This window comes from Bidens hawaiensis, unplaced genomic scaffold (assembly GCF_021521415.1).
Source record: "Bidens hawaiensis isolate Kalapana, Puna unplaced genomic scaffold, B.hawaiensis_p1.1 tig00000904_1, whole genome shotgun sequence".
NCBI classification, from domain to species: Eukaryota; Viridiplantae; Streptophyta; class Magnoliopsida; order Asterales; family Asteraceae; genus Bidens; species Bidens hawaiensis.
In genome coordinates, this window is record NW_027491052.1 from 731150 (window position 1) to 803238 (window position 72089).

The window sequence follows — 72089 nt, forward strand, 5'->3', positions numbered from 1 at the left end:
CCCATCTTTCTTCTGGTCAACCTGCAGCCCTAAAAAGAAAGTTAGTTCACCCATAGCACTCATTTCAAACCTCTTTTTCATGAAGGCCTCAAACTCCTGACACATGACGACTTTTGATGCAGCAAAGATGATGTCGTCCACGTAGACTTGCACCAGAAGAAAGTCGCTTCCTTTTCTCTTAAAGAACAGTGTGCTATCAATCTTCCCCCCTTCAAACTCATTCTCAAGCAAGTAATCGGATAAAGTTGAGTACCAGGCACGAGGGGCCTGATGTAGCCCATACAGTGCTTTACTTAGCTTGTACACGTGATCAGGAAAGTCTGGGTCAGGAAAACCCGGAGGTTGCTCAACGTACACAACCTCATCGACTTTACCGTTAAGGAACGCACTCTTCACGTCTAACTGAAAGACCTTCATCTCCTTGTGTGCAGCAAATGCCAAAAACAATGGAATGGCTTCCAATCTCGCCACAGGAGCAAACACCTCATTGTAATCGATCCCCTCTTGCTGATTAAAACCTTTTACAACCAGCCTCGCCTTGTTCCTGATGATTATCCCTTTTTCATCTCTCTTGCATTTGAAAACCCATTTGGTGCCAATCGCATGCACATTCTTCGGTTTTGCAACCAAATTCCATACCTCCATCTTCTTGAACTGGGCTAACTCTTCTTGCATGGCTTCGACCCACGAGCTGTCCTTGAGAGCCATTTGATAGTTCTTTGGTTCAATCTGGCTGATGAAGCAGGTGTACAAGCATTCATTGATTATGCCCGTATCTTTAATGCTTGTGTAAACACAGGTGTGCTCATTCAAGCTTTGTCTTGTTTGTACACCGTCGGACAGATCACCTATCACATTCTCCAAAGGGTGATTTTTGTGAACTCTCGTAGTCGGAACCGAACTGACTTGCAGATTGTCTTCCAGGTTCGAAGGTAGCTCATCAATGGGTGATTGTTGTTGAGAGTGAAACGGATTGAAGAATTCCTCTTCTGTAGAGGCAGCTGGGGTATCGACAGCATTTGACGATGAAGGCTGACATTCATCGTACAGCGGTCTTTGCACAACATTGTCTTCCTCATCGTAAAGCATCTTCGTAGCTATTCTTTCATCATCTTCTGCACAATCCAAGTAAGGTATGTTAAAAGATTTAAAAAGTCTATCATAGTCGAAAACCCCAGCGGGTCCCGTGCTTGGTTTTGGTGATTTGTAACTTGTGATATTAGTGTTACACACCACCTCAACCTTGCTGGTCGATGTATTAAAGACTCGTCTGTTGGGAGTCCCAACAACATATCCGACTAAAATGCCTTCGTCGGCTATTTCACCAAATTTAGAATTTGTCTTTAATATTGAACACGGGGACCCGAATGGTTCGAGACCACTCAAGTTGGGCTTTCTCCCATGCATAAGTTCATAACATGTTTTATTCAGTCTTTTAACAGTTAAAACTCTATTAAGGATATAACAGGCTGTTGCAACAGCTTCAGCCCAGAACACCACAGGAAGTTTCGAATCAGCCAGCATGGTTCTGGCTCCTTCAATTAACGTTCTGTTCTTTCTCTCAGCCACCCCATTTTGTTGCGGAGTATACGGAGCGCTGTACTGGTGTTCTATCCCTTTCTGTAAGCAGAAGATCTCCATCTGATAGTTTTTGAACTCTGTCCCATTGTCACTCCTGATGTATTTAACTCTTTTCCCCATAATATTCTCAACTTTGGTAATCAAATTTATTACCATCTGAACCGTTTCATCCTTTGACTTCAGTAAATATACCCAAGAGTATCGTGAGAAATCATCAGTGATCACCAAGCAGTATGATGTTCCACCTAGGCTTTTTACATTCACGGGACCGAAGAGATCCATGTGAAGTAGGTCTAGGGTACTGACGATTGAATTAACCTTCTTGGTGTGATGGGATTTCTTGTGTTGCTTTCCCTTTTTGCACGATAAGCATTGGTCTTCAAAGTTGAAATTCTTCAAGGGAACACCCAGCACCAGCCCATTCTTGACAATGTAGTTCATTTTCCGAAGATGAATATGCCCCATTCTTCTATACCATAACTCGGACTCCGATTCAGTTGCTTTTGACAGAAGACACGATTCTTCTGTTGCCATCTCAGTCGACCTCATGTCCATAATATACGTATTCTTTTCTCTTGGAGCTTCATTACTATCCAATCCTCTGGTATCTTGAAACCAGGATACAGCACGATCGCTTCATTATTGGTAAAGTGCACGGTGTAATCTTTGTCACAGATCTGCGAAACACTCAGCAGATTATGCTTCAGTTCTTCAACGAAATTCACTTTCTCTAACGTCATTTTTCCATTTGTCACCGTCCCAATTCCTGTGATCCTTCCACCGCTCTCTCCAGCAAAACTCACTCTTCCTCCCTGAACAGGTTTCCATTCGTGTAACAAACTCTTGTTACCCGTCATGTGCCGGGAACAGCCGCTATCCACAACCCATAGATTGTTTGCAGCCCTGTTCAACTGTTCCTGCACGATTAAAGCAGAGGTTTAAAATCTGGGGACCCAAGACCTATTGGTCTTGGGTCGATACATCCTGTACTTTGGCTGTCCAAAGTTAGTATCAGAATAATTTCTGTAAGTCCTAAAAGGATACCTTCTTGTAAATTGACTATGAGGCCATCCAAACCTTCGTGAATTAAATGAATTATTACTTATGGTTTGGTTGTTAGCAGTGAAAAACTGAGATCGTTTTCTTTGAAAACCTGGATTAGTCCAATGTCTGAACTTTGATGAGTTTTCATTTTTACCATTATAGTGATTACCATTAGTTCTATTCTCAGTTTTTGAAGACCTCATACCTCTGAATCTCTGCTTCAGAGGGCAATCAGCAATTATGTGTCCTAATTGATTACATCTGAAACAACTCCTGTGTTCAACTTTCTTTTCAATAGTTGTTTTAGATGTTGAGGCTGCATTACTGCCCGTTTGTCTCACATATGGTGGGACATACGGGTGTAGTGGAGAATTCTTTTCATTTGATTTATGTTTCTCTCCACTTTTTGGTAACACTGCCTCTTCTTTTGTCTCACTCGATTCGGATGACTTGTCCGAGTTTGATGAGACAGGACTAGGAACAGAAATCTTAACACTCGAAACAGGCTTACTTGTTTCGCCTTTACTAACTTCTGGTTCTTTAATAGTAACCTTAACCGAAACTGTTTGACCAAAATCAACATCAACAGATTTCTGATTACTAGGATCATAAGTATAGTTATGATTGTAAGGTGGTGGAACTTCATGATATCCAATTCCTCCTCTTTTAACTGGGGAACTTTGATCACTAACGAGGTGATCAAGTATAGCGGAGGAATTTCTAAATTGCTCAAGCTTTCTGTTAAGTTCCACCACTTTCACCTAGTGATCAGCTATCTGTTTATCCCTTTCAGCTATTAGTTTGGTTTTCTCTTCTAACACTTCATAGCTAAGATCAATTACTTGAATTTTTTCAGCTAGATTTGCTTTAAGACTTCTAATATCTTTCTCACTAGCTTTTATTTTTACCTTATAACTGTTTTCTCTAGCTTTAGTGAAATGATGATCTTCTTTTAATGTTTTAAATTGAGCATCCAAACTAACAAACTGATCAGTTATAGTTGTCAATTGTTCAGACAGATTTTCACATTTCGTACAAGGGAGTTTAGTACTTACCTCGGAGAGCTGGTCTGTCACTTCTGCCATGTAAGCTTCATTTTCGCCAGTCACTTTCTCACTTCCTGCAGTTTCGATGTTCGCTAAATTGGCATGTTCGAACACTTCCTCAACATGCAGATTCCAGTTGTACTCCCCGTCTTGTCTGGATATCATAGCCCTATTCTCACTACCACCCCCACTCTATTGTGTAGACCTGTTTTGACTGCGTTCTACACGTTCATTTGTGCACTCCTTCGCAAAGTGGCCATTTTGTTGACAGTTATAACATCGCACCTTTGACTTGTCAAAACCTGGTCTTTCACCAACAAACTTTCTACCTGTCTTCTTCATAAACCTCTTAACCCTTCTCACAATCATTGCCATCTGCCACTGCAGATCCATCTCTTCCAGATCATCAGCATCGATCTGATCATAGTCTTCGTCCAAAGTTGCAGGATCAACAATCTTACCCTTAATGTAATTTTCATATGAAGCAATGAAAGATGCATAGAGAGCAAACTGTTGTTCAGCAGATTTAACACTCATGGGCATCTTTGAGTAGTTGTTGTTCGAAACACTTGGAGAAAAACTACCCTTGGTTGATTGAGGTTTAGAAGCATTTGATCCACCAGCTACAAAACACACATCACCATTCATGTTGAGAGATACATGACCTTCATGTGTTGAGTTAGCGCCCGAGTCTCCCTTTGAGTAGTAAGCAGATGATTCAGACTTCGAACTTGAACTTGAGTTAACTTTTGCACCATACATTCCTGGATCTTGAACCTGATCAGTTGGTGTCTTTTTTCGAACCATGTTAAGTTCAAACGTTCGTAGTTTGTTGACTGCTGTTTCCAAGTCATAGTCTGCAAACTCTTTGTCTTCTCTCATCAAGACAGTGTACATCTCCCATTTCGGTGGGAGAGCATCAAGAAGCTTTTCCACGATCTCATCTTTTTTGTAAGCAATGGAATAATTGCTGAGTTCGGTCATCAGATGATAATATCTCGTGATGATATCATCAAGTGATTCATTCTTCAAGTACTTGAACACCGAGAATTGGGTTTTAAGTAGTTTAATCTTTGATGCACGAATCCCTACATTACCCTCAAATCGGTTTTCAAGCGCTTCTCAAAGTTCTCTAGCAGTTTTATACTTCCTGAAGGTGTGAAGAATCTCTTGTGGAAGAGCCATTGTTATCGCTGCATGAGCTTTGCTTTCAGCCTCATACATTTTCTTTTCTTCTTCTTCCATCTTATTGTATTTCTTAATCTGATCACGACCCTCATACTCAGCAGTTGGTGGAATGTATCCATCTTGAATGCACACCCACATCTTAGCATCTTGGTATTTGACATATTGCTCAAACCGATCTTTCCACGCTACAAAATCGGTTCCCTTAAGCATCTTCGGTGCCTTAGTAGCTGAGCCAGCTTCCACTTCCATCTTCACCAGTTCCGTAATATTTATTGAAGACATCTTTCACGAAACACAAAGAACCCCGAAAAATAAAAAATTTATTCTTAACAGTACTGTAGGCGAAGTTGTGGATAACTTCGCTTAAGTCTGAACTTCGCTGAATTCGCAACTTCGCTCTCCTTTTTTTTAAATTCGCCTGATTCGGCGAAGTTGTAGATAACTTCGCTTGAGATAAGCGAACTTGTGAAGTAGGCGAAGTTGTGGGTAACTTCGCTTGAGATAAGCGAACTTGTGAGGTAGGCGAAGTTGTGGATAACTTCGCTTAACCTTATATCTTCGCCTAAACCCTACTAACAGTGACGGCAACTTCGCCTGATGAACACGATGATTTTGCAGGTTTGATTTCTGGATTTTACGAAGTATGTGAAGGTGTAATGGGTTGTTTATGATGGTGGGAGGTGACTAGGACACAAAAACTCGGTAAACTCGTCCCGCGAATGGTCGAACGGAACGATTTCTACACCCGCGTGATAATCCCGAACCACACAATCACGAGCAAAAGCTCTGATACCAATTGTAGGTTCCCAGCCGGATCTACACGGAATATCTCGTTCTACGTAGGTGCGGAATCCCTACGTAAGACGTTACGAGCGTAGAAGACGATACGAGCTAACACGATTAAACACACGTTACAATAAACAAAGACACGTTGTATTGCAACTGGAAACACGTGATATCAATCACCGATTACAGAACTCGTAAACTCGATACAATGAATAATTCTATCGATCAATGAATGAATGCTAAACAAGCCGTAACCTAGCAGCTTATAAACACGACAACTTCGCCTAACATGTTTAGGCGAAGTTGTCACTAACTTCGCTTACTCTACAAGGTCGCCTATATCAGCGAACTTGTGAGCTAACTTCGCTTAATACAAAATACTAATCCAACTAACTCGATTACAGACACTATATACTGAACTACTGACATCATGTACCAACAAGAACCCCTTGTGCCGAAAACCAGAATGAGCCAAGAACCAAGGTGAGTTGAGAATACTGTTTGACTTGATCAATACTCTGAATCCCGATAAACACGGGATTTCAACATCTTCGAATTTTTTTAACAAGATTTAAACAAATCTTATCTCCAAACCTTTAACCAAAAGTCATTTTCCGGTATTCTTCAAGAATCTGCCAAACTAAAACCTCAAAAACTCCAAAAACATCAACTTCTTGAATCTTTGATATCGCAATCGAGCCTAGAATAGGTCATAGGCTCTGATACCACTTGTAAATCCAGAATCTAGATCACTACAACGCAATATCAACTTAGCACGTGATTGGGCGGAATCCAAACACGTGATGAATCAAGAAACTAATAACAAGAACACAAACACAGGATTCAAAGCACACGTTTATTATAAACGTCGGGTACTTAATCCCATAATACAAAATCGGTTGCACCTTAGAGAGTAATAACTAGCGTCTCCTCACAAATGATAAACCTTAAGCTTATATATGCTAGTACAAGCCATATAGGCTAAGCCCAAGCCCAACCCGTCAAGCCCACCGAAATCCATAAGAATTTCGGTCTATTACAAACAGAATCGAAAACACAATACAAAGAATAAACCACAAAATATATCCTAACAGAGACTACCAATCGGCCACTATTACATCCCAAATTTATACACTACATCTCAAATACTAAAACTTCTACCAATAATGGAAAGTTCGGATGTTTAAAAGTCCACTTCAATGTTCAAACATTCAGATTTCAATAACGGAGTTTAGATATTTCAAGATCAAAAAGGGATCTGGTAAGATCGATTTAGTTAGCATTTTATAACTATTATTATGTTCAATTGGAGCAACATTTGAATATTTATCTAAAACTAGATTTTAGGTTGTTTTACATTATTAATATTTCGTTTCTAATATTTATATATTTTTTTTTGAATTTTAATTTATTTATTATAAGAAAGTTATTAATATACTTAAGGCTTGATGATGGAAGATTTCACAAATAAATGAGATATAACCTTGTTTAAAAGCTATCTGAGTTTGGTGGGACCCATTACCCGCTTTTATTTTTTGTTCTTAATTATTTTTTTAAAACAGATATTAATTTTTAGTATATCCCTATTTTATAGAGATTAGTTTTTAATTTAATTAGATGTTATTACCCGTTTAAGGGCTATCTGGGTTTGATGAGACCCATACCCGTGAATTCGGATTAAATGCATGAAAAACCTCCATTTACAAATAAAGCATTTAGTGACTTGAGAAAAAGTAAGGAGCAACCTGAGAGCTTTTAAAGGTTTCGTTTATATATATTTTAGATTTGAAGTTCTCTCAATATGTATACAAGGATGCGTTTTATCACCATGGTCTCTTATTATAAGGCACAATGTCAATTCTTTCGAACCTTGAGTTTGCCTCACTCAACATCTCTAGGAAAACTACCCTGGACCCTAGATGTCACAATTCACTTGATGACAAATAACATCGAAGAGATAATCTACAAAAGAAGACTAAAGTCGTTATGTTAGTTTCACATCCACATTGGCTGACCTAAGAATTTTTTTCACTAGGTTCAATAAGCTTTGGTGTTCACATGTCTATTAATTCAACTACCATTTTCGATTCAGATTCACCCATGCCAGGTCACTAATTTTTTATGTAAAGCCTCCAAATACCAAAATATGTACCTCTAGAAACAAACTCACTGCCAATCTATACTCCAAACCCCAAGTTATGGTGGAAAGCCTCCAAATCTCCAATGGTTTGGTACTAACACCAACAAAGCTATGATTGTTTGACACAATCATTTTCCAAATCTTGCTGCATTTAGTAATTATTATAAAAGAAAATAAGCAAAATATAAAGTTCTTATTAATTAATAATTAAAAACGCAGAAGGAAGTATAAATCCTAAACTTAATTTATATTTCATTACAATTGCAAATTAGAAGAAATAATTCTATAACTAGGAGCCTATATTCACAAAAGAGTAGGAAGATAACCAGGAAGCTTGCAAGATTCGAACTCGTGTCATACAGAAACAAATGCAAGAGACTTAACCACCACACGAATCTTTAAAATTTTATATGGTTTGACTCCAATTATATTTACCGGTTTACTCAAAAAAACTTCTATTCATTCTTTGTTAAAAGTTTAAAATTCAAGTTCTCGACTTCTCATGAACTTGTTCGGGTACATGTGGGGCCGCCAATGCACATCCGCAAATGCCTAAAAAGAAATACTACCACATCTTATTTTTCATATATAATAGAGGGAAGTCTTTTATTTACTTTAATTATTTATTTATTTAAGCATGTTTATGTTAGTGATAAAGATAAATAATGAGTAATTGGTGAGCATGGGATCTTAAAAAGAAATAAGTCAATTTTAAGTAATATTTTTGGCACCATGATACTTTAGGGACTAGATTACTAAGTGGGAAAACATATATAGTTTTGGTCGTAGGACAATTAATGCCTGCATTTTGTCATTTTTGTTGTTTTAGTCAAATAGGTGTGTGTTCTTAAAAAAAGTTGGCTTGATAATATTCAAGAGGAAGGAATGAAGGATGAAAAGAGGAGACAATTTCCAAAATAGTCAATTTTGACCTTTTCCAATTTTAGCTATGTTTTTCAAAATAAGATACCAAAATTAGTCATTTTTCGACATAATTTCATCAACTGCCGATGAAAAATCGTTGACCTGCAAAATCTCGTCACATGTTAACGTATTAATGGATCCGATGGAATCCGTTAAAGTACCATCGGATGGAATTTTTAAAGGATCTGACTGAATTTGAGAGGCAGGAGATGAAAATTTCCGTCGAATTCACTAAGAATTCCATCGGATCCGACAGTTTTTTAATGAATTCCGTCAGATCCATTCATACATTGACAAGTGGCGAGATTTTTCAGGTCAATGAGTTCTTTAACAAATTCCGTTAGGTCCATTAAAAATTCTGTCAGGCGACGATGTTAAAGTGGCCATTTTAAGTATTTTTTCAAAACCTTGGTTGAATATGGAAAATGTTGATCAAATTAAGTCGGTTATCTTGGGGATTGACTAATGAAAAGAGCACGTAGATCAAGAGCTTATGGTTAATGAGATTTAGAGTCGAACTTGATGGTATATGTATATTTTGTTTGTCGATGATCCATCTATATTTGTATTGTTGATTAAATTTCTTAAACTCGTAGATAATGGCAAATTGTTTGATACAATGTGGATTTTCAATGGAGTTTTGAGAATAAAAATATGGTTAACTAAGTTAGAGCCTGTGTTTCATACGGGTAAAAAATATAATAAAAATAAAAAAAAATTATTATATGTAATATGTAAATTCAATTGTTTCATATAATAATTTTATTTATGACTTTTTTTTATTAAGTTTTTGATATATTATGCATTATAATTTTAAGTTGAAAACCAAACCTTGATATTTGATTTATTTCAAATAAAACATTTATACCGATATTGTTATATAAATATTTTGAGTATAAAAATGATATTTATAACAAAATATTGTCACAAATTTAAAAACTAAATTTACAAAAACTAAGGTTTTGTTCTAAAAGAAAATAAATAAAAATATATTATATTTTAAAATAAAGAAAGAAACGATGAACAATCTTAAATTGTTGTGTTAAATAGATATGAGAAGACAATGCCATATTATGAATTATAAAAATGTTAAACAATTAAACATAAATTTTGGTTGTATACTTTAAGAGAAATCACATTTATATATATTAAGTTAAGAAATCAAACACAATTACCATTTTATTGGAGTTGGTAAGCAGATTTGGTTTGAAACATCGGGTCTTGGGTTTGAAACCCGTATCACACAATAATATAATTTTTAAAATTTTATAAAGCCTTACGGGTCATAGGTTATAATAAGAACGGATCGTGGGTCATAATATAATAGGAAACAGTGACATGACATCTATTTGGCATCCTATGTGGAGTGTCTAGTTAAATGTCATGTGAACAACTTATGTTAGCTTTAATAGTATAGTTAGATTAGATTAGATGCTCTAAACTTGATAAGGTGGATGAATTTGAGTAACATTAAACTGGGCACATGTTAAATGACGTCTAATAATTTGAAATGACATATATCTAGGTCAATGTTAATAACAAGGGTGATAAAGATTCGGGGTATTTGACCTAACGGGTATGAATGGAGGGATTTGGTGGTACTTTAAGGTAGCGTTTGGTATACAGGAATGATAGGAGGAATGGAATGATTTACTGTGTGGGAATTAAAAAAGTAGTGTTTGGTTGCTCAATGGAATGGAATCATCCATTACACATAAAATCTCATTCTATCAAAATCATTCATTCCCACCCGCCTTCTTTTTTTTCATTCCATTCCTCCTTCACCCTACTTTCTCAACAACACCACCACCTAACAACAACAACCACCACCATTACCACTACCATCACCAACACCTGATCGCCACCGTCGCCACCACCACCACCACCACCTTACCACCAACGCAACCACCGCCACCGCCGCCGCCATCAACGTCACCGTAACCACCGCAAACATTGTCACCACCGCCGCCTGACCATCACCGCCACCACCACTGTCGCTACATGACCACCACCACCGTCATCGCCATCACTACCAATGCTACCCCGCCACCCCATCACCATTGTCGCCACTGCCACCATCATTTTCGTCGCCGGAGCTAACACAACCACCGTCGACATTCTTTTTTTTTTTGGTAAAAAAAATTATTTTGAGATATAAGCGTTTTTATTATTTCTGTTTCATTCATATAATTTTTTTGAATACCAAACAACATAAAGTAATAATTCATTTCATTCTCATATGTTAACCAAACAAGACAAAGGAATGGTAATGATTCATTTTATTCCCTTGTCCATTCCATTCCTTCTCTCATTCCATTCCCCCTTCATTCCATTACCACCAACCAAACATACCCTAAGGTAGTGTTTATTATGAATGAATGGAAGGTGGAATGTAATAGGTCATTCCAAATGAATGAAAAAAAGCATGTTTGGTTACAATGTATGAATGGAATGAATCATTCCACATGTAATGAAACTCCTTTCATTTTTAAGATTTTCATTCCTTTGGGTATAGGTGTTTTTTTCATTCCTTTCAAAAGAGTCAACAATCATTGTTACTATTATAAAGTTATAATTATATTATAATAATTATTATTTTCCAATTATAGTTATTATATTTTTATTATATAATCATCATTATTGTTTTGTATATTACTACATTATTAATATATATTTTTTTAAATTTGATGAGTTAACATTCACAACGCATATACGACTTAACGATCTCGTTGCATCCCGAGGGTCGTAAAAGTAGTTATTACGAATATTCATTTATTGTTAATATTATTTATTTTTATTTTTATTTATTTTTTATTATTATTACTAATAAAAATATTAATAATAATAAAGTGATTAATCATTCCATTCTTACATGATAACCAAACATGACAATGGAATGATAATGATCCATTTCATTCCTTTGTCCATTCCATTCCCACGTCTATTCCATTATCCCGTACCAAACATACCCTAATAGTATAGTTAGATTAGATGCTGTAAACTTGATAAGGTGGATGAATTTGAGTAACATTAAACTGGACGCTTGTTAAATGACGTCTAATAATTTGAAATGGCATATATCTAGGTCAATGTTAATAACAAGGGGGATAAAGATTCGGGGTATTTGACCTAAACGGGTATGAATAGAGGGATTTGGTGTAACAACAGGCGTTAGTAAATCTAAATAGGTGGTAATGATCCAAACCTTTCACATATGTATGTGATTATAAACAAGGTTTTGTGTCAAGGAACTTACAATATAGGAAAATTTAGTGAAACCGATCACCAAATGAGTCGGTGGGTTTTCTTAAAAAAGAGAAGAAAAGTTTAAGTCCCGATGTTGATGCTAAAGTAATGGTAAACTAGCCTTTATAACTTTATTATGATGTGGTTGTGATGGTTTAGGAGAGTAATAAAATGGGCCATAAACGAAATGAATGTTCGGTAAGAAGTTCATTTATGTTTTTTTATTTAATAAATAAACAAAAATTAACAGGAAATTTCGTTGGGTTAACTAAATGAGCGATCATGAACAGTAGCCATTTCGTTCAATTGTGTTCTTGAACATTTAATAAGGTGTTCATTTACGTTTGTTAATGTTTTTTTGTTTATGTTTGTTCATTCAAGGTTTTTTTTTAAATTCCTTTTTAATGACTATAATAATCTTATCATATAGGTTTAAGCAAAATCATTAAGTATAAAAGAACAATATATATGCGTAATATGTGATTGATTTATATATAAATTAACATACAAATATGAATTTTAAAACAAACCAATCTCGGCTAGCCAAATTAAATAAAATGTTTTCTGTGTTTATTTGTGTTCATTCGTTTATGTTCATAAACCGCTCATGAGCAATTTCATTTCCTTAACAAACGAACACGAAAAAGAAATTTTGTTCGATTAGGTTTTCGTGAACTACTGCCTTGTCCAATAAGAAATTACCGGATGAACATGACCAAGGCCTTGTCCGGTTCTGTTTGATTCGTTTACGCCCTAATAATAAGTTAATTTACCTTTATATGGAGAAATAATATTCCGGTCGTGTACCTGAATACCCGTTCCATTACCTGCCCCAAATGTTTCAGATTTCGGGTTTGTCCATCGTGTTCATCTGTAGTCATCCCTAAAAATAACATATCATATGTGCCATAATAATGTTTCTACAGGTTGTAGGAGTGCTAGGTTGACAAAGTAGGGATAAGATCGGTACCGTTCCTGTACCTAAAAGTACTCGTACCTAAAATCAGTAAATCTGGGTATCCGTACTCGTACCCCATTTTATGATCCAGCTACGGGTACCAGTACGGGTACAAGTACTTTCGAGTACGATACTCTCTTTGGTACCACTCTGTTATTTAAAACAAAATCTTCACTAAACTTGGTATGAAATATAAAATTCATTCATAATCAGGTAATGCATTCCAAAACATACAAAGTCTCCCAAAAATAAATGTTTAAAACAAAATCAACTTATGCAAAGCAAGTTAACATTCGTTTAATATTCGCTAGTCATCTTTTCATTTTCCCTTTTCCTTTTCTTTGTTTATTGCTTTCTCAATTTCTATAAAACAACAAGAGAGAAGGAACTAATTCAACTGATATATATTATGTTTTGAAAATCCTGATTGAAAGTTAAGTCATGAGTCTTGGACCTAACAATAGCCCCTTTATATTCTAAACGAGTACCAATACCCATAATACCCGTACTTATATCCGTACCTGTACCTGAAAGTACTCATACCTAAAATCAGTAAATTCGGGTACCCATATCCATACCTGATATACACGTACATGTACAGGTACGAATACAGATACATGTATTCGGGAAAAAAATCTCATCCCTACAAAGAAGCGATCAATATGACAACTGATACTGCTAACAAAGTCATATAGTTCGTATATCTATTTTTCACCAGTCACACGATGTGAACATATGCGACGCATATGTTGCAGTATATATATATATAGTTTGTTTGTTTCATTTGTATTGTAACTATGATTCTAGCGCAATAAAAAATTCTCTATATTCTTCATTTCATAATTTTCTTTTGTGTTATCGTTTTATACGATTACATGGTATTAGAGAATGGTTATTAAGGCATGCTCTTCATTTTAACCGGGGTTTTCAATATTTTCTCCGGTTTTTTCTCTTTCTTCATCAACTGTTTTAGCTTCATTCTTGATCTTTTGATAATCTTTTTCATCTTATTCCTCTGTTTCAGCTGATATTCATCTTGTTTCTTCCATTATAATCTTCTTTATCATCTATTGTTCATCTTTTTCACAGTTTTCACCATCAAAAATCCATACAAATCTCTAAAAATATTCCTTTCTTGTTTCAAAACCTTTACTCAAGGTTTCAGAACTTTCCTCATTCATTTTCATCATTTTTCTTCTTTTTTTCACTTACACGCCACATACGTTTCTACTTATACGGCACATAAGTTCGTTCTTATACGCCACATAAGTACATTTCAGCGTATATCTTATGCGCCGTACTTATACGGCGCATAAGTTCCCGTGTTCTTTCTTCTTTCTAGCTCATAAGTCTTTTCTTCACACGTTTAAGTTCGTTTTCCCGTATTTTCCTAAATGGAAGCCCTGAACAGTTCTTTTGTTCAAAATATGACGATTGATCCTTTAAATCCTCTTTACCTTCATCCTTCTGATCACCCTGGCATGATTCTTGTTTCAAAATTCTTTGACGAAAATGGTTTTAGAGCCTGGAAACGAGCAATGACTATTGCTCTTTCTGCTAAACACAAACCAGGCTTCATCAATAACACTGTCATCATGCCAACTAATTAACTACATCTTGCTTATTGGCAACGATGTAATGATATGGTGATATCTTGGATTTTTGACACTCTTAATCACGATATTCGTGATAGTGTTTTGTATGCAGAAACAGCTCCAATTCTTTGGAATGACTTCCAAATTGAGAGATGGCACAACTGTTGTTGTTCATCCGTATGGGATTGTTCCTTTAACTGATAAACTTTCTTTGTCAAAAATTCTTTTAGTACCACACTTTAGAAATAATCTTCTTTCTGTTTCAAGATTATGTTCTGATCCTGATGGTATTGTACTTTTATCTAAAAACAATTGTGTTTTACAGGGTCTGAAAAGCCCTCTGTTCATCAGTATGGGATTGTTCCTTTAACTGATAAACTTTCTTTGTCAAAAGTTCTTTTAGCACCACACTTTAGAAATAATCTTCTTTCTGTTTCAAGATTATGTTCTGATACTGATAGTATTGTACTTTTATCTAAAAACAATTGTGTTTTACAGGATCTGAAAAGCCCTCTGGTTCTTGGTGAAATGTTGAAGGTCTCTATCTTCTTGAGGCAACCAAGAATTTTGCTGATAGTTCTTTTCTTTTCAAAAAGGCCTGTAATTCTGTTGTAACTGGTGAAACTTGGCATAATCGTCTAGGAAATTTACCAATTTACAAATTGAAACAATTACTTTTCATTTCTAATGCTTTTTTCAAATCAATCGAGCTTTGTGACATTTGTCCTAAGGCAATGTTGTTTCCATTTAGCACCACATTAACTAGCAAAATCTTTAAGCTAATTCATATTGATGTTTGGGGGCCTTATTATACAGCTACCTATAATGGGTTTAGATATTTTTTAACTTTTGTGGATGATTATAGCAGAGCCACATGGACTCATTTGCTTTCCGCTAAAATCAATGCATTTCCCATCCTTCAATCTTTTATTGAAATAGTTAGAAATCAATTTGGCACAACTATGAAATGCATTCGGTCTGATAATGCTTTTGAACTGGGGACTGGGTTAGTTCAACGTGCTTACTTATTGAGTAAAGGCATTATTCATCAGACTACTTGTGTAGCTGTCCCTCAACAAAATGATATTGTTGAAGGAAAGCATAAACACTTGCTTGAAACCTCTAGAGCTCTCATGTTTCAATCTAAACTTCCTGTTCAATTTTGGGGTGAGTGTGTTTTAACTGCAACACATTTGATCAATAGGTTTCCTACTGAAATCCTTAACAACAAAACCCCATATGAGGTTTTAACATGAAAAAATCCTTCTTATGCTCACATGAAATCCTATGGTTGTCTTGCTTACACTTCCACCTCGACTCATGGAAGAGACAAATTTAAACCAAGGGTTGTACATTATGTTTTCCTGGGATATCCTCTTGGTAAAAAGGCTTACAGATTATATGATCTTGACATAAACAACATTATCATATCAAGAGATGTTGTTTTCTTTGAAGCTTTATTCCCTTCGATCACCAAATCTGAAGAAACCTTCATTTTTCCATCCATTGACATCATCAATCAATTTTTTGATGATCCCTATCCATCTTCCGCTCCTACTCCGACTACTGATTATGTTCTTTCTATTCATAATCCTTCTGATTCTACTCCTAATGATCCACCTGTTAGAAGGTCTTCCAGAACTTTTGTTCCACCTTCTTATTTGAATGATTATGTTTGTAATCACTCTGATTCTTTTCATCAATTTTTGCACACTGTCACTAATTCATGCTTCTCTTTTGCTTCCTGTTCTTCTTCTCATCTTCTTCTTTCAGTCAATCTCTCACCAAAGCAATCTCTGATCTACATGAGCCTACTTCATATAAGAACCTGCCAATATCCCTGAAGGGCAAGATACCATGAAAGTTGAGCTTCAGGCTTTTGAGAATACTAACACTTGGGCTATTGTTGATCTTCCTCATAGAAAGAAGGCTATTAAAAGCAAATGGGTGTTTAAAGTTAAACACAAAGCAAATGGGACAATTGAACGCTGCAAAGCACGATTGGTGGTACGAGGAGATACTCAAAATGAGGGGATTTATTATAATGAAACTTTTTATCCTCTTGTCAAAATGACCACCATTCGAAGTCTTGTTGCTGTTGCTACCAAACGAAGTTGGCCTCTCTTTTTAACTTGATGATAAGAATGCTTTTCTTCATGGAGATTTAGATGAAGGTATCTATATGATTCCACCTCGTGGTGTGCAGCTCCACAATCATCAAGTGCTTAAACTTCAAAAATCTTTATATGGATTAAAACAAGCTTCTCGATAATGGTATGGTAAATTGTCATCTACTTTGAGGACAAGAGGGTATATGAGTTCTCAGAATGATCACTCTTTGTTTTCCAAATCTATGGGATATTCGGTGGTTTATGTCGCTGTCTATGTTGATGACATTCTGGTTACTGGGAACAATTTAGTAGAGATTAATAATATCAAAACTTTTCTAGATTCCTCTTTTAAGATTAAAGATCTGGGGCGTTTCAATTATTTTTTGGGAATCTCTTTATACTACAAATGGTATTATCATATGCCAACGCAAGTTTGCTAAAGACATGCTTTCTGAATTTGATACTTCCAATCTTTCTGCCACCAATTCTCCATTACCTCATCATTTACAGCTAAAAGTTCATGAGGGTCCTGTTATTGATGAACCTTTACGATACAGGAAACTTGTTGGTAGACTCAATTACCTTACTCATACAAGACCTGATGAGGGGGGGGGGGCATATGTTGAAGTTATCAACATATGCGCCGCATAACATATACAACGTGGCGCATATGTTATACGCCGCAACATATACGTCGCACATGTTGTAGTATACATATAGTTTGTCTGTTTCATTGTATTGTAACTCTCAAGCAATAAAAAATTCTCTCTTTCCTTTATTTCATATTTTTCTTTCATGTTATCATTTTATACGAGTGCACACGACCGGTAGAATAACGCTATCCATAGCACGTCAAAATCGATTAAAAATATTATTTGTTAAGGTCAAGAGAAACGAGTGTGTAGTCTACATTAGTTTATTGACTTTTCTTCGTTAGTTTGTTTCTTCCTTTCCTTCACATCTTCAGCAAAAGCCAACGCCGTGTTTAGGTTCGTGATTCTCAACGTCAAAACAATCAAATCAATCTCAAGAATCACGAACCTAAACCCGTTAATTCTCTCTTCTCAAAACCCCCTTTCATTCTTTAATCATAAACCCTTTAATTCTCATCGATTCTAATTGTAAGATCATAGACTCGATCACCTTTACTGTTTTAGTTCTTATAATATCTTTTAATTTTTGTAATAATCATTGATCGGATTATTGCTTTTGTGTATATGATTGTTTGGTACTTTAATTATATTAGTTTGTGCTTACAAGCTAAGATATTAATGTCTAATTATTAATATTGTTACAATCTTCATTGATTAATAGATTTATTATTAATAAGTGTCAGAATTTAATTGAGACAAAGGTTTATGTGCAGGTAGAGATTTATTGAATTTGTACAGATATTGATTACTTGTAATGGGTTGGCTTAGCAAATTTTTTAAAGGCTCCAATCATGAAGTTTCGGAAGGCGAATATAACTGGAGATATGAAGACAATAATATACCACCGTATGCGAATTATCCTTCTACATCTTGGGTAAACATTGTTATTGTTTCTTATTTATATTTTAATATTTGTCGAATGAATTTATTGACTGGCTAAATCTTTAGCAGGATCCACGGTCTGAGATGGACGATATAGACCGTGCAATCGCGATATCACTTGCAGAAGAAGAAGACGCGAGAGGAAAACATGTGATTAGTAAGTGATGCAATTAACTCACCCTTTTTTTTTGTGTGTTAATTTTGTGTTTCACAACATGCATTTAATGCTTAATCATTATTTAATATATTTACTCAATGGATATGATGAAATTAATAACAATAAGTGCCTTGCATAGAGACAAGTCAGACTTTTATAGATTCAAACAAGCGTTAATGAAATGGCTTGTATGCATCTTGAGTAGATTAATCCTCATGCTCGGGTTAATGTTTTAACTTTTAAGTGTATATTACAGTTAATATACTGTAAAAATGAAACAACTTCATAACCATTTACCTATTTAATTAGATGAGATGAATGGGATTTTAGGAATCTTACTTGTTTTGCTGCATTCCTAATGAAATTTAACGTTAGAATACTTAATGGACATGATTAAATATCACATGAACTTTCATGAACTACTTGTGAGTAGGATGTTCACTGTCCGGTTCGACCTGAGTTGATGAAAAGTCTGGGCCAAAAAGCTAACCATTATTTCGGGAAATGACAGACCAAACCGGCTGGGTGGGCTCTTCTGGCCGGATTTACTGGTTTGACTGTTTAACGGATTGGTGTTTGGATTTGGCTGTTTGAACCGATTTTTGTATCCTTTATTTTTTCTTTTTAAATCATGAGAGATGGTTCATAATTATAATACAGTACATATACGTTATCACATATTCCAAAAATGAAAAGGAACATTCAATGAACTGTTCGTTAACCATTTAGCAGGAAGTTCATTTATTTAGTAAACAAACGAACATGAGCAAAAAAATTTCATTTAGTTAAGTGTGCGAACATACACACATGTCTTGTCTGTTCGTAAATGTTCATTTATGTTTGTTTATTTATGTTCGTTTGTTCATTCTTTAGTATATTCATTTAAAATATTTTTGGCATGTTACAGCTTAGTTTTAATAACCTTTTAGGCCCAAAACATTGTTCTTTACTTTTAAGTGGTTTTCGCTCAGCTATATTTGTTCATCTATGTTCCGTAATGTTCGTTCGTTTACGTTCGTGAAACGTTCATATATACCGTTCATGAACGAAAATAAATGAACACGAACAAGAAAACCCTATTTGTTTATTGTTCTTGTCCGATCATTTGTTGGGTTAGAGTCAAACGAACACGAACGCGCACCATTTGTGTCCGTTCGGTTCCTTTACCAGCTGTAGATACACATTAAAGATTAAATGGACCAGTTCAAGTTCCAAACCAGGCAAAATCGTTAAACTAGCAAACTGCGTGAACCGAACAGTTTGGATCTTAAACTAGCCAAACAAGCCGAGTGCCGACTTGCTTCGGTTTGGGCGGTTCAGTCAGTTTCAACGGTTTTTAACATCCCTAATTGTGAGTGAGTAATAATATTACTTATTCTCTGTTATAATTCAAATATCTGCAGAAAGTTAAATGTATTTATTATTCTTTCTCAATCTGTTGGTTAGGTGATGATTTTCAACTGAAAGAAGATGAACAGCTTGCAAGGGCTTTACAAGAAAGTCTAAAAGTCGAGTCACCACCTAGAAATAGAATTGGAAATATAAATGGTAATGGAATTGGAATTGGAAACGGAAATGGAATTGGAATCGGAAGTGTCAATAGAAATGGAAATGGAAATGGAAATATGTATCAACCAATACCGTTCCCATATTCAACAGGATTCAGGTAATAATATGATTCCGTCTATTTCTTTATTTCAATTCCAAGCTTAAATTTTGTTATCTAACACTGTAATGAACTAATTTTCAATTCAAGTTCATATATCAAATTGTAAAGTTATTTTATTTTATTTTTTTTTTAATTATTTTAGGGTTTGTGCGGGTTGTAATTATGAGATTGGACATGGAAGATTCTTAAGTTGCATGGGTGCAGTTTGGCATCCGGAATGTTTCAGATGCCACGCGTGCAATCAACCAATTGCTGACTATGAGGTACTGAACTCATATATGATTACTTAGATACGTTCTAATGTTTTGTTGATGCTAATTATCGATTAATTTTATATAGTTTTCCATGTCGGGAAATTATCCTTATCACAAAGCTTGCTACAAGGAGCATTATCATCCTAAGTGTGACGTTTGCCAGCATTTTGTAAGTATCGTTTATCAGGAAAATACTCAGTTTTTTCTGTTAATTTTAGGCCTGTAAATGAACCAAACGTCAGTGAATCGTTCGTGAACTATTCGGCGGGGAGTTCGTTTTATTTAATAAACGAATGATCATGTACAAAATTTTTGTTCATTTGTTAAACGAGCGAAAACGAACACAAGTATGTTCGTTAGTTTATGTTCGATGAAAAATTGTTTTTTATGCTTGTTTATGCTCATTTAGTTATTTATGTGCATTTTTTTAAGCTCGTACCACCCACCACCACTTTGTCGAGTTTACAAATTTAAAATATCACCATTTAAACTTTGGTCTAGTTATATGATTTTTTAGGCCCAATAGATTGATGTTCATGTATACTTTCAATTGGTGTTCGCTCGGTTATGTTTGTTCGTCTATGTTCAGTTACTTCGTTCGTGAAGCCTTAATTTTTTATTTTTTTATACTATTAGCTAAAGACTATGAACACACTCATTTTCTTAATGAACGAACAAAAAACAAGAAAACCTGTTTGTGTTCAATTGTTTGTTCGATTAACGTTAAACGGACGAACTAGTTGATTTTAATTTAAAATTACACATCTTTTTACAGATCCTGACAAATGCTGCGGGACTTATTGAGTATCGGGCACATCCGTTCTGGGCTCAGAAATATTGCCCGTTTCATGAGCATGATGGGACTCCTAGGTGTTGTAGTTGTGAGCGAATGGAGGTAACACTGTAATGAATATATTTAATAATATATTTTATGTAATATTAAATTTGGGTATTAATATATTATAATGATTACCAATGATTTTCAGCCACGCGAAACAAGCTATGCGGCGCTTAATGACGGTCGGAAACTATGTTTGGAGTGTCTTGACTCATCGGTTATGGATACAAGCGAGTGTCAACCGTTGTATCTTGATATTCAAGCGTTTTATGAAAGTTTAAATATGAAAGTGGAACAAAAAATCCCTTTACTTTTGGTTGAGAGGCAAGCACTTAATGAGGCTATGGATGGAGAGAGGAATGTAAGTAAATCTTTTTTGGTAATCTGTATGTAATTAGGATCTGGAATTCCGGATCATTTCCGAACATTCAAATAATTTAAAAACTTTAAGCACTTCAAACAACCAATCATTTTATTTATTTATTTATTTTATATTTAATATTATTGAGGGTAGTTTTGTCATTTATTATATGTAACTTTTTTATTTTATTTTATATGTAATTAGGATCATATCATTTTATTTATTTATATATTTTATATGTAATAGTCTTCCTTGTTTTTACTTTTTTTTTGGTTAGGGTCATTACCACATGCCTGAGACACGTGGACTTTGCCTTTCCGAGGAGCAAACTATCAGCACAGTAAGTATTTGAAGCTGTTTATTTATTTATTATTATTATTATTATTATTATTATTATTATTATTATTATTATTATATCCATGGAATGATATTACAAAATTTGTTGAAACCTTATGTATTGGTAGGTTTTGAGAAGACCAAAAGGTGGGATGGGAAATCGGGTCCCAGATATGAGAACAGAACCATATAAGCTAACACGTCGATGTGAGGTTACAGCAATTCTCATTTTATATGGGCTTCCGAGGTATTGCTTTATCTGTAACGGGTCAATTTATCATTGTAATTATTAAATATTAAAACTTGCTGCATGCAGGTTGTTGACAGGGTCAATTTTAGCTCATGAAATGATGCATGCGTGGCTTCGACTACAAGGTTTGACCAGCAAAAGTCAAATAAGTTTTTATGCATTGAGATGAAAAAGATAAATAAGAAAATTAATTAACATTTTTATTTTTATTGTCGTAAGGTTATCGAACACTGAGTCAAGATGTTGAAGAAGGAATATGTCAAGTTTTAGCTCACATGTGGTTAAGGTCACAAATAGCTTTTATGTCGAATGGTGCCACATCATCTGCCACGCCATCAAGGCAAGGAAAAAGATCTCCATTTGACAAGAAGCTTGCAGAGTTCTTTAAACACCAGATTGAATCTGACATGTCGCCGGTTTATGGAAACGGTTTCAGAGCCGGTCATCAGGCTGTACTTAAATACGGACTTCCGAGTACCTTAGAACATATTCGGTTGACAGGGAGCTTTCCTTTCTAAATTTGGATCATTTTCGCGTTACATTTTTTGAATTTTTGTGTGTATATTTTGTCATAGTCAGATCTAGTCTTTACATTTTTTTGTGTAGGTTGTACAAACTATACCACTATTGAAACTACATTTAATAAAATCACTTATATTCTTTTTCTCATTTCTTTTTGGTAAAGAAATTGCAAGATGTTAGAATATTCGACCAAATTGGAAAACTTAAATCATGGAGCAACAGTTGGAGTCAAATATTGATTACTATAATTGGGGATTTCACAGGCTGTTCATAATCTTCTTCTTACCAATCTGTTGATTTAGTTTCCTTGTATAGGTCACTAATTTTTCTATATATTGTGTATAGTTTTCTCTTTGTAATATACTAGAATAATATATGAAATATTTCTCTGATTACCATCTGAATATGGTATCAGAGCACGTTTGATCCGGGAAATTCCAAACATCCTCAGCAAAGATAACTAACAATGAAGCCTTGGTCAGTCAAATCCCCGATGAATTAACGATGCAGATTGCTGCCTCCTTAGAAATGGTCTCGGAGCACAACAAAAAACAACTAACCCCGAGAATTTATCCCTGGGGATTAAACTCGGTGGTGACAACTATGCCCTATGGGCAACCCTGATGAAGAAAGCAATTGGAGGAAGGGGGAGAGGTTCTCACATTACAGGGGAGCCGGCACCTCCGTCTAAAACTGACAAAACATATACAAGGTGGGAACAAGATGATCAATGTGTTTTCACTTGGATAATCCAGAATCTTGAATCCAATTTGGTGAATAATGTCACACAATATCCCACTGCAAAAGCCCTCTGGGATGGGTTAGCCACCACGTACAGATCTGGAACAGATTCGTTACAGGTATTTGACCTTCATAAACGGGCTAATTCATTAAGGCAAGGGTCCGATACACTAGAAGACTTGTGGAACAAACTACAGAACATATGGATGTCTATAGATAGGCGAGATCCGAACCCTATGAAGGACCCAGAAGACATTCAGATCTACAATAAGAAGACTCAAGAACAAAGACTATCAATTTCTAACAGTGGTTGATGACAAGATGGAACCAGTCAAGAGAGATATTCTGAAAAAGGATCCACTTCCTTCGGTAGAATCAGCATATGCCACAATACGAAGGGAAGTGGCCAGGCTTAATATACTAAAATCGGGCCCTCCCGATAATGACTCGACTGAAATTGGAATGGGCTTGGCTGCCAAAGATTCCGCACAGAGGTTTAAATTCAGACCCAATGAGAAAGAAGATAAATCCAAGTTGTATTGCACTCACTGCAAGATGAAGAAACATACCAAAAAGTCATGCTTCAAACTGGTTCGCTATCCAAAATGGTGGGAGGACGGCCATAAGGAAAAAAATAACCAGCGTTCCAGATCTGATGTCAAAGGGGCTCCGGCTGCAAGTGGTGGTGAAGATCCCGCTGTAAAAGGGCAAGGAAGTAGCACCAGTTTTGGTGGAATGGCAGCAAACTCCGATGAAAAACCTGGAGGTAAAGGGTTTGAGAGTTACATCGCAAACCCCTCTCTTATTAATTTCAAATATTTCCCCCAGATGCTTCTTTCTTCGACAGGCTTGAAGGTTTTAACGAAACATATGAAAAGCACAAAGCCTGCCATGTTCACCGCAACTCCCAATCTAGGAAATCAGTGAACTGGATATTTGATTGTGGGGCTACTAACACCATGTCCTATGATCCTAAAGACTTTTGTGACATGTCTTCTCCAAAAAAGTCCCATATTGAGACTGCTAGTGGAGAAATGGTTGAAGTCAAAGGGGGAGGGTCAATTACTTTTTCGGAAAAAATGGAAATTAAAAATTGTTTATACATTCCTTCACTATCCTCAAAGTTATTATCTGTGAGTCAAGTGACAAAACAACTCAACTGTGTGGTGCTCATGTATCCAACTTTTTGCATTTTACAGGACATTCATACGAAGGAGATCATTGGGTGTGGTACTGAACGAGGAGGTCTCTACTATATTGATGAGGTAGTTCACAAGGGACATGCCATGCTTGCTCATGGAACAACTGAAAGGCAACTTTGGTTATGGCACTGGCGACTTGGTCATCCTTCTTTTAGCTATCTTAAAACTTTGTTTCCTAGTCTTTTTTTGAATAACTCCATTCATGAGAAATGTGAAACCTGCATTCTTGCAAAAAATCATAGGGTCTCATTCAATTAAAGTAATACTAGAGTTGAGTTTGTTTTTTTGTTAATCCATTCTGATGTTTGGGTCCAGCACCAAATTCCACTAATAGTCAGATCAGATACTTTGTTTTATTAGTGGATGATTTCTCAAGAATGAATTGGATATACTTCATGAAACATAACTTGGAAGTACCAGAAATCTTTATTTGTTTTTACGAAATGATTTTGACTCAATTTGGTAAAAAAATACTGATCCTTCATTCTGATAACGGAACAGAATTCGTTAACCAAACAATGGAAAATTTTTTTAAAGCAAATCGTCTTATCCATTAAACCACTTGTCCCAACACCCCTCAACAAAACGGCACCTCAGAACGTAAAAACCGTACGTTACTTGAAAAAACTCGTGCTATCATGATTGAATCTAGAGTCCCTCATTCTCTTTGGCCAGAATCTCTTGCTACAGCAACATATCTTGCAAATCGTCTCCCAACCCAAACCCTAGGAAATAAAACTCCATTGCAAGTGCTTGCCACCCAAGTAAAAGTTCTGTCTGTCATGACTTTACCACCTCGTGTCTTTGGTTGTTCGGTGTTTGTTCATATCCCCAAGACTAGTCGAAACAAATATAATCCATGTGCCGAAAAGTGTATCTTTGTTGGGTATGGTGCCCATGAAATGGGATATCGGAGCTACAATCCGGTTACTCATCGCATCCATGTCACCATGGATTGTGACTTCTTAGAATCTGATTACTTTTATGACCACCAATCTCGTGCTCAGGGGGAGAAAGTAAGTGAATCACTCGATTGGCTGCTATATGAAAGTTGCTCTAAGGATGTTCCAATAGAGTCGGTAGATGGCGCCACCGAACTCGCTTCTCCCAATACAATAGAGGCTGACGAGGCAGCTTACACCACCAATGATTCTCTCGAAGACGACGTCCAACAAGAGATGAATGCCACTGATACAACCAACGAATCAGCCGAAGAAAGTGTCCAACAAGAGGTAAACAATTTACAATGTCCAACGCTTCAGGGAGTCCATTCGTTGAACCCGAAACTTCAGTTCTTCCTCCAAGAAAAAGTAGAGGGGTTCCTCCTAAGCGGTATTCACCCGAATACGTTCTTCGTGCTTCTACGTATTTGGTAAAAACTAACAGGGAAGGAATGGCTAAGATTGCAAAGGCCTTTTCAGCTACTATCCTCTCTGAAAAAATTCCTAATACAGCCCAAGAAACTAAGAAGATGACCGAATGGCATGTGGCAATGAATACGGAAATGGAAGCTCTAAAAAGGAATGGTACGTGGGAGAAGTGTATGTTACCTCAAGGGAAGAAACCAGTCGGGTGTATATGGGTATTTAATATAAAATATAAATCCGATGGCACGATTGAGCGACACAAGGCAAGAATGGTTGCCAAAGGAGATACACAAACATATGGTATTGACTACTCTGAAACGTTCTCTCCGGTTGCAAAAATTGACACTATCAGAGTTTTATTTTCAATAGCCGCAAACAAATATTGGCCACTTCATCAATTTGATGTAAAGAATACTTTCTTACATGGAAACTTGAAAGAAGAGGTGTATATGGAAGCCCCACCAAGGTTCTCTGATGATTTTCAAGAAAATGAGGTATGTAAACTAAAGAAGGCATTATATGGGCTCAAACAGTCTCCGCGTGCATGGTTTGGGAGGTTTACAATGGCAATGAAACAATATGGCTACAAACAGAGTAATGGGGATCATACCTCGTTCTACAAAAGGAGAGGAAAATTGCTCACTTGTCTTGTAATATATGTCGACGACATGATTATAACGGGGAGTGACAAAGAAGAAATTAGCTCGCTTCGGAAAAACCTCTTCAAGGAGTTCGAAATGAAAGACCTCAGGGGATTGAATTATTTCCTAGGGATCGAGGTCCTTAGATCAAGAGAAGAGATGTATATCTCCCAAAGGAAATATATATTGGATTTATTAGCTGAAGTTGGCATGGTGGATTGCAAACCAAATGACACTCACATGGTTGTGAATCACAAACTAAAAATAATTGAAGGAGCCAAACCAGCGAATAATAACAACCCTCCAGAATCAACAAACTCAGATTCATCTTTATCAATTTCATCATTTACGCTTGCGTTTTTATTCAAATTCAAAAAAAAAAAAAAAAAAAAACAATTCGCAATTTGGGGTTTCTTCAAGTTGAATTTTGTTGTTCGTTGGAGGAATCTTCAATTTGAGGGTTATTGATTCTTGTTCTAGAAGCACAAACAGAATCCGATCTTCTGCAACTGTTCAACAACTGTTTGATCTGAAGAGTGTTGGCTCTGATCCGTCGCTCTTCGCATTTAATCTCCGATCCGTGGTGCTAGGGTTTTTTGTGATCTGAAACCCTAACTGTGGATAATTGGTGTGACTGCTTCTTGGTATAACGGCGGTTCAAGACCCGGTTTGGATCTGCAGAGTCTTCTTGGAATTCAAGGGTGATTCTGCAACTTTAAGTGAAAGTTGCAAGTCATTGTTTCTTTTGTTACTTTTCAAGAGTGACTTCGTTAGGAGTCATCAGTGGAGATTTCCCTCTGTGAGATCGTTCTTACTCTTTTACTTTACTTGTCTTTTATCATATTAGTTGCATATATTTAGCTGGTTCTTTGCTGGGTTTTCAGAAAACTTGGATTTAAAAAATACTATTACTATATTTGGATTAAAAAAAACCGGTTTATTTTCTGAACGACATCACTTTATACAAAATACATGGATTAACAAATAGCATATATTTAATAAGGATATTATTATTAGAAGTATTATTATTGTTACTATTATTATTATTATTATTGATTTGGTGTTCTATTGCTTGTGTTTGTGTGATTAGTTGCAACCATACAGCGTACGAACCATGACTATTACTTGAGACCATGTCCTGAAGAGAGGGGTGTAGGAAAGAGTAAAGATAGGGAGCGTATATTGCGTTTGGCTTCTTGGAATGTAGGAACATTAAATGGTAAGTTGCTAGAATTGGTAGATGTGCTTAAAAGACGTAGGGTTCAGATAGCATGCCTCCAGGAGACTAAGTGGAAAGGACATAGAGGGGCTGAGTGTAATGGGTATAAGTTGTGGTACTCGGGGTCTGATGGAGCTAGGAATAGAGTGGGGTTTCTAGTGGCTATGGAAATACACACTAGTGTGGTGGAGGTGATAAGACATAATGACAGGATTATGGTGTTGAAATTAGTACTAGGAGAGGAAGTAGTGGCAGTAGTCTCCGCCTACGCGCCTCATGTAGGCCTAGGGGATCAGGAAAAGAGAGAATTTTGGGATTGCCTAGACGCAGTGGTAGGGGGCATACCTAGGGGGAGAGGATTTGCATAGGAGGTGATTTTAATGGACACATTGGTAAGGCTAACGATGGTTTTCAAGCCGTACATGGGGGTTTCGGTTTTGGTGATAGGAATGAGACCGGAACAGATCTTCTAGAGTTTGCGGTGGCACATGACCTAGGTATTATAAATTCTTATTTTAGGAAACAAGATTCTCATTTAATCACTTTTAGCAGTGGCGGACGCGACACGCAAATTGACTACCTTTTGATGAGGCAAGGAGACCGACGTTGGTGGAAGGACTGCAAAGTCATACCTGGGGAGGCAGTTGTGACTCAACATCGACTACTAGTGACAGATATAGCCTTCAGAAATAAGCTGACTGTTCGAGAGAAGAAAGGTACACCGAGAATTCGATGGGGAAATTTGAAGGACGAAAATCTCCTACTGTTTAAGGATAAACTCATACCGCATACACGGGCTCGACTAAATGGGGACTCAACTCAGATATGGGAAGCTATGGAGACAAAGATCATCCAAGTAGCAAAGGAGACTCTCGGGGTCACAACAGGAAAGACAAGTGGGCATAAGGAGTCTTGGTGGTGGAATGACGCAGTGCAAGACAAGATAAGGGACAAACAAGGATGTTTTAGGGAGCTAATGAGGTGCACGAATGAGGAGGAGCGAGTGGAATTGAGGGACAACTACAAAACGGCCAAGATAGAGGCGAAGAAGGCAGTGGCGGAAGCAAAGAAGGCGGCCTTTAAACGGATGTATGAAACTCTAGAAACAAAAGAGGGGGAACATGCTATGTTTAAGATTGCCAAAGCCAGGGAGCGTAGAAGGCAAGATCTAGGACCGGTGAAGTTCATAAAGGATACAGATGGGCATGTACTGGTCAAGGAGCAGGACATCAAGCTAAGATGGCAAACCTACTTCCACAATCTTTTTAACAATGGGAGAGCTTACCAAGAAGAACATGACAACACAAACTTTCAACGACAACAATCGAATAACTGATACTGCCGACGGATCACACGAGAAGAGGTGAAGGATGCACTTAGGAGGATGGGAAGGTATAAGGCGGTTGGCCCAGACAACATACCCATCGAGGTGTGGAAGTGTCTGGGGGAGGAAGGAGTCATGTGGTTAACTTCTCTGTTCAATAGTATTCTCAAATCAGGTAAGATGCCAGACCAGTGGAGGAGCAGCGTTGTAGTTCCTATCTATAAGAACAAAGGAGACGCCCAATGTTGTGGTAACTACCGAGGAATCAAACTACTAAGTCATACTATGAAGCTATGAGAAAGAGTGATTGAGGTTAGACTTAGACGAGAAACTCAGGTTACGGTCAACCAATTTGGCTTCATGCCGGGGCGTTCCACCACAGAGGCAATACACCTTATAAGAAGATTAATGGAAAAGTATAGGGAGAAGAAGCGTGATCTACATATGGTGTTTATTGACCTAGAAAAGGCCTACGACAGTGTGCCACGACAGGTGCTCTGGGAGTGCTTGGAGGGTAGAAGAGTGCCCAGGAAATACATAGAGATAATTATGGATATGTATACCAGGAGTGAAACAAGTGTCCGTGCGCCAGTGGGGGATACTGATTTCTTTCCTGTAGAGGTGGGTCTTCACCAGGGGTTAGCGTTGAGCCCGTTTCTTTTTGCAGTAGTCTTGGATGAGTTGTCAAAGTAGATTCAGGGGACTCTCCCGTGGTGCATGATGTTTGCAGACGATATTGTATTACTTGCTGAGAAAAAACAAGATCTAAACATGAGGCTTGAGGAGTGGCGAACAACCTTAGAGACAAAAGGTTTAAAGATTAGCCGATCTAAGACGGAGTACCTCCACTGTGATTTTGGTGGGATAAACGACAATGAAGACGCAAGATCACAATTGAAGGGCAGGTGGTCCCGCAGGTAACGAAGTTCAAGTATTTAGGATCATTTGTACAGAGCGATGGGGAATTAGACAGTGATGTGACCCACCGAGTTCAGGTAGGATGGTGTAGATGGAAAGCAGCCACAGGTATATTGTGCGACAAGAGTTTCCCGACTAAACTAAAGGGAAAATTCTATAGGGTGGCAGTTAGACCTGCAATGCTATATGGAACAGATTGTTGGGCCATCAAGAAGGCACAAGTGCGGAAGATGGAGGTAGCAGAAATGAGAATGCTACGTTGGATGTGTGGGCACACAAGACTAGACCGAATAAGAAACATTGTGTTTCGCGAGAGATTAGGGGTGGCGAACATAGCAGACAAGATAAGAGAGTGGAGATTGAGATGGTTTGGACATGTAAAGAGAAGACAGACGACGAATCCTGTTAGATCCGTAGAAAACATTACTATAGAGGGGGGAGGGGTAGAGGACGACCGAAATTGACTTGGGATGAGAGGATTAGGCATGATTTGATAGACCTAAACCTCTCCGAGGACATGGTTGAGGATAGGAATTCGTGGAGAAGTAGAATTAAAGTTAAGGATTTTATAGAGAATTGAATACCTTAGGGCTTAGACTTAACTTATTTAGGTCACATACCATAATGGTATTTCCCTTACATATATTATTATTATTATTATTAGCTTTTTTATAGCTGTTAAACTGTGATCTTATTATTAATATTATTATAATTAGTAGTAGTTTTTATATAACTGTTAAACTTTGATTTCCTTTATTTTGCTTCATACACATGTTCTTAGAGCCGAGGGTCTCTCTGGAAGCCACCTCTTTATTCCTTTGGATAGAGGTACGGTGTCCCTACATCCCACCCTCCCCAGACCCTACTTATAGCATTGCTGTCGGTGGGATTTTACTGGGCATGATTGATTGATTGATTGATTGAAACCAGCGAATAAAGAAAGGTACCAAAGGTTGGTGGGAAAATTAATTTACTTGGCTCACACTCGACCTGACATTGCGTACGCGATGGGAGTAGTTAGTCAATTCATGCACCATCCACAAGAAGACCATATGGAGGCAGTAATGAGGATTATTCAATATCTCAAGGGTACACCTAGAAGAGGCATATCTTTTAAGAAAAGTGGACACCTAGATGTTGAAGTATTCACAGATGCTGATTGGGGAGGGAATCCTAACGACATGCGATCAACTGCAGGCTACTTTACTCTTCTTGGAGGTAACTTGGTGACTTGGAGAAGTAAGAAACAGAAAGTAGTATCATTGTCAAGTGCCGAATCAGAATTTAGGGGAATCGTTAAGGGGATTACCGAGATACTTTGGTTAAAGAAGATAATGAAAGAAATCGGATCCCCTCTAAAGTATCCTACTCAGTTAATGTGTGATAATAAAGCTGCGATTAAGATTTCAGAGAACCCGATACAACATGATAGAACAAAGCACGTTGAAATAGATAGGCACCTCATAAAAGAAAAAATTGAAGATGGCATGGTCGAACTTCCGTTTGTTAGGTCTGAAGACCAACCGGCGGATATCCTGACAAAAGCGGTTGCTCCAAGAACATTCAAATCAGTTTTGTCCAAGTTGGGTATTGGAGATCCCACTACACAACTTGAGGGGGAAATGTTAGAATATTCGACCAAATTGGAAAACTTAAACCGTGCAGCAACAGTTGGAGTCAAATATTGATTACTATAATTAGGGATTTCACAGGCTGTCCATAATCTTCTCCTTACCAATCAGTTGATTTAGTTTCCTTGTATAGGTCACTAAGTTCTTTATATATTGTGTATAATTTTCTCTTTGTAACATACTAGAATAATGTATGAAATATTTCTCTGATTACCATCTAAATACAATATCTAGCTATAACTTCCACGTTTGCAAGATCTGGCTACAACTTCCACAATCGTTTTATACTGGGTCAACACCTAAATAGAGCAACAAATTTCAAAGTGATGTCAAATCCTTCAATATTAATAACTTAAATTGTTGTTAAGAAAGTTATAATAAGCGCCACGTTACCGTCGATAACTATCTAGTGATGGCCATGTAACGCTGCCTTGTTTGAATTCTTCAACCAAATCAAGAGCCTCGTGCTTTGATACCAACTGTAGCCTAGATTATTAATCTTGCATAATTAATTTGATGTAGAATGAGTAGAAAAAGAGAATTGGTGGAACTTTATTGATTGACTTAATTGGTGATGTTCTTCACATTGACACATACATGTGTACACTACGAATCGGTACGTTCGTTTAGGGTTTCAACGTTTTTGTCACCCCTTATAATCTAACATTCGTACATGGTGGTTACCATGCTTGTTTACAGTGACGGATTCAGGAAACTTTTTCAGTGGGTTCACTGTTTTTAGTTGCTCTAATTTTGTATGACCGAGCACAAAAATTTTCGGGTCGTTTTGAAGATTTGGATCTATTCAACGGTTCGAGTCATATAAGGTTCATTACATTATAAAAATAAGATAAATTAACAAAAACAAGCATTTTGATAGAAAAAAAATATAAAAATAGAATAAAAAGAATAAAACTAACACAAGAAAAAAAAATAAACCTAACAAAAAAGACTAGAGCTAACAAGAAGTTTTGCACCCAGGTTGATTAATTCAAAGGAAAGGTATTTACCACTAGACTAAGTTCCATATTGTGTTATAAGTTCACTCTCAAAATTGGGTTCACTTTCATAATTTATATAAGTATTCTATATAAATTTTGAAACTCGGTGGGTTCCGTGAACCTGTCCGTGTAGGGCCAATATTATATATTGTTATTAGGATTGTGTATGTCGTTTTAGTTTACTTTAGTCGGGGTAGTACGTACTCAGTACGTTTATTTTGTAAAGTTTGGAGAAATGGGGACCCTATAAAAGGGTCACTTTACCCATTTCTCCACAACTTAACCCTTTCCCAACTATAACACATCCCTTGGAAATAAAAGAAGTTTCTTGCTCTCATTCTCTCACCCACTTCTCTCTTTTCCTCTCATTTATAATAACAAAACTAAGATCCGAGATCCGAGTGTTGTTGGTGATTTTCGCTAACCAACAACACGGATTGATCCGAGTCAAGTCTTGAGATCCATCTAAAGGACTTACAAGTGGTATCAGAGCTTTCGGCTCGACTTTTTGTGCTTTTCGGGTCAAACTTTTCAAATTTTGATCTTAGTTTTTTTTTTTTTGGATTTGAGCTTGGATTTGGTTTAGTCGTTGGTTTAGGAGTTTGTTGGATCTTAAATCTGTTCGAAAATAGTGAGATCTAAAAATCGTGTTTTTTTTTGTATGGTTCAACCTTGGTTCGAAAATATTCAAATCTAAGCTTTCTATGTCCAACGGATACTAGATCTACAATATTTTGAGTGGCCAACATATTTATGGGTCAATGGAAGAGATAAGTGGGAAGTGACATCGGCAAAGGTTCCATCTCCTTCAAAACAATTCGCATACAGTAAAAAAAGATAAAATTCGCATACCTTACAATTCGCATCGCATCCATCCCCTTCAAAACATTCGCATAAAAAAAATTTTCGCATACAAAAAAAATTTCGCATCGCATCAATCATCAATCTCCCTTCAAAAAAAACTTCGCTTCGCTTGATTTCAAAACAATTCACATCCACCTTTCCGACCCGTTTCGCATCTCGCATCCAATATTGTAACATCCAACTTTTTGTTAAATAATAAATGACGGAAAGTTTTGTTATTTAACTGTGTGTCGTTAAGTAATCTTGTGTTAAGTGTTTGGGAAGTAGGAATTGAGAATGGGTGGTGGGACCCATGAAACCCCTCTATATATAACCGAACCACTTCTTCCTTTTCTTTTCCTTTCTCATCCAAACACACACACACACACACTCAAGAAACACACACATACTTTCTCTCTAGCACTCGGATTTAAAATTGAAGCCAAAGAAGGGTGGAATCTCGTGTTTAACATCGTCAAGCAACAAGAATCACGTCCAGATCTACGTATTGTCCAGATCTGAACTCGAACCCGAAGCAAAAGGTGGGTTTTGGTTTAAATAGTTAAGTTTTATGGTTAGAATCGTCATGTAAACAGATATAATGATAGATCGGGTTGTAAAATGTAATGAAATTTATACTTGGTAAGTTATAACCTCTCGGGTGCACTTTGTGATAAAAAGATGGTGTTTGGACTTTGAGAGATGGGTTCAGGATCAGTTGCATGGGGTCAGAATGTGTCAAAAGTTGGGAAAGAGTAAAAAAAATCAGGTCCTGAGGAAGAGCCACGAAGTAAAATGGCTTAAAAATGGTCAAAGTGAAGAAAGGCAGGGATTTCACTTCGCTTAGCCATGAGAAGCGAAACAGGCATTTCGCTTTGCTCAGCGATGAGAAGCGAAACAGTCCTTTCGCTTCGCTCAGCCATGAGAAGCGAAACAGGCATTTCGCTTCGCTCAGCGATGAGAAGGTGATGAGAAGCGAAACAGTTATTTCGCTTCGCTCAGCCATGAGAAGCGAAACAGGCATTTCGCTTCGCTCAGCGATGAGAAGCGAAACAGTCATTTCACTTCGCTCAGCCATGCGAAGCGAAATTCTTCCATACGAAATTTTATAAAATTCATTTTCTGATGCATTTTTGTTATAGGACTGTTAATGAAAATAAAATTCTTCCAACCCCAGCCAGGGGCGCTGCCCCTTGGACCCTGCTAGGGGTTGCCGCCCCTAGACCCCGCTACCAGGGGCGCTGCCCCCGGACCCCCGTTAGTTGAGGGTGTCATTGAATTAGATATAAGAAGTAGTAGTAATGGATATTTGACACTCGTAATGCGTTATACAGTTAGCCGTGCACAGCTAAAGAAGGGCATTACTATTAACGGCGAGAGAAACCGACTTCAGGTGAGTTTCTAGCCCCTTTATCCGTTAAGTTTTTGGGGCTGTGTGCATACTCCTTTGTGATAGTTGTTAATACACTTAACTTAAATGGTAAGTGTATGATATGTGTATGTTATATGTACAACTAAGTATTGAATGTTATTATGGAATGTTTATACGAATGAATATGTACATATACGTATATCCATGACCAGAAGATATGTAACGTATGCATGAATGAAAATGAATGTATGAACGAGTGACGCGACAGGTATGAGACAAAGGGACCACACCCTAAAAATATCTGAGACAGAAGGGACCAGACCCTAAAAATATCTGAGACAGAAGGGAACAGACCCTGATAATATCTGAGACAGAAGGGACCAGACCCTAATAATATCTGAGACAGAAGGGACCAGACCCTGATAATATCTGAGACAGAAGGGACTAGACCCTAATAATATCTGAGACATAGGGGACCAGACCCTAATAATATCTGTTATGGTAGATATAGAGTAGCCTATGGTAAATTACGAGGCTTTATGAAAGAAAGTAGGTAAGCGTGTGTGCATGTATATAAAGTTTGTATGAAAGAAGTAAGAGTAAATAAGGTATGAATACGTATCTTCGGATGCGTATGAGTAAGGATATGTATGTAGTGTATGTTAAATGATTAACTAGAACTCACTCAATGTAGCTGACTTTTAGTATGCACGCAGGCAAGTAGATTGAGGCAGCTGGCTTGAGGAGGGACACATGGCATGGACGGAAGAGATTGGCATCTACGAAGAAGTGTCAAGACTATTTTAATTAATTACTTTAAGACAATTTGTATGTTAAGACAAGAATGAATGTTTTGTAATGTGATGTATGAAGTTTTAAATTATTCCGCAAAAGTTTTAGTTAACTCTGATTTTAGGACTGTGTTTATGAGTAAATCCAACACCAAAGTAGGGTTACCAGGAACAAGGCCTTACAAATATCCATATCGCATCCATCTTCCAAACCCTCTCGCAACCACCGTCCCTCTCACATCCACCCCACCACCCGTCGCCGCTCCAGTTGCATCACCACCACCATAACCCTATCTCCGCCACACGCCGCCACAACGTCCAAACACCACAAATCAAACCAAACACCATCCACCATCCAAACCAATCGCAAATAGGCATATGCATATCTTCGTCTTGCCGGAGTTGCAGGTTTAGGTGACCGGAGTTGAGGTTTATGCGCAAGGATATGCAGCTTGCTAGGAGGATTAGGGGTGAGAGAGCTTGATTGGTTTTGGGGTGTCGACTATCTGGGGATTTTGGAATATTGTGAATATTGTGATTTTGGGTTTTGGATGGTATCGTTAGGTATAGACAATATAAAATTTGATTTTACTTAAAAAAAAAAATAATAAATTAAAAATTAGTTTTATTTTTATCTTGTTTTATTTTTAGTTTTTATTTTGAGTCGAGTCGTTTTTCGAGTCGTTTTCGAGTCAAGTTTTTCAAGTTAAGTTTTTCGAGTCGAGTCGTGTTTTGAGTTTTCGAGTCGTTTTCTAGGCAAGTTTTCGAGTTGAATCATTTCATTCGAGTCAATATTAAAAAAAAACTAATAAAAAAAATGTCTTACGATCCTATGCTTGGAGGAAATCTGGATATGGGAGAAAGCCGAAAGAAAATGTTTAACGGAAAATTCGACATGTTTACACATATTAAAGGAGAATCGGCTGCCTCTCTCATCAACAGATTTGAGTTACTCTTCACTAAAATGAGAAGTGTCGGTATCATCAATGGTTTGTTTGAGATTAACATGAAGCTGTTGAATTCACTACCTTATACATGGAGCATCAATGTGGTTACCATCAAGAGAACCACAAACCTGTATACCATGACACTCTCAGAGTTGGCTTCTACCATCAAGTCTTTTGAAATAATGGAAGATAAGCTCCACATAAACAATCAGTCCAAAGAAAATAAAGTTGGGACAAGTGCTGCAGGTGAAAGCAGTCATGCATGTCCTATCATTCCCAACACATCACCTTGCGATGAGGTAAACCACAACTTATGCACACAGGCTTGCATTTACAAAGTTGCTTTTTATAGACATAACTATGATGTTATTTTAAAAGAGAACTCACAGCTAAAGAGTCTGAACACCGATTATGTTAAAGCTGACAAGATTTATACCGAAAAGATCAAAACTCACCATGATGATGTTGCAAATCTCAAAGTGAAAATCTTTCAAACACAATAAGAAATTATATACTACAAAGACATAGTTTCAAAACTAAAAGATGAAATTGGAAATTTGAAAAATGAGCTTTCAGTAAATAAATCAACTTCTGAGAAACACGAAAAAGCAGTTGAAAGATTTGAAATAGCATCTGGTCAGTTAGATGAGATTCTTGGAGCACAGAGGAGTCCTAAACTAAAATCGGGTCTAGGCTATGATTATACAGCAGTTCCTCCACCAATGAATGACAATTACACTAGTCTGCCCCACTTTAGTTATAACACCCTTCCAGAGGAAGAGATGGAATATGGAATTGGTCATGTACCAAAACCAGTAACATTTGTTCCTCCAGCTTCTGAAGCAACTGCTCCAATACCTGTAAATATTGATTCTAGTGGTGATTCATCTTGTTCAGCGGGCTGTGTTGAAGAAAGTGGGTCGTTGGAAACGGACACGAGTTGTGATTACGAAACCGTTTGTGATGAAACTTTTGTTGAAAAATGTGTCAACGAAAGTAGGCCTGTTGATGTGAACATATCAAGTTGTTCATCATCAAGTTGTGACACTTAGGATAATTCAAGTAAAAGCAAAGTTTTTGAAAGTGAAAAGACAAGTACTTCGTGTAAATATGTTCCTCCAAATAAACGTTCATTTTCTCAAACAACCAATCAATCAAGAAATCCTCAGCCATACAACTTCTATGATAACAACTACTACAGTCATTATCAACAAAATTTTGTTGATCCATATTACACAAATGTGTTTTATAATCATGTTCCTTTCCAAGGATCACCTTTCCCACCGCATCAACCATATTATAGTTCAGATGAGTTCTATGGCACTCCTAGAAGAAAGTGTTGTTTTGTGTGTGGTCACCCTTCTCACCTTGCAAGACATTGCAAGCACTGGTTCAAGCAACAGCTTGATATTCAAATGCGGCTTAGTCAATCCCCAAAAGGAGCTTTTAGTAGCCCTGATTCAAGGACTGATCAAGCTGATAGTGAACCCAGTGAAGTGGATGTGAGATCCAAAGTTAAAAAAAATAAAGCACAAAAGGAAACCTTTTTGGAAAACCAAGGATAATATCAAAAAGAATCCTAAGACTGTAAAGTCTGAGGATTCACCAAAAATAGTTTTAAAAGCAAGAAAAGATAAGTCCAAAATTGACAAAACCAAGGAAGTCTAAGGATTCACCAAAAATAGTTTTAAAAGTAAGAAAAGATAAGTCCAAAATTGACAAAATCAAGGAACAAGTTTTTGCTTGGATTCCTATGGACTGTTCTTCCTCAAGCGATGCTCCAAAAAGAAATAAATGGTTTTCAGGAAATAAAATCAAGTTTGGTCGATTTACGGTTGACCTTCCCGGGACAAAAGTATCCCGTTAACCCATGTCTATTTAAACGCTTAGTGCATGCAGGGTCAATCAAGGAGGACTATCAATAGTATTATTTACTTAGTGATTGCACCCGACATATGATGGGAGACGAACCCTTGCTATTTGATGCTAAACCATTGGATGGCGGATTCGAGTCTTTCATAAGCGACATGGGAGGACAAAGTTAAGGAATGGAAACCTTGTTTAAATGGTTCAACAACAACTTTTCGAGCGTTCCTCAAACTAACCTCGTCCAACTACTTCTCTCAAGTGATGGATCCAGCGTCAGCTGTTGGGTCTCGGTTTGAATCTCTTCAGCTTTGTTATACAATGTGATAATGCATGCTTAAGATAGTCCATCTGACAACAACTTTGCTGACCTTTTCACTAAAGCCATCGATCATACCCGATTTGAATTTTCGGTCGAATCGTTCGGCATGATCAATTTTGATTAAAATAATCTATCTTTTTATGTTAAAATTGTAAATATTTTTAAAATATGTCACAATTTTAGAGGGGGAAAATTGAGTTAAGTTTAACTCACCAAAAAGATTTTTAGTTTGCTTTTAAGAAAAACTAAAATGAGTCATTTGACTTAACAAAAAGATTTTATTTTTATATTTCAAGAAAATTCAAAAAGAATTATCCCGTTTAGAGTGAGCTCCTGTTTAGAGGGAGTCGGATAATTAAAATTTTCAAAATTTGAGAAATTGATCCAACCCTTGGAAAATGATAAGAAATTATCTCTAACGATTCTAGCACATGAAAAGAGTAGATCAAAAGCCAACAAGATCATTGCTTGGTGTGTAGATAGGCTTGACACATGAGTAAGTGTCATAGTGATATAAACTTAAATATCTGCCTATGCTATTGGTTACACGTTATGAAGCGGTTGCCGATTCCAACTAAAGTTGTATCAATGAAGGCAAAAACGTAAATAACATGTTATACCCAAGTCTCTCTTTACCTGATCACAGTTGTCTTATGTTATCGTGTGTCAATTTTACTTTATTATGTCAAGAAAAGAGTCAGAAAAGAAAAGAAAATTGTCAGAAAAGAGTCAGAAAAGATAAAGAAAAATGAAAAGATGTCTGTCTTAGGATTTTTAACTTCTGATTTATTTATTCATTTATTTTGATTCAAGCCTTGGACTTTCTACGTTTGTAGTCATACAAGATCTGATTGTTAAGGCCCTGAATCTTTTGCTTTGTTTTATTTTATTTCTTTTGTTCAAGCCTTAGATTTTCTCTGCGTGATAATACGGTATTATCCGACCTGATTGTTAAGGCCCTGAACTTCTGTTTTATTTTAATCTTTCTAGATCGAGTCATGTGTACACAAATAAAGTACAAAGTGTCAAGTATGTAAATAAGCGTACTGTGATCAAATAAGAAAGGTTTAAGTCAAGTTGAGGTGACATGTGAAAGCAAATTAAGCCCGAGGTATTATGGAGTCTGTAACATGTTAGATTAAATGGGGACCACACAAGCATTGTGCCTAATCTATACCTTAACATATCATCTTGACATCCAAATACTTGTTAAGTTTAAAGTGGACAAATTATATCTACAATTGACTTTGGGTTCTTGGCATAATAATGTCCAAATAGAAGTGTGATCTAGAATGTTAACGGGTAATGTGATTCTATGTCGTGATCTTTCTCACAAAAATAATTTAGTAAACTTTTAAATAAATTCTTTTGATATATAATATTAATTTCATCTTTACTCCTATCTTATTTTTTTTTTCAACTTCAAAATATTATGTATATATTCTAGTAATATTAAAATATATGAAAATGCCAAAAAGATTTTAAGTTTTTATCGTGTTCGTACATAATTTATTAAACCTTGTTTTATTTAAAATCACGTGTTTTGTTGTCAAGGTTGTTCATGCATTGTTTGTTGGAAACCTGGGACTTAAACAAATCACTTACAAGTTGAGGGACTGAAATTGGGAGGGCCTGTGAACGAATTCTTCTTTGACCCTCGAGAGGGTCTTTGAACGAATCTTATTCTTTCTAAGTTTTGTGCAGGTGTACATAGACAGGTAGATCAAGATCAAGTCTGTTTGGAGTTGCAGGTGCTGAAGCGCTTAAAAGAAAAATGAGAATGTGAAAGTTGGTGATTGAACCTAAAGATGAACTGATCGTATTTGAAGACAAGGAAAGAAACCAGTCGGCTCAAGAAAGTCAACAAAAGAAAATTAGATGTCAAGCCTCCCACATCTGATGTTTCTAAAATTTGCTTTTGCCGATCCTTCCCAGAAATAAGATGGAAATTCAAGTCTACAAGACCGAAAAATAAAGATTTGTCCAAAATCCAAACTGGTTCAAGATCCAGGATCAAGACAAGTACTAAGTTTCAAAAAATAAAGACGAAACAAAGAACTTGACGAAGGTTCCTCGACATACTCAATCCTAGAGGGAGATTGTAGGGCCAATATTATCTATTGTTATTAGGATTGTGTATGTCGTTTTAGTTTGCTTTTAGTCGAGATTGTACGTACTCGGTACGTTTATTTTGTAAAGTTTGGAGAAATAGGGACCCTATAAAAGGGTCACTTTACCCATTTCTCCACAACTTAACTCTTTCACAACTACAACACATCCCTTGGAAATAAAAGAAGTTTCTTTCTCTCCGTGTCTCACCCACTTCTCTCTTTTCCTCTCTTTTATAATAACAAAACAAAGATCCGAGTGTCGTTGATGATTTCCGCTAACCAACAACACGGATTGATCCAAGTCAAGTCTTGAGATCCATATTGAGGACCTACAGTCCGAAGTCCCTAGATCCGCCCTTGCTTGTTTACTAACACTCTAGACCTAGACTTTAAATACAACATAAGCATATAGTTTGACTATTTATAATACGACCCTTATACAGTTATACTTGTGATGATGATCAAGGATTAACACTACAGCCTGAACTGCCGGATTCATGCATTATTGAGCCATGCAACTTGTTGGAAAAACAAGTCGTGCCATGATACCTGCAACTCAATGTTTGGTTGAGCATGGGAGGTTGCAGGTGATTGGAGGTCGCTGGAAAATTGTTTACTCGTTAAAAAATGTGGGTTTGCCCAATAAGTTGGGTTTGGCCACCAGAATCATGTATTCACTGGAAAACCGTGGGGTGGCGGGTTCTGGCCAGATATCAACAAACATTTTGAGATACTTTCTTCTCGAGCTACAAAATCATGAATTTATAACACCCTATCCCTATCACACTAATCACCATTCAGTTATATAACTCAACGTGCAAACCATAATTGTATGCTCATGTACACTCTTTACATATTCATGCTACACATAATACACAATTCCCAACTTCGGTTCCCCGGCTACTAGTGCCGCAAATCTGATAAACATTGAATCAATGTGGAAAATGAGGTTTGGAAATAATTCATCTTCAGAGAGTAATGGACGATGGATCTAGGCGGAATGATCCAGGGTGATAAAAGGTCGTAGCATGCATGATTGAACTTTCTATGAGCGTCCCTAGAGCGGATGCCAAGGTAAAGCCAGTATTCAGGGAGATGCTTGAGATATGTGAGGATGTGCATGATTTAGTGGTGACTGCCAAATGTTAATGATCATATTTGCTTGTTAGTCTGGAAGTGAACGCTTGGATTTACTGGCTAGTCATGGTTCTCACTAGGGAAAGCCTCACTGGTTTTGAAAGTATACTCGCCATAGAAGTGTTTAAACATCTCACGCAACATTGGTAAGGAAGTGTGTCGCTCCCCTGATGTGTTCATGACAGGACGAAACTTGGCCGGCTCTGCACAACGCCTTTTCGAGGATCCATGACAATAGACTTAAAGAATACGTACACATCGATCTAGGACTTAGGACTAGGATGCCTTCATGCAAGACAATCACCAATCTTTTGACGAACGTTTTGCAATTTAAACTTCATGTTCTTATTACACATCAACAAACATTTTCTACCTACAAAATCATCATTTTACAACTCATTATTCCTATCATATACTAATCACCATCCAATTACATATCTAACTCAATAAACCATAATTGTATGTTCATGTAAACTCTTTACATATACATGTGACACATAATATACAATTCTCAACTTCGTTTCTTCAAGAATCAAACGAATAAGGAGGCTTCAAAAGATCATAAGGTGCCCATAGAGCATCCAACGGACACGGCCTCTCCGCATCAAGCCTCACCCACGGCTTACTCTTCCCACTCCAATGCAACAAACTCACCGGTCCGGGATGCAAATCCCGACATAGCCCACGAAAATTGTCCCCACCAAGCCCATGCTGGTTCCATCGGTGGTTCACCGCAGCTATCTTCCCAGCAAAAACAAGCAAGAACGGAGGCAAAGAGCCTAGCTCATATATCCTCATACGTTTTTGCAACTCCATCCATTCTTCTATCTTTGTCGTGTATTCGCGCGCTCGCCACCGGTCCAAGTCCATTACCATCACACCCGTGTTGAAGTAACACGGTTTTCGGTCCGCAAAGGTGGAAGAGAGTGATGGACTTGACCAGAATGTAGGGGTAAAGTAGAAGGCGAAATCGGCGTTACAATATTCGGGTGCGGCAAGAACTGAGTCTCCGAGGGGAGTAGCGGCTAGTTTTGCTATGTCGTCGACGAGTACGAGGTCGGAATCGAGGTAAACCACTTTGCTAACATGGACAGGGAGTATGTCAGCTAGGTAACTTCGGGCATAGTTTAAGGGACAGTCAAGGGCTGCTCGGATGGAAGTGGATATTAATCCGGATACTATGGAGTCTTGGAATATGTAGACGTGGAATTTAAGGTAAGGAAATGAGTTGAATATTGTTGTTTGTAGGTCGGATGCGTTTGAGGAAGTTGAGGTGACAAAGTGGAATATTATGTTTTCTGGACATGAAGAGTGTTGGAGGACTGAGAGTATGGCGGCCATTGATCCGCGGATGTAGGTGGCGTCTAAGGTCATGGCCACGTGGACGGTGGAGGTGTTGTTGGTGGTGGTTGGGCATTCTGGTGAGTTGTAGAATTGCGGGGCTTCTTTAAATTGTTGTGAGATGGTGGCGGTGGCGGTGATGGAGGAATGGTGGTGGTGGAGGAGGAGGAGGAAGAGAATGAGTTGGAACATGGTGTGATAATTGTGAATATTTGGTGGGAAAGGTGGCGTGGTATTTAAAAAGGAAGTGAGGGAATTAAGGATTGGGTTTTAAGGAAGTGTTTTCTTGCATCAGTTTTGGAGCTACCGGACGGTTGGAAGTTACTATTGGTGATACTTGATGAACAAACTTATTTTATGTTATCATACAATACTACATAAGCACCGGGGATTTTCTATAGGGAGGTATCTAATTGTATTATAAGAGTCTTATTTGTAATAAAATGTAGATCGAGTCAGGGTTTTAATAATAACGGACCTTCAGACGATAGATTTTCTCTAAAATTAATGATGAACCAGATCATCAAGTTATCTGTGATCACAAACATAGAAGATCTTTGGCCAATTGATGTACCCAAGTGAGGAGTGTTTGAAAAAATAACAATATAAATAGATGATGTATATACTTTTTTTTACCAATTAAAGTGTATTTCATACGTACGTTAATGTTGCCAGTTAATTAGTGTATAGCATATTTTATTCAACATGCTAAGCATGCTTAATTTTGTGTATTAATTAATGTAAAATCATCCCTTATTTGTGATCTAGTAGTAGGAGGTTTGGGTTCTCCAGTGAATAACCAAATTCGAATCCTATTTGTGTCACTTTTGGGTGGATATTGACAATGGCGAGTTTGAGATAGAATGTGCAAAGGTTGTCAGTTCAAATCCTGAGTTCACTCTGGTTTTCGTCCCACAGTCTGTTACACTAGGAAGTTCTGCTCTTGTGGTGGCGTAACGACTGTCAAGTGGCAATCGACGACATGATTTCACGGTGGAACGTCCAAGCCAAATTCTGAAACCAGCGTGATCCTGATTAAGAAAACAAACCGGAGTGGGGTATCAGCGCTCTCCAAATTTAAAGAGTATGGTAGCTTAAATACAAGAAAGTCGTTGTTAAGAAAATAATGTATAATTCAATTTATATATGGATTAGTAGTTTGCCATTTTCCATTCTTCCTACAAAATAAACTATTAGCATACTATTTGATGTATGTAATCCAATTTTGATATATTAATAACTCTACACTTAACACTTGTTTAAAATACATATAGTTTTGGTAAAAAAAGAAGTATTTAAAGTAATGACTCATAGAATCGATAAATAAAAAAAAGAAAAAAAGAAAATTGATACTATGACATTCAATTAACTTTTAAGAAAAAAATTAATCTCATTTTGACCATTTAGAGTATACGTGTATAACAAGTCATTACTATAACTATTTTCTACAAGTGCATCTATTAATTCTTGTGTAGGGTCTTAAATATAGAAAACTTGAGTTGAGTAAATTCTTTTATGCTATTTTTATATCTTTAGAGAGTTCAATACACCGATACTAACTCAAGTTACTATTTATTAAAATAAGAACAAAAATTGGAATCACAGAAAATGAAGTTTGCGATGGTCCCATGGATAATGTAGTAAAAATGTTTACGATAAAATCAGTAAAGTTTTAACTTGTACCGTTTAAAGAAGTTATATAAATAAACAGTAAACTGGATAATTTTAGTTTTTTATTAGAAATATATCTGATATAATAATGTTTTGGACTGATCATAACATGTATCAAAATGTTAAAGAATAAATTTATATAAAAAAGGTAAAACGATATAACGTAGCTTTTATCCGTTTCTAAAGTTTGTATGACTTCTCGTTTGAAAAAAAGTTATGAAACGCATCGTGTTCTTCACTGTCTCTTTCAATCGTTGACATATAGCATTTGGTGAAATGGGTACATGTGTGACCACTCTAAGCAAAAGCAACACTTCAACTTCTATATATATGCAACGCCACCAAACACAGTATATAGTTTTTTTTGTTAATTTCGCATGCCTAAAATCTATTTATAACAATTTAAATTTTCTAGATACAATTTTTTTATCGTTAACCAAATGAATCCGTTCTTTATAAATTAATTAATAGTTATATATATATATATATATATATATATATATATATATATATATATATATAAAAGGGTTCAAATAAGAATAAAAACTTTCCTAGGAATGGTAAGAACCAACATATTTTTAACATTTGATATTAAAACCTATGGTAAAAGAGTAATTCTAGAAAACTATGTCGGTTATAATGGTGAAAGGGTAATTCTAGGAAACTATGTCGGTTTTTTGTAATTTTAAGTCTCAACTCTTGGATCCTCTAATCTAATGGCCCATAATTATTCTTGTCATTCCTAGAAAATATTGTCCTTTTACAATAATCTATCCCTATATATATGGGTAAGGTTAAAATGAAAACCTACGAAAACCCTATGTAACATCGTTTTTTTTTTGTTACATGTAACATATGTTGTAACATTTAATACAGAACATAGAAACATAAAAAAAATGTTTTGCTATTTTTTAACATTTTTTTACTAATTTTTATATATGTTTTAAGGAGAGAGAAAAAGTTATATTTATATTTACATTTTTTATTCACTTTAATTGTGGAGCACAAGATTTAAATATTAATTAAAAACGTATGGTTGAGAATAAGTTTTTAGAGTTTTCACAACTTAAGTATATTTTTATTTTATACTTAGCCTACATTTATATATATATATATATATATATATATATATATATATATATGTTTAGCTTCTTTAAATAACTTCATTTTTGTTAAGAACTCTAAGAACTCTTTATAACCATTGATTTAGATTAATGAATGGTTGGAAATGAATCATGGTATAATTGTAATTAGTTAGGAGTTCAAAGTCAAATTTTTAGGGTATAACCTAAAAGACATTCAATTGAAAATGAGGAATAAACTGTCCCTATTTTTTCTCCTAATTCCTATATACACGATTCTTTTTTCTTTTTCTTTTTTTTTAAATATTTTTACACTAGATTCAAGAAGTTTACTTATATATATATATTTTTTGTTTTTTTTGTTTTTTCCTATGTTTACTATATTAGTGCTTCTATAATATATGATTGTTTATTGGATTACATCGAAACAGAAGACAAGCGGGCAACAAGCTGCGCCGCTACCCCTTATATTTGGTTTTTAAGTTTATTTACATGCTTTTAGCTTTTGTGAAACGAAAGAGTTAGCATGCTTATTTAATTGATGTTTTTTTACGCTATAATTTTTGTTTTTACATATATGTAATTATTTTATTGTTACATATATGTACTATGTAAAAACTGGTTATTTTACATATTTTAAATACTATTACATATATGTAAAAACATATTTACTAGGAATTCATGTTATTGTGTACCTTGAAGTTAGCATGCAGAATCTACATTAGAAATAAAACAAAATTGACTATTTACATTTATGCACATCAAAATTTAACTTTTTATGTAAATTTGCTGTTAGAAAAAACTGTAACCATTTTACATGTAATCCAAATTAACTATTTACATATATGATATATTTAATCCAATAACTTTTTTTTTTCAAACTGATGTAATCCAATAACTTAATTGCTATATACACAAATTATTAAATACTACATATGTGGTGACATAAGCTTGCTAAAATATATAAAAAGAAAGTAACGTACAAAAATTGTGAAGAAACAAACGGTAAGCTAAAAAAATATATATTAAAAGAAATGGCGGATATATATAAGTTATCTTCAACGATCAAAATGATCCCACTTAATCAACTTAATTTGATCTGGAATATATAATCTATGTCTAATAACTAGATAGAGGAAATATAGGAATTATCTTCAAAAGAATGTTGACTGAATTATTTGTGGATATTTGGTAATACGATTGAGGTTAAAAAGACCCTAATACCCTTATCCTTAAAAAAAATTAAAAAACAAATGAATTAATTTGATTGGTTAAGAGGAAGTTCTTAGAGTTCTTAATTAAATCTTGGGTTTTTTAATTGATACTAACCCTATATATATATAGGGGATGGATCATGCGAGAAGGGATATTATAGTGAGAAGTGCGAGAAATAGATCTTAACCATTCATCTGGAGTAATCAACGGTGGAAAATAAAAAATGACACTTTTTAATTTTCCTATATTTTAACCTCCTCATTTATAGTAAAAAGGGTAGAAGAGTCATGTATATTTAGGCCTAAAATAAGAAACGTACATAATTTACGAGATTCCTCATTTTATACCTTATGAAATTCCCCATTTTATGCCCTAACCAACAATCATGCAACCCGTGGAATTCAAATTGCTTTCTTTTTTTTTTTAGTGTAGGCGTTGAAAATATGCACGTATTTCTTTTTTAATTTGTAAGTTATTATATTATAAAAAGTGTATGCAGAGCTATCTCCAATGTGTAGGAATACATTACATAAATGATCCTACACATAATAAAATTTATGCATACACAATTTATAATACTACCTGGTACCTACACAGTATATATATGAACCTACACGTGCTAAAATTTGCATATACATGATTCGAAATACCACATACACAGTATATATATATGAACCTACACACAGTAAAATTTACACATAAGTAATTTGAAATACCACCTACACAATACATATATGAATCTACACATGATAAATTTTACACATACAGAATTTGAAATACCACCTGACACAGTACGTAAATGATCCTAAATACGATAAAATTTGCGCGTACACAATTCGAAATACCGCCTACACAGTACATAATTATCCTACCAGTGATAATTGATATAAGGCCTTTATTAATAAAAAAATAAATGAATTTGATAAGTAAATTTTGACTGAATTCGTAAATCAGTACAACTGAATTCAAGAATAGTTTATTATCCGAATTAAGTTATGATATTTAAATTACCAAAAAAGAAAATATGGGTAACACGACTTACTTTAATTTGATATAAAAAAGAATTTGAGATAGGTTAATATGACGTATACTCGTAATTTGAAAATAAGTTTAAAATAAATTAATCGTAACTTCCCCATAAACTATGACTTACCAAATATAATAAAAATACATCTTTTACTATAATACCCTTATCATTAAATAAATAATAAAACAAAAGAAAAAATATGATTGATTGGATTCATTTCTCGCACTAAGAAAGACTTCTGAAATAAACCTAATAATATATATATATATATATATATATACACACACACACACAGGGGATGGATATTTTGAAAACCATGTTGAGTTTTAAGAACTTAAGAACTCAATTTTTGGCCACACATTTAATTAAATGGATTGAAATATGTGGTTTAGATTAAATATGACCAAAAAGTCAAAGTAGGAGAGAGAATAAAAATGTAAGTGATTACACTAACTTTTACGTCCGTTACAGATGTGTAAAAAGTCGACTCGATGCGTAAAAAATTATGTAATTTTTTTACGTATATGTAACCTACATATATACGCATGTGTAAAAAAAATTCAAAAAAAAATCGTTACGTTGAGTTTTTTCGAGTTCTTAAAACTCAAAGGGGTTCTCATTTGAAATCTCCCCTGTATATATTGATATATTCTGAAATCTTTTGAATTATTAAATGTTGTAGTTCTATATTTAGATCGTCTCCGTCAACTACTCAACTTGCTTCGTCACGAGGTTTGGTAAGTATTTGAAGCAAGATCAATTAAACATGCTTCATGATTTATAACATTTGTTTTTGAAGAAAATTGCAATATCAATGTCGTCATGCATGCCCATGCTTTGCTGATCTATTGGCCAAATTGGCGTTGCATGGAACTCATCTGCAGAAGCACGTGTGGCATACAACTAGAGATATGGTTACCTATTTCTATACCCATAACTTTATTTTAAGAAACATTCAGGATTCAAAGAATGAGAAGAGTGTCCTAACTCGTACGTAGTTACGTACCCATGCACATATGTATTTACCCATAAAACTTTGGTTTAAAACCTTTTCCATACAATATATGACAAAAATCAAGGGTTACGTTATAATAGGTAGTGTGTGCAAAATAATCGAAAATAAAGAAAACCATAAACCGAACCGTATCCGTAACCAAAAAAACCGATCCAAATCTTGAATTCGGTTTTAGGGTTGGATATTAATCGAATCCGGATTCCCAATTTGGTTTTCGTATAGGCTTTCGGATGTTGAAAAGTTTGAATTCGGATAACCGAATAAACTGAACTAGGTTGTGTGGGTTTTTTTTATTAATTTTTTTTATGTTATGATTCTAGTAGTTTACTTCACCGAGCATAGCCCACCAAGCTAACCTTTTCAAAACCCTAAAGTGTAAAGAAATCAAATGATACCTCCAAAATTCCAAAACCATCTTCATGATTCCACTTGAGGGTGCATCCGCATCCACCATCCGCGACTCGATTCTACTTTTCATTGGGTATGTTTCTCAATACCTCAAAGTTCTATTTTATCTCTATCAAGTCTAGATGTTAGTTACGTTAGAGTTAGACAAAATTAATATTTCGATTAAGATCTTTTACTTCATGTATATAAATTTGTGGTTAACATGTAGATTGTTTCCACGTAACTTATTGTTTTGGTCATAGGTCAAGAACGAATTGATAAACAGAAACATAAACATGCACACGATGTTTAGTGTAAACTTTGCGTATTATTATAATCAGAAAACCAACTTAAAATTTGACTACAATAACCCCATGCATTCATTGGACTGACCCAACATGACCAACAAATAATTACCAACTATAATAAAACCCTAATCGCAATCCCATAAACCCATTACAAGATTAATGAATCTCACATGTCTAATTGTTCCAGCATCACCTACACGTGATAGGCCTTTTATGATGGAAGTTACAAACAATCACCCCCTAATTTCCGACTCGAAACTAGGAGTCTTCAACGCCGAGCAATCTTCTCATTTCATAAAACTTGATTCTCACAAGTGCTTTTATAAGAATGTCAGTCTGTTGTTCCTTTCCACTAATGTGCTCCACCACTAACTCATTCTGTTACTCCCGTGTAAAATAGGACTTTATGTGCTTTCTCCGACTATGAAAACTGGGATTTTGAACCAAGGCGATCGCCGATGTGTGATCAATCTTTAACATCACTTCTTACAAGTTTCTTTCGGTCATTTTCGTCAACAATTCAAGTAACCATATGACTTCTCCCATAGCCGATCTCGCCGCCATGTCCTCCACCTCGCATGATGAAAGGGATACAATGCATTGGTTTTGTGAGCACCAATAAATCGGGGCTCCCTTATAAAAGAACACATTACAGGTAGTGCTTCTTCATCAATGTTATGGCTACTATTGCCCGATTAACTCCTTTGATCCACCTCCTTTATACCTGATCCCCCATCCAATAGTTCCTTGAATAAACTAAAGAATTGTTTTAATTGCTGCTAAGTGAAACTTCTTTGAAGCTTGCGTATATCTACTAACGGTGCCAACCAAAAACGCCAAATCAGGTCGAGTGTTTTACAAATAACGAAGATACCCAACCAACTTTCGCTACTCTGTTGCATCTACATAAACATTATCCTCAGCTATAGATAGTTTTACATCAGGAGCCATGGGCACACTTTTTGGATAACATTTCTTCATCCTGGCTTCTTTCAATAACCGCCGAGCATAAACACTTTGATGGATTTGAATCTCATTCTCCCTCTGTGAGACTTCGATTCTGAGATAGTAAATGAGCATTCCCAAATCAAACATTTCAAACTTCTTGAACATCACAAGTTTGAACTAATTAATGTGATCTTTGTTCGAACCCGTAACAACCAAATCATCGACAAACACACCGACAATAATAATTTTAGTCCTAATCCCTCTTCGGTGCACTGCTTGTTCTTACGAGCACCACACAAATTTCAAACTTGTTAAAATACAATCAAGCTTGGCATTCCCTTCCCTCATTGTTAACCGTATAAAGCCTTGGTTAGCTTGTAGACCTTGTTTTCCTCCACGGGTTTAACGAACCCATCTGGTTGAGAAACAAAGACACACCCTATTTATACACAACGAAGAGTCATGTTGTTTAAAATCACACCCTTTCAAAGTCAACCCTAAATTGACATCTGTACATGGAAGTTATATATTTTCCATGATAACACTTTCATACCTTATGCTAACATAAGTATTCTAAATACATACGAACTTAGTATAACACAATTACAATATGAACTCTAAACTTTAACTCACATGGATTAAACAAATTATAGGCCAACAGTTGCGAGCATGTTCCCATGATGGAGCTGAATTGCTAATTAATGAAGAGGTAGCATCAAACTAGATCGGTAACCCCCGTACCAATTGAATAACAAGTATTTTCTCCGAGACGGGTTGGCAACGTCTGCAAGCTGGTTGGCGAGTTCTTTGAGACGTTGACAGTAGGCATCGAGAACAGGCACCTTGTTTTGAATGTTCGTAACCGTATAAACGGGTGAAGTGTAGCAGGTTTATTATCGGCTGGAGGGGTTCCATCATCACCGGACATAGGGTTACACAAATACATTAAATAGGAAACAATATAATCCTAACTATGTAAAAGATATTCACAAATACATAAAATATATTATTGAAATATTATCCGTTAATATATTAGCGGATAATAATTACTTCATTTTCGAAAACACGTGCACTTACTCTCACATCAGAGTCTTTCATGGAATAAATCAATCCCTAGTGGCAAGTTTATAGCATGGCCGGGCTATAACACATTCCTGAGCATTATAGTAAGATCTTAATTTGCTACAACATTTGAAGTCATCTATGACATATGTTTGGTTTCTTGGCATCTGCCTTTCACTGAGTCAAGAAAAGGATCTTTAAATCTGGTCAACATAAGCATATATAGCCTTAGTAATCATAACAAATGATGTTGGTTAAGGCATGAATAACAAAAAAATATTACACGAATGCTAATGGTTGGTGATCACCATGCGCTTAAATAAATTATTTCATCGGATTTTGTTAGGTAGATTTCTGTAGAATTACAAGTTTCTACACAAATTATTAAATGAGAAATGGATGGATCAGCCGATTAGATAGGTTTAAACCCAATTTCACTAGAATTCATCCATACTAAGATAGTTAGGACCAAAGGTTGTGCAATATATTTTTGATTCGACCACACATTAACTTTTGATCCTTTAGTATTCCAGTTTTATTCATTCGTATAACCACTATAAATGTTCCTAGATACTCAGATGTACTGCATATAGTACTCAATTCCCCTTCCCAGACGAATGCCGGAACCATTTTATAGACCAACTTAACTCCTGGCTATTTGGCCCAAGATTCAAGGCACCACCCAAATTGATGAAGAGATGACTAAAAAGTTGCAAACTCTTATTTGGATAAGTTAGACAATGGCAAAAAAGTGTCACAAATGTGGCATCCGATGTATCTTCAAACAAACAATTTTAACCAGAAATATTATGATATAAATCAAACAAAAACAGAATCTCTGTTTTGAACAAATACAATTACTTGAAGTGAAAATAAGAATACAAAATAGAGTAATAGAAGAGATGGGGTTTAAACCCTAGATAAATAAAACCAAATATATTTGAGAAGATGATTGCTGCACTTTTTCTTTCTTTTTTTTTTATGAGGATAAGGAGCAGCTTCAATTTATATGAGCAATCATGGAAAGAGCTTGAGTAATCAACGTGATATGCCAAAACAAGGAGCAAAGAATCTGGAGTGCCAGTTGTGAAATATACGCTTCCTTCCTAAGATACATAGATGGACTTAGAACCAAATTAGGTCTTGTAAGCCCAAAAACTCCAGCCCATAAGCAACAGGGAAATAGCCTGTTAAAAAAGATGAAGTGTCAATTCAAATATCAAACACATATTTGTTATTTCTATTTTCTGTCACATGTTATTAGACTTGGAGCATTGAATTGGATTTGGACTTGCTTATGGATAGATGGGCTGGATGGAAGGTCAAGGCCCAAGGCCCATGCATTTGTTATGAATAACATAAAAGTTGTGTTACGCAAATGGGTTATTAACAGGAGATATTCTCTTGAATTTAGATCTTGATTCTTCTTGGTTTAAGATCTAGGATCTGATCTTTTCTTTTGATTCTTGAGCGATTGTATTCAATCATCACAACGGTCATTGCTAAGTCGTCTTTCCCTAGAATGATTGTTGATTGTTGATTGTGTTCAAGTTTGATAATAATAATAGTCGAAGCATGATTTCTGACATGGTATCAAAGCCTAGGCTCATGATTGTTTGATTTCTGAAGTTCGTTCATTAAATCTTGCTCAAGGCAGAATCGATTTGGTGTCTTGTTCGTGTTTGGGGCTTTGTTCCATTGTTGTTCATTCTGTCTCAAGGTTTCATTGGGTCTAGAATTAGTGTTAATTTGAGAATTTGTTGTACACGGATAATTGACTTATGTTTGTATCGTTGCTGATAATTCACCATTGAAGATTTGCTTTAGATATGATCTAGGGTTTCATTATTTATTGGTGGTCGTTGTTTGTTTCTGCCTATCTGTACTTCACCTTCACCGTCTGTTACACCGTATCAATCAAATCCTTCCCTTTATTCACTTAATCCCTTACTTCCCATCATTCTTCCCACAATCGCCTAATGTTTTCTTTCAACAAGATCTTTCTAATTCGTCTATTTCATTACTAAACGATGTTGTTTTTCAACCCAATTCAGACGGGTTTAATTGGAATAGGGGAAACAAGTCTAGATCTTTGGATTGTGATTTTCAGAAACTGGGTCAGGTCGATGTGTCGGATCAGTTAAACGGGTCATGGGTTGTGGTGGCGAACGATTCGCAGGCGCGCTTGTACGTTTGTGGTGGCTTTGTTGGAGTTGGTTTTGGGGGAGGACGAGATGGAAGCGATTCATGGCGATTTGTTTAAGCGCCATAGCAATTATGGTATAACTGTTGGTAGAATCGGGTTGAGGGTGGATTTTATTTGGGCACCTTATGCGACGAATTTGACCGAGGTTGTTACCGGGTTTAAACGAAATAGGACTTACCCGGATGTGTTAATGATGGGTTCCAGGTTGTGGCATATGTGCATTTCACGAATTATTCGGATTATGGTGCTTTGTTTCGGTTGCTTAGGGATTCTTTGTTTCAGTCACTTCCGGTGACTAGGAAGTTTGATGCGAGGTGTGATTCTAGTCGGGTGCTGCATATGTTTTGGCTTGGAATGCTAACGTTGATTAACAAGTTGTTGAATACTGAGGAGAATTGGGTCAAGATCACGCGTGAGCTGTGTGATGCTACTGGTTTCTATAAGTTTCAACTAAAGGGTGCCTATGGTTGGATTAAAGGGTTCTAGCTATCAATGAATATAACTTGTCTGATCTGAGTTTTTTTCTTGTCTGCATTACTGTAAGTTTTTTCTTCTTTCTCTATTTTTTGATAAGTTTTAGGGTCACCAATGCTGATTTGTGTTTGTTAGGGCACTACTGCCTATATTGTGTGAATTGTTGCTCACTGTATGTTGGTTTGTGTGAAGGCTCTTGAGTGTTTATTTGTGTTACTTGTTAAATGGACTTTTATAAGAATAAAAATGAAATCCTCGCTCTATGAGAAATGGTATTTCTTATATTTTTATAAAAACAAGAACATGTTTAATTTGGACATGATAGTTGCAAGTGTTACTGTCTTGCTAAATTGTATTTTAATGCCAATTGGTTTCTTGCTTAGTTAACAGATTTAACGTATTACAAAATCTTTCTAAGAAATTATTTTTAAGTCTCCTTTGGTGACTTTTTCCGGTTGTTGTTTCAGTACAATAAAGGATTAATTTTGGTGATATAAGAAATTAATCAAGAATTATGAAAAAAAATATATATAAAAATAAATGAACTTCTGGTCAGTTCAAGTTTTTTGTGTGTAATAATTCCTTACCAAAATTTTACACAGTTAAAGTTTCAAAATAATTTTTTTATACATAATAATAAAAGTTAAAAAAAAACAGAGTTCTGTTTAATTTTTGGAGAGATTTGCTTTATATATGGCATTTTTTATTTTTTAAATTTGTGTGTATTTTTTCTAATTTGGTTTTGTAAGTTTTTTTATTGTTGCAGTTATGTGTAAGATTCAAACAAAAATTGTTCACAGTAAGTTGTTTGTCTTGAATCTTGTTATAAATTATTCTCAATTATATCTAGTTCTTGAAAAATATTTTAGATATCATCAATATTGTTTTTTCTTGTAGTTCATATGTCATGAATTTCTTGACTGTTAAATTTATCTTGTCATATATTTCTTTGTTCGTGAGATGTTTTTTATGTTGTTTAGGTGGTTGATCAGATTGTGACGTGTTATGATTTAATTTCTGTTACTACCATATGTTTGAGTTTTTAAACTCTTCAAAAATAGTAATGAATGTGCATTTTTCATGATTGAGGTATGTAGTTGAAAATATGTTTTAATGTTTTAACTATAAGTGGTATTTTGGTTGTTGAGCTATGTAGTTCACAATTGTTTAAGCATGTTTTAGTCTTGTTTTCTCTTATTTGAGTTTATGTCTTCTGATTGCAAGATCATGTGATTTCGTTTTATTCAATCAGAAGTTTGTTGGGCTGTGTATTGTTGGCTAATGTAGAATCATGTGATTGTGGTGTTGTGAAACCTGGTCTTGTTGTCTAGTTAGTTGAACAGTGTGGTTCACGTATTTTTAACTAGTAGTAGTTATTCTTGAAATTGTCTGACAGCCGTGTATGTTTTTCGCATGTGCGAGTTTTTCTAGTTGCAAGTTGTGTGCTTTGCGTGTTTAATCAGATATTGTTTGGCTGTAAAAATGTTGTATGAATAAGGGTCATGTGATTCTTGTATTTTATCAGACTTGTTGCTGAGTCTTGTGATTCGGTATTTGTTGTAAAGTTGTAAAAGTTTTTTGCTTGAGTCAAAATTAGTCTTTATGCTCTTTACAAATTCTAGCTGATGTCTTTCTTGTAAAGTTGTAAAAGTTTTTTGCTTGAGTCAAAATTAGTCTTTATGTTCTTTATAAATTCTTGTTGATATAATTCTTGTGAAGTTGTAAAAGTTTTTGGTTGATTCAAATTAGTCTTTATGTTCTTTTCAAGTTCTCTTCTTATATGTTTCTTGTAAAGTTGTAAAAGTTTTTGATCAAGTCAAATTAGTCTTTAAGTTCTTCACATGTCTTGTCTTCAGACGTGGTTATGAGGTTTTTTTTAAAAAAAGCTGTGTAGCTTTCGTTTTCTTATCAGATATGGTTATGATAATCTTGTGGAAACTTATGATTCTTTGTTTCTATCTTGATGGAAATTTGTTCTTTTGTTATCTCTTTCTGTAGTGTTACAGAAAAAGTTTGACTATCTTGTGGCACGTCTTTGTCTTAAAAGTCTTGTGATTTTTGGTTGTTCAGATTTTTGTGTATGATATCTGTTATATAGTCATGCAATTCTGTGATAATTTGAAGTATGTGTATGACTGTTCTATTGTTTAGTATTTGCTACATGTTATGGTATATCATGTGACTTTCTTGTGCATACTCTTTTGTCAATGATGAATCTAAAATTCATTGTTGATTAAAGTTCATTTGTTTGTCAATAACGATTTCAATGTTCATTGATTGGTAAAGAATTTATTTGTGATAAATGTGTTGAGAGGTAGTTATTACATTAGCGATTATTTGATAGATTCTATTATATCTCGGTTACAATTAGATTCTTGCTACATGCTGTTTTTTCTAATAATTGCAAACTATGTAAGATTCGTTTTCTAACACCAAGTTGTAAGTAATAGTCTTGTCTTCATATGTTGTTTAAAACTTTCTTTCAAAGTTTTTGTTATTCGTTTTTTTCATACTTAAGAGTTGTGATATAAAAAAAAAGGGGATAAAAAAATTCCTTTCCTTGATTATGAAATTAAAAAGGAATCTCTAGCTCAATAAAAGTTGAAAGTGTGCTAATTTGTTTTGTTAGCATTGATTTGCTGTGTTCTAAAGTGTTCATAAAGTTGTTTTTATATGATTGTTTTCAAAGTTTATCCGTGGTTTAATGTTGATTTATGACCCGTATGTTGATAGGGAGAACTATTTAGTCTGTGTTCTTGGTGAATTTGGCCCACATGTGCTTTCAAACTTATATGAACTTTTATATTTTGGTTAAAGTTTTTTCAAACATAAAGCTCTTTAAATAATAATTTTTCTTTTCTTTAGAAAAATATGAGTTGATGGTGGTTAAACTTGGTTCATCATCATCATCATCATCGTACTCAGTATATCCCACCAATAGCAATGCTATGGTAGGGTCTGAGGAGGGTAAGATGTAGACAGCCTTACCTCTATCCCATATGGATAGAGAGGCTGCTTCCGGTGAGACCCCCGGCTCGATAGTAGTTTTGCATCAAGCCTTGGACATAAGGCACATAGCACTCAATCATCGGGACACCGGCTGATCGGCTCGATAGTAGTTTTGCATCAAGCCTTGGTTCATGTGTTTGGTTATTGAATTGAGATGGGGTGTTAAAAAAGATGAAGTGTCAATTCAAATATCAAACACATATTTGTTATTTCTTATAATTGTTATTTCTATTTTTTGTCACATGTTATTGGACTTAGAGCTAATGGATGAGATTGCACATTGAATTGGATTTGGACTTGCTTATGGATAGATGGGCTGGATGGAAGCTTACGAAGGTCAAGGCCCATGCATTTGTTATGAATAACATAAAAGTTGTGTTACGCAAATGGGTTATTAACAGGAGATATTCTCTTGAATTTAGATCTTGATTATTCTTGGTTTAAGATCTAGGGTTTGATCGTTTCTTTTGATTCTTGAGCGATTATATTCAATCATCACAACGGTCATTGCTAATTCTGTTTATTCGTCTTTCCCTAGAACGATTGTTGATTGTATCTTTAGTTGTGTTCAAGTTTGATAATAATAGTCGAAACATGATTTCTGACATAGCCTATACAAAAGAATAAAACAAACACGAGATTAGATAAATAAACAAGGACTATAAATTGAAAATATATACCTATATCTTAACATAGACCGAAAAGGCTCAAACTTTAAACATGCATAACTTTGGGCCTCTAGCCAGGATTAAAGTTCCGAGACCCATGACTAGTGGACAGAAAGGTCTTGACAAGCGATCATGTTCCATGCAGTGTTGCCCCCATAAGCCTTAGTGCCATGATGATGAATCGAGGCAGCGTTGTCAGGTTTAAGTACCATAATGTTTTCTTTGGCATAATGCGTTAGTTAAACATGAAAATCCCCATAATTACAATTTTACCATCCATGAGTTTTTCCTATTGTACATAGGCGGCAATTGCCATGTTATTAGCTATTCAGCTTCAAAACGAAGAGAAATATTTATCACACTTGATTGTTATATTGTCCATTCAGCACATCAGATATTGGCAGATGGGTGTAGATCTAGCCAAAGACATGGTCACATGGGCTAAGGTCTTTACCACAATATTTGTAAAATGGAGAGTTATCAATAGTATGAACAATTCAATAATGGAAATGCAATTGACAAAACTTAGGTTTCAAATTGCTAATCCAAACTGCTTGCCATGCACCGGCAAAACAATGGGTTCAGTCGAAACGGGTTCGAGCCAAATTGGATTTGGATCAAAGTGAGTTCGAGTGAAAATGAATTCGGGTCAAGTCATGCTATTTTGCAAATGTATATATAAATTTGGTTCTGATTGAGAAGAAAGATGATTTATCTTTTCAAAGTAGTAGGCTTTGTCAAAGTAAAGTAGATTGTAGGTGTAGTAATGGGTTTTAGGTATCCTTCCATCTTAGATGAAGGAACTTATGTTCTCTTTTCTAATCATGTGTCAAATCAGCACTGACTGGGTTAATTAGAGATGACTAGATCCACTGTATGAGATGGCTGGATCCAAGTTTCCTTCCTTTCGCCTCATGGCAGCTTAACATGAAAAACTCTATTTGAGATGGAGGGGTTGAACCCCATATTTTCATTTTTGGCAAATTTACGGTAGAATGAAAAATATTTGAAATGTCAAAGGCGTGTAACTTGAAAATGAGTGAAACCCTCTGGCCGTGGTCCGACATTATATTAGCACACCATCGCCAATACGTGGATTCCGGTCCATGGCCACAACTGCAATAAATACACCGGATACATATGATTTTTGCATACGAGGGTTTTGCCTTGCACAGATTTCTATACAAAGATGCTAACACAACACTACCTTATCTTAGTCGCCCACATTGTTCTAAATCTTCTAGGTGATCTAGAAATGAAAAACTTATCAAGCTGTTGAATGTATCATTAAACAATGAACACTCAAATAAATAAAGGATGACACAACGTGCATGTTGTCTTAACTCATGCATAATTGGGTTTTGAGACATAGCGGATTTTATTTGTCAAGAACAGTGGTTGCTTAATTGAGTTACCCCTTAAGTCACTAGATGAATCTAGAACAACAATACCTAACAGCTTTTGCACCCTTTATCTTCGTTCATCAGAATTGCTTGTTGCATCTACCCCGGAAACTATCGGACCCTCCGCACGTACACCCCACAGTATATCAACATCTTGTATATTCACAGTGGCCACACCGCGAGTTTGCCTAAAGTGAAAATATGGAGTTTAATATTTCCATCTCATATGGAGGGTCTCATCATTTTCAAGTCACGAACATGACTAGGAAGGAGCACATCGATTCCTCTATCTCGATGGAGGAACACCTAGAACCCATTACCACTCCTGTCATACACCTACAATCCACTTTATTTTGGCAAAACCTCTTGAAAAAAGAAAACGAAAAAAGATGATCTCAGGCCATGCACGTGTCTAGGCAAGATTACATGTTCTAAAACTATATGTTTTGAGTATCTTATATACATTATTACAATTCCTCAATCATCAACAGTGCTATCATATCATATTCATGTTACAATATTTGTTACATATCCTTGCACAAAAGCTATTGAAGATACACAGCACTTACACAAACAATGATAAAGAACAATAATCCGACCACCGGTAGCTAATTTACCTCATTCCCAAAGTAGAGCACACAAAAAAAGAAGACCAACAATCAAAAGCGGTGAAACTTCATGACGCTGTTCCCTCTGAAATGCATGAAAACCTCCATAATTTAATGTATGCATCTGAACATTGAAGATTGAAGGAATAAAACCACCAAATGACAACGTAATGTTCCCAAAACTTGCAGTAATTGCAGGCCCAAAACCACCTATAAATCCAGTCCCATGCTGCAAAAGCTGGTTCCTGTCTGGTGGTGGGCCTGGCTCCGGTCGCTGGCCCGTGGGACGGTTTGGAATATTGTCTCCATGAAGGGATTTAGATCGTGAAGCCGACGAACTTGTTCCTCTACCGTATAATGGGATTAATTGTTCTTCTTGTATGAAGGCTTTACAAAGGGGGCATTCATTTGAATGTGAGTGATAATTAAGCCATTGATATATGCATGGCCAGCAAAAAAGGTGGCCGCATAATGTTACGATCGGATCTTGAGCTAAATCCAAACATATGCTGCAATCGAAGTTTCCACCGTCGCCATTGTTGGAACCGTTATTGTTTGAGAACGATGAGCTTTGGGTGGGCTTGCTTGCCGTCTCCCCAAAACCACCGGACATCTCCAACCGCAAGTTCCTGGCCTATACATCATCGAAACAAGAATTAATATTTGATATCAACGATCGTATAAAACATATAAAATGAATGAAACATATTAAACAAAATGTTAATAGGGTTGTTAGATTATGTAATGCAGCTGGAGACTAGAAATTTGGAAAGATTGGACAACCTAAATGCAATCGAAAGCAAATACGATGTCGATTACATTAAAGGTGAAACATAATGGGGGTGTTAATCAATTATCATGAACATGTTTCAAAGGTGGATGGATTGGATTGATTAATCACTGTTTTATCGGAGGAAATATTGCTATTGACAAAATGTAAACCACAAGTTGCCAACTTTTGGTTTCAAAGATGAAAAAGAGGCGTTGATTACTTGATTACACTAAAATTAAATATTAATATAATTTAATCTTCTTTACCGTTAAAAGTTTGAGTAAATTGTGATTTTAATCCCTATCATTTGATAAAAATCAGTCCATGGCATTTCATTTTCGTTGCAATTAACTCCACTTATTAGCATCACTAGTGTTTCTGTTAAATGAAATGACATTTTGGTCTTTTCCAATAGCTAGGTACAAGATCATGTTGCTATTCATACACCCAAAAGGCCTTTTTTCAGATCCTATAGGCCATTTTAATACTCAGGACCAACTCTGCTATATATCCATGCATGTTCGAGTCCCGAATGCTACATGCTTTATTTCGGGCCTTTTTTTAATCTTATTATTTATGCTGACCTGGGCCTAATCGGTGGGTTTAACACAGATCTTGCATGCACTCTTGTTATAAACGTCTATTTGTATGTAAACTCTCAAATAACCAGCCAACTAGTCAATTAAAAATCTTGATTAGTTATTCCGAGTTAGACTATGCATTGTTTATATTAGTAGTTAGCTAGGTTGCCCAAAACATTTACAGTTATGTGTATTAGTGTATATATGGTTTATTAAGTAGTATAATTTAGTCCCTTTTATTAGGTAACACGTACATGTAGTGGTGGACTTACACTTTAAGTGTAAAGGGTAGGGGTCGGCTGACCTAGTGAATTTTTTGGAGGTATATATATAGGATTAAGTTCTAGCAAGAAATAATCTTAGTGTGAGAAATACGATAAATGAATCAAACCAATCACAATTTATTTCATCTTTTTTAGTTTATTTTAATCTTAGAGGTAAATTAGTAAATCAGTAATTTGTTTATATCTGGTAACTAATAATTATTTGGGAAGGCTACACAATCTTTTTAAGATTCTTTTATAAAATTTATCCTTTTTTTTTCAATACACATCGATTCTCATATCAAATTCACACATCTCTACCTTTTCTTATGCTTTATCAAATTGATTTATCCAAATAATATTCACTTAGCCAAATCGGCTGTTTATATTATCAACAATTCAAACAAGAACTGTAATTTGTTGATTATCCATCCCCATAAATCAAATTAACATATCAAGATACTACAAATATGATGGGCTTAGCATGCACTTATCATTCGAATTATGCTGATTATTCCTGTATTAACAAATCTTAGAACATAGTCATTATTATTATTATTATTATTATTATTAGTTTATATCTAACAACCTACATAGACCATACTAATAACCTACACATGTATTTATATTAACTTACACAAATTATACTAAGAACCTAGATTTTAGAAATGCCACACACACATATCGAAATGCTATTGCCTGCACTGTATATAATAATCTACACAACTTATTCATATTAACCTAGCTACTTATCCTTTTAATAACCTACGCCATTTAAAAATACAACATATCATCAAACCTAAACGCATGAATATCCTCCCAAATTTCTTACATAATACCATAAATATACTACATGTCTTTTTTTTTTAATTTCTTTACGTATTATTTAAATTTAAAAACATTCGGGTTCTTTTATTAATTCATAAACCTCATATCACTTTTTATTCCTATACAGCAACTTATGGATCCTACACAAATTGTTATATATCACAAACCACGAACATATATGTACCCTACACAAACTCTATATATCACAAACAAAATACCGTCTTTCATTACTACACATCAATTACGCATACTACACAAACAAGATAACTATTGTTTTTAACCTACACAAAAAGTTTTATTTGGTGTAGACATTTATTAAGTTGTGTAGATGAATATAAAATGAAAAAATTATACCATAGAAAATAAACAAATTATATCTTACACAACCCATAAGTTTCATACTCAACATAAGCATATTAACCTACACAACTAAGCTAAAAGTTTTATTTGGTGCATGCAATTAATGGTTAACTATTTTAATGTATGCATTGTATTCAGTGTTGGGTTATTCACAAAATCTATATTTCACAGTATATGCATTTAAGCATTTAAACATTTAAACAAAGTTAGCATAAAGTAGATTTTTTTAGTCTTTCACAATATTGTATTAAAGTGTAGGAATAAATGAAATTATATTCTTGTTTAAATATAAAATCGATTTCATTAAATAAAATAATAAAAAAAAGCTTGAAAAGCAGAAACTGACAATTATTTGGTGATGATATAATCAGATCAAGATAATTTGGCTTGAAAGGGGGGATTCCATTTAACGTGAATAATTAAGTCCCGACGTAAATGACAAATTAACCCTTTTTACATAAAAACATCAAATAAATAAACATATATAAGTAATTACAAAACTACCATTTCTATTGTATGCCATTGATTACTCACATTCAATGGTTCAGATTAATTTCTCATACTTGCTGTAATTTCACTTATCGTCTGAACCATCCCCTATATATATATATATATAAGGTGAGATCAAATGAAAATTTCTCTTAAAAAGAAAACATAAATACTCCTAAAGCATTATAACTTTTATTAAAAAGAATTATTTTTAACTTTTATTAAAAAAATTTTGTAGTTTTTTTTTTTACCATTATTCTTATATGCTGTTATTGTTCGGAAAAAAAAAACTTGTCGGTAACCTCGTCGGTGTAGTGCACATGTGTAATAGTGTGCATTACATACATGCAATGCAAAAGTGTTTTATTATATATAATACAACATAATTGCGCATATTTGATCCACTATTATATATATGTAATATAAAACTAATACGCACATCGAATGCACATTAGTGCATATGTATAATACAACATTAACGCACATGTGCACTACATCGACTTTTTTTTTGCATATAATACAACACTACTGCATATATACAATACACAAATATTAAATATATGCAATTAAACACTATCGAATATAAAAATACATAGTAATGCACATGTGTAATACAATAGTATCGCACAGTAATACGTATGTGCATTATAGCGTTTTTTGTTTTTTATATTTTTTTTATTATTATTTTTGAGTGAATGGTAACAAAATATAAGAATAATGACAAAAACAGAAATTTAAAAATATTTTTTTATTTTAATTAAAAATATTTCTTTAAAAGTTTTAAGGATGAGTTTTCTCTTGATCCTCTCCGTTTATATATATGTATATATTAGGTTTTATCCCCCGTATTACGAAGGTTGTTTTGCATTTTTCGTTTTTTAATTTTCTTTGTTGTAAGAAAGTTAATAATATACTTAAGATTTGATGATGAAAGGGTTTCACAAATAATTATATGTTATAACCCGTTTAAAAGCTATCTGGATTTGGTGACCCATGACCCGTTTAAAGGCCAGATTAGCTTCTTCTGTTCATCTGAATTTGGACTTGTCTATGCATCTTTTTAAGATCATCATGAAAGGCAATGATTTTTCTGCAGCTCGGGATAGGAAACAGCGCAATGCAACAATCCTACCGTTCAATATTTAGATATCTTTCATGGATGTCGGAGCTTTCGTTTCTCTTATGGCTTCGACTTTTTAAGGGTTGGCTCTAATCCCTTCTTTGGTTTCCATGAATCCTAGGAACTTTCCTTCTTCTACCCCAAAGGAATACTTAGTGGGGTTTAATTTCATGTTGATGTTGTTCAACCTTGCGAAGGTTTTGGTGATATCTTTGAGCATGGCTTCTTCAATGTTGTTTTTTATTACTATGTCATTGACATATACCTCCAATTGCTTCCTATTTGCCTTTTAAACACTTTATCCATCAATCTTTGGTATGTTGCTTCTGCATTTTTTTAGGGCAAACGACATTTTCATAACAAAAGATGCCTTCATTGATGATGAATGCCAATTTGTCTTCTTCTTCTTTGTGCGTCTGTATCTAGTGGTAGCCTTTGTATGCATGTAAGAAACACTTTAACTTGTAATCTGCTAGGTATTCCACCTTTACATTGATTTCCGGAAAAGGGTAACAATCCTTTAGGAGAGCATTGTTTAAGTCTTTAAAGTCGATGCACATTCTCCAATTGTTATTCCCCTTTTCTACCATTACTGGATTGCCTATCCAGCCACCCCTTTTGTAATGGCTCTACTTCTTTCTGGTCCGACACTTTGCTTTTTTTGCTTGATTGGTTCGATTGACTTGTGTACCTTTAATTGATGTTCTGCCAATCCTCTGGGAACTGGTCCCATGTCTGACACTTGCCATGCAAAAACATCTATAGATCTGAATAACAACTCCCACAAGCAGTTCTTGACTGCCTTCGGCAACTGTGCCCCCATGGTAATTCTTTGTTCTTGGGTTTGATCATCCATTCTTCCATGTTCTTTTCTTTGTTAACCATGATCATTTTTGTTTCTTTTCTGATTTCTTTTACTTCATCGACCAAAACAGGCGACACTGAATTACCTCCCTGTCTCTCAAGTGGCAAAATATAAGGTATCTCTAAACTCTCAATTATCGTTCCTATGGAATACGTTAACAATATACCATAAACTAGTTGTGAACACTCAGTAAACAACCTAATATGCATCCATACATGAAAGGCATTCACAAAGATGCATATGAAACAATAAATTGATCATAAATTAATACCAAATATGTATATGCATCACAACCATGTACAATAAAAACTTTACCAAAGCATTAATCAACCAACAATAATCCAAAACCAAAAATAAAACGAGTCTAAAACATATTTATCCAAACCCAGTCAGTATAAAAGTTTAACCAATCATAATTATTAAAGAAACAAAGATAAAATAAATATTATGGTTCATGACAAAAGGAATAAAAATAATTGAGTAATTTGCCAAGTAACTTGATTTCTTCTTTGATCCAATGTTAATGATGACGAATCTTTTAAAGCACAATAGCCGTTCTCAACTCCTCTGGCCGAACCAGGAGTTTGCCTCCCTTTCTTTCTTTTTCGTGCGGTGGTAGGTTAAAAACCCTCCAATTAGTCGTTCCCCCAATATATTAATTAAGTTTATCTTTTATTTAGTTTCTTTATTGTATTATAATTAGGTTTCCTTATTGTTTATTTTTCTATTATCATGTCTTTAGTTTTCCTATATATTGTAATCTTTGACTGAGAAAAAGAACACTAAAAAATAATCAAAAAATTGTCTCAAATTTGGTTTCTCTTCTTCTTCTTGTTCTTGGAGCCTAACCCACTCTACGGGTCTATCGGGAGATTGACCATCTCGAATTGGTCTCTATCAATTTGGTGCTTTCATTCATCTTACTCATGCCTCCTTCATCGTGAGAAGACCTGATCATGGCCATGGTTAATAAAATCGATCGACTATTGATTCAACAAAAAACAACTGTCGCCCAACAAGCAGCCTTAGCCAAGTTCTAGTTTAACTCCCTCATTACCACCATGAACCAAATCATCGCTAACCTTACCACCGCCCTCGCCAAAATTTCTAGCACCTCTTCGACAATAACCGTCCCATAACCAACCTCTATAGCCGTTATCCCGTCAGCGACACCAAAACCTGCAACATTAGTTCCAAAACCTGAACAAACTCTTGACAACAATTCAAGATTAAAGATAGTCGAGGATGATTTTGAGCCAATTGTACACACTTCAGTTTTATATGCATCAACTGCTAGTGTTAAGGGTGCAAAAGTACTTATGGATCCACATATTGTGTGTTCCAAAGGGTATGGAACTGTTATCACCCCTTGGCAACCTTCTAGTCAACTTAAGATCTCATCACAAGCTGTGATTTGGTTTGTGGAACTCGTCTAGTTCGCGCTACGTCTTAAAGTTGTACTGTGAACAACAACGCATCAGTCAAGTGCACAATCGGAACATGAGAATGGCGGACGCCGTGGTGAGCGGTCGAGACCTCCCCGCTTGAGGTAGTCTGACTTGAACGGCGACCACCTTGGAAAATGCTTTCCGTTCTTGAGGACAAGAACGTTTTGAAGGAGTGGGGAATTGATACGATCATATATTTATATAAGTTTAATATATTAATTAAGTTTATCTTTTATTTAATTTCCTTATTGTATTATAATTAGGTTTCCTTTTTTATTTTCCTATTATTATGTCTTTGTTTTTCCTATATATTGTAATCTTTGTTTGAGATAAAGAATAATAAAAAATAATTAGAAAATTGTCTCATGTTTGGTTTCTCTTCTTCTTTATTGTTCTTGGAGCCTAACCCACTCTACGGGTTTATCGGGAGATTGACCATCTTAAATTGGTCTCTATACAAAATATAAGGTATCTAAAAGTCCTTAACTTTAATTCTACATCTCCACAAATTTCTATCCTCAACCATGTTCTCTGATAGTTGCAGGCCTATAAAAATCATGCCTAATTCTTTCATCCCAGGTAGTATTTATGGATCAAGTTTGTCATACGATGACCGTGTTCGAATTTATTATTGTTTTACCCTACAAGTCCCACAATGAGTTTTTATAGGTCACAACGAGTACATGAATCACTATGGATTACTATGATTACTACTATTAACCATTATTTGATCAATATTGACCCTCTTTAAGCATCATTGGCCATAATTGCCTAGTATGAACCTTAGTCATAATTAGGCAATATTTGTACAAATTGTTAAAATAATTGAGCACCATTGATATTCTTGTAACTATCATTAACCTTAGAGGTCTAATATCAATCTTGATGTCTAATTGATCAGTATTAACACTAACTGGCCTAATCGTCCCTAATTGATCATCATTAACCTTATTTTACTATCATTGATCATAATTGTCTAGTATTGGCTCTGGTTGCCTCTAATTGATCAATATTTATTCAAGCTGACCCATATTAATAGTAACTGACCCAATCGCCTTCAACTGGTCATCATTGAATAAAATTGACCCTATTTGTCAATAACAAATCATAATTGGTTATAAACTTATAACTAATCATTGTGGACTACAATTTATCATTATTGATCGTAGAGTACATGTTGTGACCATTTTTATTTTCATTCTATTGATGTTGATACCTTTTGAAAAATATATACTTTCGTTTACTTTATCTTTTGACCTGCATTTGACTCTTTTGTTCTAATCGAAGTAGGCATCAACGATTATGTTGTTATTGCAGAGTACCACATCGCCAAACAGAAGTGACTATTATTTAAAAGAATATATTAATTAAAGAAACTACTAAAATATAATAAAAAATAGAATGGATCAAAATTCTTGATCCATTTCAGTCTTAGTTAAAAAAGTTCGAATATTAGTTTTTATTTCTTTATGAATTATTTTAACTTTTAGCCATTTTAGTTTTTCTAAATCAAAATTTCCCTCCTAGTATATTTAAAATTTTTTGGATTTCGACATTTGTTTCTTGCCCCTTGAGGGACCCCACAACCATAATTAGAGCACAACCCTCAATCGGAGCAGTAGTCTACAATTTTTCGAAACGACACCATCACCATTGTTTGGCCACAACTGTTCCTCACCATTCAAATAAACCTTAATCGAAGCCCTTGTTTGCGTTTCAGTAAGTTATTATGAATCTCCGATTTGCTAGGGTTCTTTGTTTTCTGGTTTTTCCATATTCAATCAATCTATTCATTTTTCTTTTTTTAATTAATCTAAATTTTATGTAAACTTGTTAAAGTTGGGGTTTGCGTTTATGACTCTTGTTGTGTAATTTAAAGCTGGAAGGTTGAAGATGAACACAAATTGCTCGATGGACTGCTTCAACGAAATTAATACATATTTGATGCGTTGTTCACTGGCAAACTGTGATTCTCTGCGGAGAGGACTATATTTTAGAATTATATAACCAGGCTTTTTTATGGATGCTCAATTGTGAAGGCTGATGATAACCAATGCTACGGGAAAAACATCTACATACTATTTTTTTAGTATCACTAGATTTGATTGTCATAACAATATATAGCTCAAATGAAAGTAAAATTTATTGAATATGCCAATACAGTAACCTGTATATTATCAAATCATTTTGTATTATTATTGATTTTTTTTTGTGTTCATGTTGTGATCGCATGACAAAATTGTTAGTCTGGTTGGTACGCATAAAATGAGCAGTTTAACACTATTAAGTTGAGTTAAAAGCTTGTCGAATCTTATTATATACATAGAGTTTTAGGTAAGCCAATTTAAATATTACAGAATATGGTGACATGTAAATGCATCAAACATTCTGAATTTTAAAACCTGGATAAGTAGTCGCTTAATATTTTCACTTTTTTGCATTACTTTGAATATATTGATGATTGAAATGTGCTTAAGGTAATGTATGCTATTAGAGACATGATGGAATACAAATCTTTGTCGATTTTGAAATCTTGTATGTTTTTTTCCTCATTTTCTATCACTTAATTGTTGTAAATGACTTCACCTTTGAAAATTTTTAAGCTTTTGTAATGTTATATGTAAATGGAGATCAGGAACTATGATTTGTTTTATGATGTGGGCTTTTATTTCACAATTAGGAGAAGTCAGTTGTTGGATTTTTTTTTTATATTTATATGAGTAAAGTGTAATTTATATTACATTTTTGTTAGGAAAATTGGTTTTTTATTGGTCTTAACTATTTCATTTTTGTTGGCGCTGGACCTAACTTTCATTTTGGCTGGTAACGGTCCCAACTTTCACATACGTTTCTTCCATCAGTCCGCGACTAACGAAGTACTAACTCCGTTATGTCATTGCTGACGTGTCCATCCTACTTGTCAAAAACATATGACATGGCAGCCTACGTGGATATTAGTTTTTATATAACAATTTTACATTCATAATCAAAATCCCCAATTCTCTCCTCCACCAACTCCGACGACGGTTCTTTTCCAGCAACCAGAGAAAGAGATCGCTAGCCATCCTCCAAGATCGCAACTCATCCGCAGTACATATCGGAGGCTTATTCACAACCTTCTCACCGTTAATCGTAACCTCGTTCGTTTCGTCGGAAGAGAAAGCCCTAACGAATGACGTCATCCAGACCGGAGGACGGCGACACCGGATTTGAACGCCGATGCGGCAGAGGACGGCGACACCGGAGTTGAACGCCGATGCGGCGGAGGAAGTTGAACGATGACGGTGATGACGGCCAAACATTGTAATTGATTCAATGATTCAATTAGGGTTCTTGAGATAAATTGGGGATTTTATTTGGGTGTACCTTTGGAGTCAAACCCCCCAATTTATCATACATGAATTGGGTTCCTGAATCGGAACACGGGGGTGGGTCGCCGGAAAAACGGGACGAGGCGATTGGATATGAACTGAAATGAATAACGAATATGGGGGAAACGGCTCGAGCAGATTCAAAACTCCGCAAGCATGATGGTGGCTGGAAATGGTGAACGTGACGGTGGCCGATGCGGCGTTGGGTGGTGGTGGTGGGGGTGGCGGGAGTGGTGGTGGAACGGTGGTGTGGGGAGGTGGGTTTGAGTTTGATAACGGCGATGGGTGGGAGGTCGGAGTCCGGTAGGGGTTTCTGATTCTCCAGTCTTTGACAACTCAGATGACTGCCACGGTGGCTGCCACATAACGTTTTTTTGACAAGTAGGATGGACACGTCAGCAATGACATAACGGAGTTAGTACTCCGTTAGTCGCGGACTGGTGGAAGAAACGTATGTGAAAGTTGGGACCGTTGCCAGCCAAAATGAAAGTTGGGACCAGCGCCGACAAAAATGAAATAGTTGGGACCAATAAAAACCAATTTTCCTTTTTGTTACTGTGTACAAATTATTTAATGTTTAAAGTGAAGCCTTTGTTGATGACTACATAAGAAGAAGCTAATATTCATGGTTGCTTGAGCCTTTTTATTGTGCATCTATTTCCTTGCGTTAAGGTAATATATTGGTTTTCTCTAATTGTTAAGTGCTCGGACCAATTATAAATAGCCTTATATTAGATGTTGCTTTGTTTGTCTAATTGTTATGTGTTAGGATCATTTTTTTTATACATGATTCTTTAGATATTTTTTCGAACAATTAACACTAATGTTAATTTATATGGTAGATGTCAGGATGAATATCATGAGAATCTTTGGAGCTAATTTTATGAAAGTGAAACTCTCACTCAAAAGAACGTTTAGATTTCTCGTATAAAGATTTGGAATTTGAAATACGTTACTTATTACACAAACATTTGTAATATGTATCGGATTGTACTTACTATTGAAGTTATAATATTTTTTTTATCAATATTTACAATTTTTGTGAATTTTTATTTAATATTATATATCTTAAATAATGTGATTTGTGTGGCAAAATTATGTGTTACAAAAAATAGTGTGTGTATATATATATATATTTAAATGGTAAATATTTTATTGTCACAAAATTTGTGTTACGATAGTCTTTTTTTGATTGTAGCAAAAAAAAATGCTACTAAAAATGATATGGATATCTAAATAGAATTACTTTTTAATGGCATAAAAATTATGCCACAAAAGTATCTTTTTCATATTGTGGCAAATAAAAAAGTGTAACTAAAAGAACAAAAACAATGTGCGGCAGATTGAAAAAGTGTCACTAAAAGGCTTTAGTGTCACCACTTCTAGCGGCACTTTTTTTTTTGTGCCGCACATTCTTAATGGGGTCTTTAGTGGCATTATTTTGTTTTTTATTGGCACTTTTTGTATGTTACAACATGACATTTTTTTTGTAGTGATCACATTGTTGGCTAAACACGCATTGGCAACCAAGAAGGTCATTTGTAAGGTTTTGTATTGCTCTCTTGCACCTATATGTACTTCTAAGGTGACTTGA

At 35.3% G+C, this 72089-nt stretch overlaps 3 protein-coding genes and 2 pseudogenes across 4 annotated transcripts; 3 read left to right on the forward strand and 2 right to left on the reverse strand.

The window, feature by feature from the left end:
* The first annotated feature begins 17998 nt into the window (after positions 1-17998).
* Positions 17999-22547, forward strand: LOC143545200 (protein DA1-like). 2 transcript variants are annotated; one of them, XM_077037127.1, is made up of 11 exons: positions 17999-18146; positions 18221-18311; positions 19758-19977; positions 20123-20243; positions 20320-20403; positions 21010-21129; positions 21221-21433; positions 21711-21773; positions 21898-22016; positions 22086-22144; positions 22239-22547. In XM_077037127.1, the coding sequence occupies exons 1-11, from the start codon at positions 18027-18029 to the stop codon at positions 22535-22537; spliced, it is 1509 nt and encodes a 502-aa protein (XP_076893242.1). In that variant the 5' UTR covers positions 17999-18026; the 3' UTR covers positions 22538-22547. The 2 variants fall into 2 exon arrangements, with proteins under 2 accessions (XP_076893242.1, XP_076893248.1); XM_077037133.1 differs by having other exon boundaries at positions 18224-18311.
* A 617-nt stretch (positions 22548-23164) lies between these two features.
* On the forward strand, positions 23165-23596 carry LOC143544773 (uncharacterized). The gene has a single exon (XM_077036791.1). The coding sequence runs from the start codon at positions 23165-23167 to the stop codon at positions 23594-23596; it is 432 nt and encodes a 143-aa protein (XP_076892906.1).
* An 18830-nt stretch (positions 23597-42426) lies between these two features.
* LOC143545216 (putative galacturonosyltransferase-like 1 pseudogene) lies at positions 42427-43647 on the reverse strand (annotated as a pseudogene).
* Positions 43648-53605: 9958 nt separating this feature from the next.
* Positions 53606-54722, forward strand: LOC143544802 (protein ALTERED XYLOGLUCAN 9-like; annotated as a pseudogene).
* A 5686-nt stretch (positions 54723-60408) lies between these two features.
* On the reverse strand, positions 60409-65634 carry LOC143544814 (uncharacterized). Its single transcript, XM_077036817.1, has 2 exons — positions 65503-65634; positions 60409-61032 (listed from the first exon to the last, which is right to left on the reverse strand). The coding sequence occupies exons 1-2, from the start codon at positions 65632-65634 to the stop codon at positions 60409-60411; spliced, it is 756 nt and encodes a 251-aa protein (XP_076892932.1).
* Positions 65635-72089: the final 6455 nt, after the last annotated feature.

What these genes read in the sequence shown, in the direction of transcription:
- LOC143545200 (XM_077037127.1), top strand. Translation starts at nt 18,027, where the DNA reads ATGGGTTGGCTTAGCAAATTTTTTAAAGGCTCCAATCATGAAGTTTCG. An exon ending in AACCAATTGCTGACTATGAG is followed by an intron (nt 20,244 to 20,319) that starts GTACTGAACTCA and finishes AATTTTATATAG; the next exon opens with TTTTCCATGTCGGGAAATTA. An exon ending in AGGAGCAAACTATCAGCACA is followed by an intron (nt 21,774 to 21,897) that starts GTAAGTATTTGA and finishes ATGTATTGGTAG; the next exon opens with GTTTTGAGAAGACCAAAAGG.
- LOC143544773 (XM_077036791.1), top strand. Translation starts at nt 23,165, where the DNA reads ATGAAGAAAGCAATTGGAGGAAGGGGGAGAGGTTCTCACATTACAGGG.
- LOC143544814 (XM_077036817.1), bottom strand. Translation starts at nt 65,634, where the DNA reads ATGGGGGCACAGTTGCCGAAGGCAGTCAAGAACTGCTTGTGGGAGTTG. An exon ending in TGGCAGAACATCAATTAAAG is followed by an intron (nt 61,033 to 65,502) that starts GTACACAAGTCA and finishes GATGATGTATAG; the next exon opens with GCCAGGAACTTGCGGTTGGA.